Source organism: Haemorhous mexicanus, chromosome 15, assembly GCF_027477595.1.
Source record: "Haemorhous mexicanus isolate bHaeMex1 chromosome 15, bHaeMex1.pri, whole genome shotgun sequence".
Classification (NCBI taxonomy): Eukaryota; Metazoa; Chordata; class Aves; order Passeriformes; family Fringillidae; genus Haemorhous; species Haemorhous mexicanus.
The window spans coordinates 173,021-228,148 of NC_082355.1; the positions used below are offsets into that span (position 1 = coordinate 173,021).

At 42.4% G+C, this 55,128-nt stretch overlaps 2 protein-coding genes across 3 annotated transcripts; both read left to right on the plus strand.

The window, feature by feature from the left end:
- The first annotated feature begins 546 nt into the window (after positions 1-546).
- CDC23 (cell division cycle 23) lies at positions 547-9,999 on the plus strand. Its single transcript, XM_059860070.1, has 16 exons — positions 547-698; positions 1,204-1,276; positions 2,162-2,299; positions 2,569-2,611; positions 2,971-3,076; positions 3,161-3,293; positions 4,267-4,444; positions 4,529-4,626; positions 4,857-4,938; positions 5,519-5,672; positions 5,801-5,920; positions 6,274-6,349; positions 6,625-6,686; positions 7,551-7,629; positions 7,728-7,847; positions 8,729-9,999. Exons 1-16 carry the CDS (start codon positions 571-573, stop codon positions 8,897-8,899), a joined length of 1,761 nt encoding a protein of 586 aa, XP_059716053.1. The 5' UTR covers positions 547-570; the 3' UTR covers positions 8,900-9,999.
- Positions 10,000-10,652: 653 nt separating this feature from the next.
- On the plus strand, positions 10,653-43,928 carry JAKMIP2 (janus kinase and microtubule interacting protein 2). Of its 2 annotated transcripts, XM_059860218.1 has the most exons (22): positions 10,653-10,758; positions 18,768-19,031; positions 19,636-20,133; positions 21,288-21,497; positions 22,442-22,540; positions 23,232-23,378; positions 25,150-25,290; positions 26,179-26,235; positions 28,122-28,241; positions 29,730-29,858; positions 30,856-30,939; positions 31,225-31,287; positions 31,457-31,555; positions 32,090-32,188; positions 32,521-32,574; positions 33,327-33,392; positions 34,228-34,296; positions 35,301-35,378; positions 35,985-36,188; positions 38,076-38,141; positions 38,783-38,855; positions 43,380-43,928. In XM_059860218.1, exons 2-21 carry the CDS (start codon positions 18,903-18,905, stop codon positions 38,831-38,833), a joined length of 2,463 nt encoding a protein of 820 aa, XP_059716201.1. In that variant the 5' UTR covers positions 10,653-10,758; positions 18,768-18,902; the 3' UTR covers positions 38,834-38,855; positions 43,380-43,928. The 2 variants fall into 2 exon arrangements, with proteins under 2 accessions (XP_059716201.1, XP_059716203.1); XM_059860220.1 differs by lacking the exon at positions 25,150-25,290.
- The last annotated feature ends 11,200 nt before the right edge of the window (positions 43,929-55,128 follow it).

Below are 55,128 nucleotides of genomic sequence, written 5' to 3' on the forward strand. Positions count from 1 at the left end.
CGCAACCTTGAAATTTTCAAAGTAGTCATCACTACAGTGAAGACCAGTGGTAGCCTTAGACTCTATACTGGAGTCAGTGTAAGAATTAGTGTCATTCACAGCTCATCAAAAACCAGAAATCTTTTCTCACGACGTGACACACTTTTCACCACCAGTGAACTTGCTGCCAGTTCAAACACAACCGGCCAATCAGGCGGCACGGCTCCCGTGCGCGCCCGCCACAACCGGCCAATCAGGCGGCACGGTTCCGGGACGCGCCTGGGATTGGTCACGGGACCCCTCGCCCTCGCCCAAGCAGAAGACTCCGTGTAGGGGCGGGGCTGCGCAGTGCTTGAGGCTTTGATTGGCCGGGCAGGCGGGCGGGGACGCAGTGTGCAGGACTGCGATTGGTCAGGCCGAAGACGGGCTGTGATTGGCCGGACCGCGGGCGGGCACGTAGTGTGCGGGGCTGTGATTGGTCTAACTGGAGAACGGGGCTGTGATTGGACTGGCCGGCGGGCGGGCGCGCAGTGTGCGGGACTGTGATTGGCCGGGCTGGCAGGCGGGGCTGTGATTGGCCGGGCTGGCGCGATGGCGGCGGCGGCAATGGTGGCCGCGGCGGGCGGTGGCGACTTCTCGGATCTGCGGGAGATCAAGAAGCAGCTGTTGAGCGTGGCGGAGCGGAGCCGCGAGCGCGGACTGCAGCACAGCGGGAAGTGGTGAGCGGGGCCTGGCACAACTGGCCGGGGCCCAGCTCGGCGGACCCCGGGCTAACATGTTCTGTGCCCGGGGAGGGAAGGGAGGGAGGATGGGACGGAGCTAGGTTTGTTTAATCTCGAGAAGAGGAGGCTCATCATGATGGGTACCTCATCAATTTTTGCAACTCCCTGAAAGGAGTTTGCAATGAGGTGGGAGCCAGTCTCTTTTGCTGTGCCTGCGGGGAGGGGACCAGAGGAAATGGCCTTGAGTTGAGATAGGGGAGATTCGATAAGATATTGGAAAATGTCTTTTAAATGTTCAGGTGGTGAGTCACTGAAATAGATTTCCCAGGATGGTGCTGGAGTCTCTGTCCCTGGAGGTTCTTAAGAGGTGTCTGCATCTGGCGCTAGATGATGTGGTTTAGGGATTACAGTGGTAGTGCTGGGCTGACGGTTTGACTTGATGATCTCACAAGTCTCCTCCAACCTTGATGATTCAATGATCCTAATGCTCTCTTTCCCTCAGGGCTGCTGAACTTGCATTCGCCCTGGAGCCACTGCCACTGAGCGAGCTGCCACCTCCCCCCGTGCTCACCGAGGTACAGGCCCAGGCTGTGCTTGGGGGGAAGTGGCTGTGAGCTCCAGAAAGTGCTGCAGCTCATGTGGGTGGGCTGTTTAATCTTAACTATGGAGGAAAATACATGATTGCAATCTCCCAAATCCCACGGGCGGGAGTCAGCGCTGAGCTCCAGTAGTGCCATAATGCTGGGAATGTCCTTTCCGTAGCGTGTTCAACAGGGCCAGAGAGCTGAATGTGCTTTCCCAGATGAAAGCATTATCTGTTACTGTGTCCTAAATTAAGCACTCTGTATGCCAAATTTGAAATCGCATGCATGCTACTTTATTTTTATTCCTCTTTACTGAGGTCAAAATATATTTTAATACAAATTATGTTTTGCCATTAAACTTGTGCTCGTTGGGACACAAGACAAACAAGTTGTGTCTCCATCCTCACCTCTGTAGGAGTACAGTAGAACTCATAGGTATATGTCCTGGTGTGTTTATAGAAGTGTAACATGTCATAAATGCATTTCAAGGTATAATTGCCAAGGAAGTGTTCTCTTGTACGTTAGCTGATTAATATTCTTTTATATGGAATTCCTGAGCAGGTTTCTTGTTTATGGTTTTTCATACTAATTGAACAGCTAAGCCTTGCCTTCTGGAATCTTGCCACAATTTGTTTCTGAAATCTCACCATTTATTTTAAATGTTCTTAAATAGTCTGTACTCATTATTTGAGAACTCTAGAACTGGATCATGTGAGGGAGTGGAGGAACTTTTCTGACTGTACTCAAACCATCTATAAAGATGGACAAACTACATTTTTAGCTTTTGGAGCAATTTCACTGATATGTTTGTAACCATGATTTTCCTAAAGTATGTCAGAGCTTCTTGGGTCTTAAAACTCTTGTGTGTCCCTGCAGGAGGATGCTCGTGATCTGGATGCCTACACGTTGGCCAAGTCTTACTTCGATCTCAAGGAATATGACAGGGCTGCCTACTTTTTACAGGGCTGCAAGAGCCAGAAAGCTTACTTCTTGTACATGTACTCCAGATACCTGGTAAGGTAGAAAAAAAGGTTGCCTCCTAGCAGTGAACTCTGCTTCCAACCCCTCCCTGGCATATCTTATTTTTTTGCATATTCTTTTGCTTGGTTCCTAATGACTACCTTGAAGTCCAAATTCTGTGTTGGGGTAAAGAAAGACAGGTTTGTTCTTTTCAGAATTGTGCTGTCTGTGAAAACTCAGTTTAAACACTGCTGCAAGTGCTGCAGCAAACATAGCAAAAATATTATTATAATATAATCTTGGATTTTCTTTCTTTTCTACAGTCAGGGGAAAAGAAAAAGGATGATGAGACAGTTGATAGTTTGGGTAAGTCTCTGGTGTCAAGAAATGCATGATGAGATTATGAAGCTTTTGTTGTTGACTCTTCATGTAACTCATCTTGGGTCTATGGCTTTCCCCTCAATTTTTTGGATGATAGGTGCTGTTACACGATTTTTTTCATTCTCTTTCGATTCATTGGCTTAATTACAGGTTGCAAATTTTCATCTATTAGATCTTCTTTTAAACTGGGTGACCAGACTAAGCAATTTTCTTTAAAATGGGGAGCATAAACACAGGCTGGGAAGCTGTCATGTCAGTGATAATTCTGACTGTACCCTAGACTTGGCATTGCTGTGGTGAGACTCCTTACTGAAAGCTAGCTGTGTGACTTTCTCTTCATGTAGGGCCTCTGGAAAAAGGACAGGTGAAAAATGAAGCTCTACGAGAATTGAGAGTTGAACTCAGCAAGAAACACAAGGCACAGGAACTGGATGGATTTGGCCTTTATCTGTAAGTGTTTGCATATATTTCTTATATATTTGTGTGGATATGCAGAATTGCATGATTCTTGTCAACCTGATACTTTTTTTGCAGGTATGGTGTTGTGCTGCGGAAACTGGACCTGGTGAAGGAAGCAATAGATGTGTTTGTTGAAGCTGCTCATGTTCTGCCTTTGCATTGGGGAGCCTGGCTGGAACTTTGCAACTTGATTACAGATAAAGAGATGGTAAAACTTTGGAGATACCAAGATGTGGTAACAAATCTCAAGAGTTTAGCCTGATTCAGTGACCAGTGTTTCTGTTCCCACAAGATTGATGTTCCCTACTGCTTCATTCTGTGAGACACTGTCAGGCAAGGCAATCCACGACTCTATATTATGTTGTAAAATTCTCTTTATCTTCAATAGCTTGTTGTGTTGTAGCTTGAGAATCTTTATACAGGCACACTTAATTTCTTATCATTCCCCCACAAAGTGGTTTAAGAAATTTCCAATTCATGTATTTTGGAAGCAGTTGTCACTGGGGTTATCATCTTGTCACATGAAGGAGATCCTCCTAAGAGACGTCCCTTTTTTGTTTTTTCTTTATCTGGTTCTAATTCCTCAGTTATTGAGCACTTCTCATAGCTTAAAAGGAAATACAGAATCGCTACTTTCAAAACTGGAAAGATAATGTACACAGCCACCTAGGAGGTGAATTGTATCTGAGAAACAAACTTCAGATATGAAACCAAGCTAGATTATTTTTCTTTCTGTATGGAATTTGAGTCCACTTCTGGAATTCTTCGATAAATTCTGGATGATGAAGTATTTAAAACAGTACTTAAAAAAATGTTTTAAAAAGTGATGCAGAAGAGTGTTATCAATTTGTGGAAGAATGGAAGTGCATATTTTATTATATAATTTTGAGTCTGCTTACATAGTTCATTGAAGTTAATGTTATGATATTGATGTTCAAACATAGGAAGAAAGTGCAGTCGGAATTTAATTGCTGAAGCAAGAGCCAGGTAATGTCATATTTGAAGACAATTTCTTCCCTGATTGACCAAATGGGTTTAAGGAAGTGACTGCAGGAAAGCCTCCAGGACCTCAGGACCATCTACTGAGTCATGGGAGGGAGGATAATGGATTCTTTGCCACGTGTAGCTTGTAGAATACTTCTGATTGTCATCTCTTCCTCCTCTTCTTTGATTCTTGCTAGCTGAAGTTCCTGTCCTTGCCAGATACATGGATGAAAGAGTTCTTTCTTGCACACATTTATACAGAACTGCAGCTGATAGAGGAAGCTCTGCAGAAGTATCAGTCTCTCATTGATGCAGGATTTTCCAAAAGCACTTATATCATCTCTCAGATTGCAGTTGCCTACCACAATATAAGAGGTCAGTGACATTAAGTAGGAATGACCCCCTTAATGCAAACTTGGCATTTATAGTTTGGTGTCCCATATGCTGTTCTTTCATCAGATATTGACAAAGCTTTATCCATCTTTAATGAGCTGAGGAAACAAGATCCTTACAGGATAGAAAACATGGACACTTTCTCCAACTTGCTCTATGTAAGGGTAAGCATTCTTCGTCTGGCCTGTCCATAGTGATGGTGTTTGTTGGAGGTATGTTAAACACTGGCAAAGCAGCTGGTGCTGTCTGGCCTCTCTGAATACTGGCTTTTCTTTTCCCAACTCCATGGAAGAGAGGCACTGTATGCATTGCAGATTGCCTGTTGCAGTTTCTTTCAAAGCATAATGTACTCTCTCCCTCTCTCTCTCATTACTTTATTCTTTTGTTCCACTAGAGCATGAAGCCTGAGTTGAGCTACCTGGCTCATAATCTCTGTGAGATAGACAAGTACCGTGTTGAGACCTGCTGTGTAATTGGTGAGAGCCAATTCTTTTACATGTCATTTTTACATCTTATTTTGCTCTATGGAGGCTGTGTAGGCTGTGTGAGGGAATCTTGGAAACACCTGAGGAAGTGATAAGCCGGCAAGGCAATCAAAATCACCACTTGGTGAATTTGGATTCAGGCAGCCTGAAAAGCAGACTAAATGACAGAGTACCCTTTTCTCTCATTTCTTTCTGAAAGCTGCTGTAATAGTACTAGGGCAAAAAGTAGACCCATGCACCTAAAAATCCCTTTATAGTCTTCAAACTCCAGTAGAAATAGTTATATATCAGGAGCAGGAAATTGATTTGTTAGATCATGACACTCCAGGGTGATGGAATCATAAATTGATTGGTACAGCTGGTAAAGGATTGACCAGAAGACTGGTGAACAGAATGCAGTTGGGTCTCTTGAGGTTTGAATTAGTTCTGTCTTTATTAGGACTCTTGTTAGGAGGTAGTAGATAATAGACATTGCATCATTTTTTCTACTTCTCTATTGGTGTTGGCTTTTGTTTGTTGGCTGGTTGTGGGTTTTAAAAAAATTATTTAAATATTATGCCTTTTACTTTAGGAAATTACTATAGCTTGCGTTCCCAGCATGAAAAAGCAGCACTCTATTTCCAGAGGGCCTTGAAACTGAATCCTCGTTATCTAGGAGCCTGGACACTTATGGGACATGAGTATATGGAGATGAAGAACACATCTGCAGCTATCCAGGCTTATAGGTACCGCTCATGTACTGCACAAAATGGTGTTTGCTTCTGAAGTAGTATCTTCTATTTTTTCTTAGTGTTTTGCTGGACTTGGTTTTGATCCTGACTTTCTGTCTAGTTTATTTCCTTTTCATTGACAGGCATGCAATAGAGGTGAACAAAAGGGACTACAGAGCGTGGTATGGCTTGGGGCAAACCTATGAAATCCTCAAAATGCCATTTTACTGTCTCTACTACTACCGACGGGCCCACCAGCTCAGGTAGAGTTGAGAATGGAGCCGTGTTTATTGGTCTTCATTCTGACATGGTTGATACTGGCTAAGGAGTTTACATGCAGGAATTAAGTTGGGGAAGGAAAAAAGCATCGATGCTTTGTGATGTGTGCAGTCCCACTGTTCCAAATCCTTTTAGTTGTGTTAGTTAACTGTTAACAAAAGCTTTGTCAGTTAAATGTTGAGGATGACTGGTCAGGAGTAAGAGTGATGCTTTATGCAAAAGGATGACAGACTGCCGGGTGTAGATTATTTTTTTCCCTTGACCACCCCCCATCTTCCTCTCATCCTGAGATCAGCTGGCAGTCCATTAAACTACCTGAAGAATTGCTCTTTTACAGACCAAATGACTCTCGTATGCTGGTTGCTCTAGGAGAATGCTATGAGAAACTCAATCAGTTGGTGGAAGCTAAGAAGGTGAGAACTGATGTGTAAGACTAGGGTGTCTTCCAGAACACTGGGTGAAATTGCAGCAAAATTATGTAGCTAGTGCTACCTAAACTCATTGGCAGTTACAGTTGGGGAAGTACTGCTGCAATATAACTAAAGCAGCTGATAAATAAGGAGTTGTCTATAGATACATGCCCCTTTTGCTGACAATCCCTGTAATTTTTTGTTTCTGATTTGCATGCTGGAGTCATGAACTGGACTAATTTTTGCGGCATGCTTGACTGACTTTCCTTCCTTGACAGTGCTATTGGAGAGCTTATGCTGTGGGAGATGTGGAGAAAATGGCACTTGTGAAACTCGCCAAGTGAGTATGTACCCTCACTGAACTGTCACGGTTGTGTTAAATGCAAGTCACACTTTGATACCCAATGATAAAATACAGAATTTAAACAAGTGGAATTGCTGTTAGCTAACATTACTTTTGGAGCTGTGTAAGAATTGGTGTCTTTAGGGCTGTAGTGACTGCAAATTTTGGTGTCCAGCTTCATCTTTGTTTCAGTCAGGATAACTAGAGGGAATGATAGCATTATGTGGGTTGCAAATGACTTCTGAATCCTGAGGTGTTTTTGAGCATGCAGTACTAGCAATTGTATTTGTTGTATTGCAACTTAAAAGCAGACCATGGCTGTAGATGATGTATAAAATTGTAGTTTGATTTTATTTTTCTTTCTAGCATATGGCTGTGACATTGGAAGAGGTCTAATGTGAATACTGTGACATCAGCACTCATTTTATTTTGGTGGGGATAAAGTAGTATAAAGTGAGAAAAGAGAAGAGGGAAAAAAAGAGGCAAATGAAAAGTGAAACTGCTGTACAAATTTGGGTTGTAGCAGGGGAAGAAGGAGCACTGGAGGGAATAGTGAGTAAGTAGAATGGGAAAGGTTTGTTAAAAGGTTTAAAATGCAACAGAATATACAAAGGCCTCTGCTGTGGTTGTCACTGCTTCTAGCTGTCTAGTCACTATCTGACTGCCTCTGTGTCTGTCAGCATGACTGCAAACTGGATCATCTCTTTCCACAAGGGGTAGTACATGTTGCATGTCCTGCAAATTCTGAAGGAAAGGACCTGGCTTTAATCTGGGTCAGGGTGAGCAGGTACATTCTCGTAGACCAAGAAGGTCTTCAACAGGGCAGTCTTGATCCAGTGACCCACTTTTCTTCTTTTGTAGGTTGCATGAACAGCTGAATGAATCTGAACAGGCAGCTCAATGCTACATCAAATACATCCAGGATATCTATTCCTGTGGGGTAAGAAGATAGCTTGGGAATAAAAGGAGAAGTAAACATGGTGTACAACTACTTTGGAAGGCACTTACAAATGATGTTTTTTACCCCACTCACTGTAGGAGGTAGTGGAGCACCTGGAGGTCAGCACTGCATTTCGTTACCTGGCCCAGTATTACTTCAAATGTAAACTTTGGGATGAAGCCTCAGCATGTGCTCAGAAATGCTGTGCCTTCAATGATGTGAGTACCTGCGCAGTCTTTGGTGCTTCTTTCTTAAGGGATCTATGACCTTGACCTTGGCTCCCCTCAGAGTAGAAAGAATCTTCTAAGAAGAAATGAGGGCTGCCTGCCATACAAGTCGCATCCTGAATGGTGGTTGTCATCTATGCCTGATCAGTTATGCTGAGTATGGTTGATAAAAGTCATGGAATGTGGTGTAGATAATGAAACTGAACCATACCTCATTGGAATTCACTAAGTAAAAGAATTTGAAGCATCACATGGCAGTCTTAAGGCTGCTAAAAATCTTGGTGTTGAGGAGGTAGTGGAATGGTCACAAACTCCCACACACTGGGTGGTGGTGGTGGTAATTTTAAAAATTTTTTCCTCGTGTTCTGTGTGTAGATGGTGCAGAGAGTATAATAGTACTTGGGTTTTGTGTGCAACTTCATACTCTGTGATGTTATGTATCTGTAAGTGGGCAGTTTGGGATTTTTAATTTCAGCCTAGTGGTAGACACTAACCATGAGTGCAGGGTGTTTGGCCTATCCTTGACAAAGCTGCCTGGAGCTCTCTATAACCTGAATTCACCTTATTTGAAGTTTTCCCAATCTACTTTTTGCTGGAATATTTAGACAGCTTCAGTGGTTGATGGTTCTGTTCTCTGAAATACCCAAGAAACACACCAATCAGGAGTAAAAGGAGGAAAGACTAAAATGAAAAAAGTGACTTACCTTAACATTTCTAAGGAGCAGAAGAAAAAAGAATTGAGAATGGCTTTTATAGCTGGTAGCCTTACAGAATGACAAGCTACTTTAAATTACACTGCTTACATACTGAATTTGACCCAGAACCCATCCATTCATAGCTGTATTGTTCTGTTTTCTACAAATTAATTTCAGACTAGAGAAGAAGGAAAGGCCCTGCTGCGCCAGATCTTACAGCTTCGCAGCCAAGGAGAAACATCATCCACAGATGTTGCTGCTCCCTTTTTCCTTCCTGCATCCTTGTCAGCCAACAACACTCCCACACGTCGTGTCTCCCCTCTCAATCTGTCTTCTGTAACACCATGAACAATTCTGATACTTCTAACTTGTGCATTGGATGTGACATTGCAGATGGGACATGCAACCACTTCTTTCTAGGGAAATTGCTCCTTTTGTTGTTGCCCTCACATAAAGGGAACGAGTTAGCAGAGTCCACAGCTGAAGACAGATGGGCCCCAACAGGGAAAGGGGAGCCTGATGTGAAAGTGCCTGTGCTGCAATGTGAGAACCTGTTCTACTTCTCACCATGTCATTCCAGTCAGAGGGCAGACATGTCCCACTACACAGGACTACTAAGTGAGCCATTGGGAAGAGCTTGTCTGAGTTAAAATACATTTAAAGTTTGATTCTGCCAAGTTACCTCTGGTCTTTACTGCACTTCTTTGGAGGACCTCTTAGTGGTATCACTGCTGTCCTCATCAGGAGCTGTTACCTACCTGACTATGTAATAACTTTTGCTTGTCTTGAACTACACAGGAGACGTTTCACAAAAGCAGTAGAATATGCACTTAGAGATAGGTCCCATGGGTAAGTTAAATGTCAGAGGAATCCCAAGTAGCTACAGGTGACAGCTGTCTGAGTTCTCACTGTAGATCTGATGGGTAGTTTTGTCTTTCAGTAGAAAAGCAGTTGGGATAGCACAATTAAAAAAATAATGAAGTTACAGTTCTTGGGCTTTGTGGTGCAGGTTCCATGTGTACTGTAGCAATGGAATCAAAAGAACTATAATGGATCATTTTGTTAAGGAGGCAAAAAGATAATTATGCCTTTGTTCCAGAATTAGTGTGCTTGTTCACCCCTATAAATTTACAGCCACACCTCTATGTCTGTGGCATGACTTTAAATCAAGGACAAAGCATTTAAAAAACCTTTCCCATTTAGCCATAGCTTCCTGTGTTTCTTGAGACCAGTTGTAGAGGTGGGCACATCAGGAAACCTGGGTCACAGCCATGGGCCCTCTGTACAATGCATTTGCAACATGTCCATGGGGCAGAGGGAACCCATGTTCTTAGTTCTGGGCATCTTTAGAAATTACTGTCCCATGTTCCATAGTATCCATTCAACAACCCTTTCTACTGCAGATGGTTTTAAACAGTAAAACTGGATCTTGATGTATTTTCCAAGAACTCTCCTAATTCCTTGCAAACCTGAGGATATCAATGACACTATTATAAAATTGTTGTCACAAGGGGCAAATTGTGCTTGATAAACTTGGTACTGGCTCTCTGCGTGGGGGTTAATGTGCTGGTGGATAAGCGAAGTGACTCATTTAATTTACTTGTGCTTGTGCAAAGCATTTGATACTGTTGCTTCCACACGGTGTCCTTGTCTCTAAGCTGGAAAGACATGGATTCGATAGGTGGACCCCTGGGTGACGAAGATCACAGTCCCAAATACTGTGACCATTGACGTGCTGTCCAAATGGAGACTAGTGATGAAGTGTGTCCCTCGGAAGCCGCAAGGCCTGGGACGAGCTGTAGCTTGAGGCCACGGGGACTCCGGACGCCTCGAGTCACCGATGGTCCGGGGGCTGCGGCCCTTTGCCCTCAGAGGCCGGCTTGTGCGGGTCCCGCGGGCAGGGAATCCTGAGGGAGCCGCGCGCTCCGGGCGCCGCGGGCACCCCTCGGCCGGGGCGGCCCGCGCTCCCCGCGGCGCTGCCGGCGCTGCCGGGGCGCAGCTGCGGCGGGGCGGGCGGGGCTGCCGCAGCCCCGGACCGGCAGCGCAGCCTCGGCCGCGGGGCGGCGGCGGCGGGGCGGGCGCGCGCCCTCAGCGCCGGCGCGCAGGAGGCGGCGGGGCCGGTGCGGGCGCTGGAGCCGCCGCGGCGGCAGGAAGATGGATGCGCCGTGCTCATCCCTCGCCGCTCGGCATCTTTCCTTGGCGGCACGGTGAGCGGCGGCGGCGGCCGAGAGGGTCGCCCGGTGCCCGCGGCTGTAGAACAATGACCGGCCGGCTGCGGGGGGCCGGGGCGGCGGCGCGGAGGGGGAGAGGAAGCGATGGAGGTGATGGACGGGAGGGGAGCACGAGCGGGAGCCGACGTTGGTGATGGAGAGGAGATGGCGGGAGAGGTGTGGCAGGCGCAGCCCGCAGCCGCCTCAGCCTCCCGCCGGCCCTGCACCATTGTATGCCGCCGGTCATTGTCCGCCCGAAGCGGGCGCGGCGCGCTGGGTGCGGCGGCCGGTGCAGGGAAGGGAAGGGATGCTCCGGGGCTGGCGGCGTTCGGCGGAGCCCGGCTGGGCCTCGGCGCCGCGGAGGAGCTCGAGCGGAGCGAGGCCAGCGCGGCCCTGCAGGCGCTCCCTGCGCTCGTTTCCACTCGCGGTGCCTCTGTGCCCGCTCCCACGGCGGTACTGGCCAGCAGAATGTTCTTAATTGCACCTGTACGTGTCCTGGGCTGTCAGGGCTGGCGTGTCTATGTGTGAGAAGGCATTCTGTCTTGCAAACACAGATCCCGCAGAGTGCATCTCTTTGTACATGCAACGCATGCCTTTTTCACAGCCACTGATGGAGGAAACCTGCCTCTTGGACTGGTGTGCAATTTATCCCTAAATTACTGGACTGCCATTCCTCAGTTTCATTTTGGCCACTTACGACAGATCTATATCCTATATTTGAGTTACCTTCTGATAGCCTGTTTCTGTTTTTTGCTGAGAATGCAAATATTTAAAAGATGCTGCTCATACCTGACAGGTTGGGAACATAGAAACATATTTTAAAAATTTATTTTGACCTCTTTTAAGGAAAAAAAAAAGAAAAAAAGAGAGGCGCATTTTTTAAAAACATTTGCATTCTGGTGCTATCCTGTGCCTCACCTGTAAAGTGACATGTTGGACTTCCATTCTTAACATCTCTGGTTTGCTGGGTCAGATTCTGCCATGGTGCAGGTATCAGGCTTGATCTAAGCATCAAGGTAGCCTATCAGGAGAATGTTTTATTTCTTTTCAGGCAATAATGTGAGGTTTATTGTTTCTGCTCTGACTCAGGTTTTCATTCTATTGATCTGGCCTACTTCTCCGCATAGGAATTTCAAACTCAGGGCTGCTGTGCTGTAAATGGTACTCAACCTGGCTCAGACAGAACACTTGCTGATTTTAAAAGGTTTTCTAGGAATGGGTATGATTTTGGAGAAATCTGGTAGTGGTGAGACAGTCATTGTTGAAGAGGGCACAAGACACAAGTGTAGGAAAGACATTCTGTACTGTTCTTGTGAGCGAGCAAAGGCCTCCTGAAGATAAGGGGAAGCCCCATATCTCTCCTGGGGAAGACAGCAAGGTTGTCACCATGGAGACATGAAGGAGAGAAAGTTAAGAGATTCGGACTCTGGCTGGCTCACAGAGTGATGTGGCTCCCTGATCACCTACTGGGAGCTTTGTTTCTCTCTTATTGTTTCTCTCTTATAACCAATAGGCAGTGAATGTGTATGTTGGATGAAAGTAAATATCTTGAAAAAGTATAAAAGCAATGTTGCTGTAATAAATCTCTCTCTTGCACCCTTGTGATGGAGTTGTGGTACTTTGTGCTGTGTCGTGCTCTATAACGACACGCAAGCACTCTATCAGTAGTTCTGTGTCAATCAAAAGATGCCATGGGCACCTTGATGCAAGGACATCAAACTATTGAGAGTGGATCCAGAGCAGGCATGGGGAAAGATCTTGAGGACAAGCCTTAGGAGGAGCAGCTGATGACATTTGCTTTGTTCAGCTTGGAGAAGGCTGAGGGGTGACCTCATCACAGTCTACAGCTTCCTCAAGGGGGTCAGCAGATGGGGAGGTGCTGATCTCTCTCTGGTGACCAGAGGTAGGACACAAGGAAATGCAATGAATGGGCACCAGGGGAGGTTCATACTGCACAGTAGGAAAATCTGCTTCATTGGGAGGGTGGCTGGGTACTGGAACAGACTTTCCAGGGAAGTAGTCAGGGCACTAAACCTGTCAGAGTTTAAAGACTATCTGAATGATGCTCTTAGTCATGTGGTTCAGTATTAAGTGGTCCTATGAGAAGCAGGGAGTTGGACCAGTGGTTCTTATGGGTACCTTCCAACTTGAGATACTCTGATTCTACTCAAGCTGTGTGATTGGAGCCAGTTCCATCCTTGCTTCCACAAGAAGCAAAATCCCAAGGAAAAGCCTCAGGGAGGAAAGGCTGGAAAGTTTTTGCTGGGATTTCCATAGGAGTTACCCAGTGGAGGTGGCTGCCAGGAGCTGTTGAGAGATTGCCCCTTTGACTTTGTCTGTTTCCCAGAACTGTGGCAATTTGGTGGTCTGCTGGGATTCCCTGCCTTGTCAGCAGAACTCCTAGCAAAAAGGAGTAGACTGTCAGTGGCATACTGCTACCTCTCTGACTTCCTGCTGTGTTTTGGTAGTGCCTAAGGAAGAGAAATATGGCTCTCACCTTGGAGATGATTTTGAGCCACGTATTTCCAGTGTCCTCTCCAAGCCTAAGTTCAAGCTCTGTGATACTGCTAATGCATTGACTCAGCCTCCTTTCTGAGAACCTTGCCACTGTCACCTTTCAGTGGCTTTTGATAATCTGTCTGCTTTCAGAGGCCATTCCCAGCTAAATAATCTTCTGTGTAGGAACTTTGGTATCCTGCACATTAAGAATTGAACATAAGGTGGGGCTTATGTATGTATGGTTATGTATGGTTGTGTATGGTTGTATTTTAAGGAGGTGATTGGCTATTTTAATTTGTAAATATATGCTGGGTTCTGGTAGACTTTTTACTTTCAAGACTTCAGTGTAGCTGGAAAGATGCTGCATAAGTTCTCTGTCATTACAAAGCATATGTGACCTTAGGGTATTCAAATCAGGAAAATGCTGTGAAATGTAACTATAGAATGATGCCCAGAATAATTTTCAATTTTGATCTCTATTAATTAATTTAATAGTTGGTATTGTGGTTTAGAAAGTTACAAAAATAGTCCTCCAACTGTAACAAAGGTGTGGGGATGGATTCCACTGCTGTAAGGCCAGTATAACTCAGATGTAGCTTGAGCAGTTGAAATCCAAGTAGTTTGTGAATTCTAACCTCTGGGGTTTTCCCCTCTTCTTTTTAACCAAACTGTGTGAGCCTGAAGATACTTTCACTACTCAGTCATGGTAATTTTTAATAGTGGTAAATATTTTGCTTTCTATTGGCTTTGTGAAGTTGTGAGGCAGCAAAACAGCCCTTGTCAGATGCCCGAATTTTGAGTCACTTTCCAGTGACATTGTATCTTCTATATCCATCAGATTTCTCTTTAATCTTTGTACATGGCAGTGCAATATTTGTACTACAAGACTGCAAACCAAATGTTTTTGTTTTAAAAACCAAATTTTAAAATATTTATGTTAATATTATTTACTTGAATTTATAATTACGTGTTGCATTATGTGTTTTGAAATCAATAGCCTCCAAGCAGGTAACATCTTCAAAGTTCCTCTGTAAATCTATATCCCTTCAAGGTTGTGTCTTTATCAGATTATAGCAAATTTATCTTCCCGTCTTCAGAGATGGATTCTCTGCTACCTTCTCTTTATAGGTCTGTGCAAAGCATCTGTACAGTTCTCTGTTAACAGCTCTCAAAATCCAGAATCCATGAGGGTAGAAAAAAGTAATTTTGGTAGTACTTCTAGTTTCTGTATCTTTAAAGTCTGTTTGAATTTCTCCTTTAAAATATAAGGACTACAAATCTTTGCTCCAGGAGGTAGGGCTCTAAATAGAAAATTCAACAGCACACTAGAAGAACCATGAGAAAGCTCTGTGGTGCGGCCACACTGTACGCTGTCAGGTCAAATGAGTGTAAACACAGCTTCTTTGGAAATGACACAACAGTGTGGATCATAGTCTGCAGTTTGGACTCTGAAACATCCAATGAACTTGAAAGGAAAAATAAAACATGCAGTATTTTCAGGAACATGGGCTTTCAGTTCTTCTCACTAGAAGCGGTGATGCTGTATGGTTTGCTTGCCATGCATTTGGATCACTGGTGGGTTGCTGAGAAACCATCACTCATCCTGTAAACTTTAGGATCTGCACTTTCTCTAGATCATATTTGGACATCGCATTTCCCTGTGTTGAGCAGTGTGCATCAGCCATGGTCACAAGAGAAGCGAAGTGAACTGATGTATGTGACCATCCACACAGTGGCATTTCACAAGAGGCACACAAGTGCAGCACACACTTTAGTACACAGCTGTGCAGTGAAACCTTCTTAGTTAACAGTTTAACAAATACCAACAAATAAGGAATGTTAATGAAGATTAGATAGACTACAGTTCCTTTTCTAACTTTGGATGAAATGTACTCTAATAAATAATAAAGCATGATGTGCTTGAGAAAATTATTAGGATAGAAGAGCTAGTTTGGTATGGCAGATCTTTTATGTTAAAAATGATAATGCAAAGTATAACAGAATCTCAGATTATTTTATAAAAAATATGAATTATTTGAAATAATTGAAAGCAGCTGATGCTAAAATGCATGTTGGCTCACATTTTCATTTTATACATTCCTTCCGTCTCCATCCAGGAGGTAATATCTTCACCTCATACTCCATTTCTCAAGCTATTAGTTTATTTTTTGAAATTGAATATTACAATACTCCTTGAAGTGCTTAAGAGAAAGACATGTTAAACCTTACATTGCATGGACTTCAAACAAAGGGCCTAAATAACATGGAAATTAAAACTGAAAAGAAAAAAAAAACTGTTGTTGAAAAAAAAGAAAACAGTTCATTGTAGAGATCTGTGTTGTTAAAAGTGAATGTGGGAGGCCAGAGTACAGATTTTTTTTTTTTTAAATCTACTTTAAAACCAATGTCTGCCTTTATTGGCTGTATCAAGAGATGAGCTAAAAATGGCAAAGACTTCCAAAGTTAACCTTATTCCTTAAGTAGAGAAATTCCTTAAATATCTGAGTTTTTAGTAGTGAATGTAAGATACCTTCCTCTGGTATCTGTAAGACAAGAGGTGATCATTCATATAGCCTTAGAAGGAAAAGGAAGGGTTTTCAGGAGAAGGATCTGGGGCATGAACTTTCCCTCTCTGTTGTTTTCTTGTTTATATGCATTTCAATTAAATAAAATAAGGGTTTTGTTGGGTTGTTAAAATCAAACCAAGGAGAGCCTGATACTATTAACTCCATGAATTGCAGTGTTTCTCTTCTAGGTGGTGCATGTTGTCTGTTGGTTGAATGTGATCCACATGCATAAAATAATGCTCTAAGTACAAAACCACTAAAATGTTTTGTTAGGCCCCCGTCTTGCAGTGAGCTGAGCAGGTTGTTAGAGCTTGTCCTTGTTCTGACAATCCTGCCATTCTTATGTAGAGCCTCCAGTCAGTATGCATTTGCATCTTATGCTGAAAAGTACTGATTCTGAAAAATGTCCACTTGCTTTTGGGATAGGGCAGGATTTTCTTTATCACTGTTAGTGTTCTCCGTGTGCATTGTGTTATGCCAACTTCTAGGAAAATAACTGTGTGAGAAAGAGACAGATGGTATTTTAGCCACAAAATACTAGAATATTGTTTTAACAAATCTGCTTAGCTTTGCTGTGGGTAACAATAATGCTTCTGTACCCTTTTTTCTGTTTCCATGGAGTCACCAGCTTGGATAGGGCTTTTTTGGTTCATGTTTTAGAGCAAGGGCCAATGGTAATTTTAGCATGAGCAGCCAGATTCGTCCCATATTCCTTGGGTAGAGCCTCATATCCAAGGGATATTGTGAGCTCCATTCATTTTAATATTCCTGAAAATTATTATGGTATTGATTAGAAATCTAACTACAATACAGTGATTTTTGTGCAGTCAAAATCAGAGGGTGGTTAGGATTTGTCCTGAAGAGCTGTTTGTCAAGCCTGAGCTGAGTTTTTGGGTTGATGTTGACATGCTGAATTACGATATAATACTAAAATAATGTAACTCATGCTTTTAATCACAGTTTTCATTAATTATGTATTTTGTTATGTGCCATAACACACAGAGAATGATATGCAATAATTAGGGGTTGAATTTTATTCTGAAAAAATGCAAAACATAGATGAAACCTGGTAAATAAAATCCAAAGCAAAGACTTAATTTAGAATTCATTCAAATCCCACTAGGCAAATGAGACAGATTTTGGAGGCACAGAGAGTTGTGTATGCCTGGTGCTCCTGTTGTAGCTAACAGAGTTGGTGAATGGGAAATGGGAATTAGCTTAGGTGGAAATACTATTTCCTTAAAGTATTGCCTAAGACTGGATCAATCAACAAGCATGAATCCAGTCTGGCTACTGGAATTTCCAGCAGGTAAGCACTCTAACTGCTCCTCTAGTTCCAAGGGATTTTCACTATTTTGTGGGAATAGAAAATTCTCTCAGAATTGTTGCGGATTGTTGGCAGAGATGGTGAAGCTCAGAAAGGTCATGAGAATTTGCCAAGGATGAAAAAGCTTCTCATAATACTCTCATCATGCTTGCCACATTCTGAAGTTCTGGTTCTAGAGTGAGGATTGGGATCTAGAGCCAGGGTGCTTGGATCAGCACTTGTGATTTGGAGCATTCCCTCATGTTAAAGTTACTTAACCTGAATTACAGCTCTCTTTTTCTGATGGAGAGTTGGGTCAGTGGGTTTTTAAATTAGCATGTTAATAGTTTTCTTGGCAAGAGCTGAAATGCTGGCTCTGGGCTCAGAGAAAAATAAGTTTAGATCAGAGTTTTTGCTTGTTCACATAGGTAAATTCTCTTCACAGTGGAGTCACTCTGAGCAGAACCAAGTGTCTAAGAGCAAGGTGTTGGGAGGAGCACATGTATAAGTTAGGGTTTCGATCTGCTCTTGCCCTCAGAAAGCAGAAAATTGTAACAGATGTGTGCAAGTTTTTGTTGAGTTAAACAGTCTTTCATATTTGGAGGTCTCTTCTGTTTTAACATGGGAGATTATAATTCTTTTTATGTTTTGTACCTAAAGCAAATACAATATAAAAAAGTAATGTGCAACCTGACAATAATGGAGGCCTGGAATCTAGCACTGGAGCACTAATCATTATTGCTGGAAAGTTTCACCACTACCACTACTACACTGTGCTCTGTCCCATTCTTTGCAGTCTAAATGTTTCTGCACTTTGCCCGTCTCCAAACTGATATACCAGACCTCCAAACATTATTTCAGCTAGCAGCCACAAATGGGAATAATAATAATGCTATAAAATTAAAATGAATGCAGGGATAATTATGATGTTTGTCCAGAATTTAATTTTTTACTGTTAATAACCAGATGTTAAAACCCCAATTGCTAGACTAAAGTGTGATATTGTCATTTCTTGCCTCATTTGTAAATTAGGATCTTAATCCTCCAAAAGGCATAGGCACTCATTTCTCACTCCATGGGAACAATTTCTAGTCTAAACAGGCCCTTGCATGTTACTCTTTTTCTGCTTCCACAGAGACCTGGAATGCTGATTGAGGACTTCACTTGCCTTTTCCTCTTGTGACAGATGGTAGCAGTGTTGTGGAGAGTCTTTGAGTTTGGCACAGGATCTTGAAGAGGATCAGGGGTTAGGAAGGGGAAGAGAATGGTATTGTTGGTAGATCCTTGAGATTAAAGCATCTAGTTTGTGATTAACTCAGACTGCAAGGATTGGAGTAAATAACCCGTCCCTTCCAGTCTCGTACTCTTGGTAGCACTAATCTTTATGGTAAATGAACACCTGTCTTCAATGCATGGCGCCTCTTTCTGAGAACAGAAAAGGGCAAGCATGGAATTCTCAAAAGTGTGGCAGGCTGGTGTTCAGAAGCATGATTGTGCTGGGATCTGCCTTGTAGGTTTTCAGGCAAAGATTGCAGTGTTTTGGAGATGGGAACGCTCTGTTGTGTTCTGTAAGCACGTGAGCTGTCCAGATTCAGTGTCCTCTGACAGATAATAGCATGTCTTATTTCTTGCAGGGCTTCCAAAGCAGCTGAGTCCAGGACCTTAAGGAATGTCACACAGTAGTTACTGACCTAACTGACACTGAAAGGAACAGAAGAAGATGGCAATCCATATTTGAAATAAACACGTGGACTCTCTGATAAAAAACCATGTCAAAAAAAGGACGGAGCAAGGGCGAAAAGCCTGAGGCGCTGATTGTTGCCCTACAGGCTGCCAATGAGGACCTCAGGACTAAGCTAACAGACATTCAAATTGAGCTGCATCAGGAGAAATCTAAGGTGAGTGACAGTTTGGTTTTAAATAAAAGTGTCTGCTGAAGAAGACAAACATGTGGAAAAAATAGTAGCACAGAATTCAACAGAGGCCACACAACTCTTTGCTTAAAAAGTGGTCTGATTCTTTCCCAAATTGCAACATTTACTATGGATGTCCTATGGCTTCCCTGGAAAAGACTCCATTTTACTGAGCTACAAGTTGGAGAAACCTCTGTCCCTCAAATGGAGCAGTATGTAAAAATTGTAGGAATTTTGCTTTTTCCTGAGCCCTCCAGTTTTCTGGTGAATTTGACTGCTGGATTAAAAAGCTTTTAGACAAATGCACACATATATACGGAGTCTTATTTCTGAAGGAAATATTAAAAACACACGTAGCATCATTGTGTGAGGCAGGACACCTGGAGAAGAGAGGGCTTTTTGTTTGAGTAAAAACAATATAATCTACATGAATACCTCAGGAGCTGGCCTATATTTTGTTTTAGGAATATGGAGGATTGTCTAGGGTCTCAGTGGGGTTTTTTCTCAATTTGACATGGATGTGTCTGGGTGGATTTGTTTTGATAACGTTACGTTGGCAGCAGATGACTTTCATTTTATCTCAATGTAGGTTGCTAAGCTCGAAAGAGAAAAAACTCAAGAAACTAAACGTATCCGCGAAGTGGAGCAACGCAAGCAGACCGTGCAGATCACAGAGCTGAAAGCCAAACTCCATGAGGAGAAAATGAAGGAGCTGCAGGCTGTGAGGGAGAACCTCATCAAACAGCATGAGCAGGAGATGACAAGAATGGTGAAAGTCCGAGACAGTGAAATCCAGCGCCTGAAGTCGGCGCTGTGCGCACTGCGGGATGGGAGCAGTGATAAAGTACGGACAGCGCTGACTATTGAGGCTCGTGAAGAGGCCAGGAAACAGTTTGACTCTGAGCGCCTTAAGCTTCTGCAGGAAATTACTGAACTGAAGTCTGCCAAAAAGCAGGTAGATGAGGCCCTTAACAATATGATCCAGGCTGACAAGATCAAGGCAGGCGATCTTCGGAGTGAGCATCAGTCCCACCAAGAGGCCATTTCCAAGATCAAATGGGAGAGTGAAAGGGATATTCGACGCCTGGTCAGTAATCAAAACAGTTCATGTGTTCTCTTAGGCTGCACGGAGTTTGCCTTTTTTGTCTCCTAGCTTTTTCTGCGTAACAGATCTCTTGCAATGCAACTCGCTTTGAAAAAGTATTACAGATTTCACACTGTCATTTGTCAAGAATAAATAGATCACAGTGAGTCAGCTATAACACTGTTATGGCGGTTAACAGCTTAAATTAGGAGAGTGATTGGTCTAATCCATAAGGATCTGGCTCTCTGATTTGTTAATACATGCAAGGTGCAAAGGGTTAGATAAAGAGCATTTGCATCTGCACTTGCAGGTTTTCGGTTTCTCCAGCCTGTGTTATGGTATCCTAAACACAATAAACCATGGCAGGAGAGGAGATATCTTTTGGGTTGGCCTTGGTGTAGCCTTCAGTAATTTCTGTGGAAAATGAACAAAAGGCTCACACCAGCAAAGGTGCATTGTTTCCCTGTGTTGTGTTTTGGAAACTTCCCAATTTGTGCTCCCACTTAGGCTTTCCAAACCATACTGACACTTGCTCACTCCCCGTTCCCTGCAGTGGGGTGGAGAGGAGAATTGGAGGCACAAAAGGTAAAGATGAGATAATGAGAGGAGAGTGACTTGGGTGCAAAATGCTCACCGTGGAGCCTGTGACCTGACCACAGCCATGCTACCCTCATCCAGAAGGCAGCCCTTCTCCCATCCCCAGAAAATGACATGAGATGATATAGAATAACCTCTGGCAATTGCAAAAATTGACCTTGTCCTGGCCAGAACCAGGACACATTGTCATGTGGAGAGCTGGACCTGCTTGTAATGGTATAGAGTTGAGCTTGAAAATTGGAATTCAAGAATTTACATTTAAGTAAAATAAAAAGGAATTTAAACTGTCAAGAATTATTACCTCCCCCCCACCCTCCCCACCCTCCAATTCACTGTCTGCATCCTAGAGGTGTATTCTTGTGTTGCCAAAATGCTCAATGAATGTGCTCCTGTGCCAGATTATGAGTATGGCTTAGACTGTGTTGTTTTACAGGCCTGGTGCAGTATGGTAGAGCATATTTGAGGGGTGATCACTGCTCTTAAATAAACCATACAATACAAATTGGAGAAATGCTGTTGCCTTCACACAGTAATATTGTTCTGGTGTTTCTTTCATTCAGATGGATGAGATCAAGGCTAAAGACAGGATCATATTTTCATTGGAGAAAGAACTGGAGACACAGACAGGCTATGTGCAGAAGCTGCAGCTGCAAAAGGAAGCTCTGGATGAACAGCTCTTTTTGGTGAAGGAGGCAGAGTGTAACATGAGCAGTCCCAAGAGAGAGATCCCAGGAAGGGCTGGAGATGGTTCGGAGCACTGCAGCAGCCCTGTATGCAGGTTTTACTGGTCCCTGCAAAACAGTAGTGTGGATGTCTGTTTCTTTCTGACATACCTTCTCAGGCCCTAGGAAAACATTCCCCGTCATTCACTACAGACAAGTTAATGTCCATAGAGTCTTCAGAGGGCATGCTAATTGGACAAAACTTTGTACTGCTGGTTTTCATCAGTTGTTCTAGTCACAAATATAACACATCCTAAATAATCAGAGCCCCTTTGAAAGAATCATCGATGAACCTAACTACCTAGATAACATGCATCCTCAAAACCAGATGGAATTACAAGGATGAGCAGGGAGGGGCAAGGAAAACGCTGGGCATGGAGAATCTGTGAGACCCTTAGGAGATCCTCCTCTTTGTCTGTTTCCCCCAGACAGCCCTTGGGTGTCATTCACAAAGCACACAAGTCACCCATTGTGTGACTAAACAGAAGATGTTTACACAACCAATGCGTATTTAAAAGCATAATGTCATATATACAAATGAGAAATAAGAAAGTAAATGTAATTGATACAAAAAGGGTTGTCCTGGCTTTTTCACCTGAGATAGTGGCTCAGCAAATAGAAGCAATCTATAGGAAAAGGGAAGAAAAATAAGAATTTTTTAGCTTTTTTTGTCTCTGTCATAAAAATTTGTCATCTGTTTGGCACCATCTCTTTTTTTTTATAATGGCTTAAAATTTTCAATTAAAGTATCCCCAAACCAGATACTTCCTCCTAAATATATATATATATATATATATATATATATATATATATATATATATATATATATATATATATATATATATTTGCCAACATATTCAGTACTGTGAAAGTCCCTAAAGATAATTTGTTGATGATGACAGCTTAGGTTGACTATTTTTTTAAGGATTCTTTTCCCAAGCATGTATTTTGAAGAGAAACAGTAGCTGTGTGACATTGTTGCCCATGCACAGGACTTGCGCAGAAACCAGAAGAGGATAGCAGAGCTGAATGCCACCATTCGGAAGCTGGAAGACCGAAACACGTTGCTTGTTGATGAACGAAACGAGCTGGTATGTGAGCTTTTGCACTGGCAGACAGAGGAGGTTGAGAGCCATGGGGAAAGGCAAAGAGGATAAAGCTGGTGATGAACATGCCTTGTCCATCCATCAGGCCCATCACTCAGGAGGCTGAGGAGGACTATTTATCCTAGAATAAAACAGTAATTTCATTGAAATTACATGAGTACAAAATCACAGCAGGAGGTCGAGGCAGCAAGGCTTGTAGTATTCTGTATGAATGCTTCTGTTCCCTCCTTTTGAGCACACAACATGTGCTTGGTGACTTACCTTGTGCATGGTGAGACTTACCTTGTAAATGAAATAATGTCTGTTAGGTCTGTAGTCCAGTATTTGACCATGTTGAAAATAGTGAAGTACTGAGTCTGGGAAGAATTGACAACTTTGAATTGATCCCTTTATGTGATTGTCTACTCTGTGGTGATACCTGTGTGTTGAATTAGGACCCTGGCTATTTAACCTGTTTATATTCCATACTTCTCTGCTTAAGGATGAGGGTGATAAATTGAACTCTTGATGAGCTTTTTTATTCCTGAGCTAGAAATCTTAATGCACTCCTTTCATATCAGTTTAGCCAGCTTCAATGTTCTTTATGTCATAATTGCAAAATAGCTGTCAAGATTGCAAATTGCAAATATATTAATGTTTCTCTCATGACAATTATTAATTGCTATTATCAATCCAGTTGAAGCGTGTCCGAGAAGCTGAGAAACAATGTAAACCTCTTCTGGAAAAGAACAAGTGTCTCACGAAGAGAAATGATGAACTTATGCAGTCTTTGCAGCGCATGGAAGATAAACTCAAAGCAGTCACTAAAGAAAATATAGAAATGGTTGGTACTGAAGAGAAAAATGAGTATTATTGGAGGATCTATGTATTGGTGGTCACATCTGCATAGTGCATGATGTATATGAATAGAGAATATGCATTGCATATAATGTGTAATACTATTGCTAAGATACAGCCACGTTTTGGTCTGTATTATTGTAGACTTACATACCATAACATTGTGTATTATGCATACATGGGCAATATATTTACATGAATGCATAATCACAGTCTTTAATTATATTTTCAAAGTTAGAATATTGAGTGTCAATCAAAAAAAAAACAAAAGAAGAAAATGTTATATCATTGAGGCATGTCCTCCTGTGCTGTTTTTTTAATCTGGAGCTCAAAAAGGAAGAGTGTTAAGAGGAGCACTGTTAAGAGTGATGTTTTCAGCCAGAACGATGTTCTTGCAACGTGTACACGTTCCTTTTAGAGCTGATGATGACAAAGTAAACTTCGGGTATGGCACTAAGCACATAGAATCTTTCAGTAAAACATATGCGTGGTAGGTGGGTATGGGAAAGGGAGAATGGTGGTGTTTAAATTTGGTTAGGGCTATACATTTCCCATGTCAGGGCCATATGAAGTGGGGTCAAAACTGTTATGTCTGTATATCCTTGATTATCAGTCTGCTTCCAGGCCCTATGTTCCTACACAAGCATTGATGTGGCTTTGGCATTAATGAAAAAGGAGGTGGATGTTCTGGGTTGCCAGATGTAAGCTGGCAGACTGAGATGACTTCCCTTGCTAAAGGTGTTCATGGACCTTGCCCTGACCTGTAGTGACCACTGTCCTGAGCAGGCTGAGTGTTCTGCAATGGGAGCAGCTTTCCTGCTGATTAGGCGGAGGTGATCAGATTCACTTTCCTGCCCCACAGAAAACAGACTTTAGCGTTACACAGTTAATCCACTTAAGGACTCTGCAATTTACCCATACCTAGAAAACAGATAAACTTACTGCAGGTGTCATGGGTCAGAATTATTCTTCCACAGCTGTGGCAGTGCAAATCACAGTCCCTTGGAGTCTCCCACAGCAAAGAGAAAGGACTCAGGAATCTGCATCCATTAGGCATCAGTGGGCAGTACCACTGGTGCATATCTGTGGACACAGTGTACATGTGCTCACTTAGCTCCCTGACATCTGCTCTTCGCGCTACGGATGCGCAAATCACGAAAGCTGTCAGTGGCTAGAGCAGTTCTCACACGTTGTAGCCATCTCCTTTCCCACATGTGCTCAGGAGCAGGCAGGATATTGACCTGTGGTTAAAATAGATCTGTTATCACAGTTTTTGCCTTTCCTCCTGGTGTGACTGGATGCATGTCTTTAACATGAGTAAAGCAGGTCCATTGCTTCACTGTGTATTCAATGTGCCTCACATTGAATATCAGTAAGGACATGAGGTCGTGAGAGTAGATACTATCTGCCTACCCACTGGACAGGTTCAACTCTATTTGCCACACGTGGTGGCATCTTGATGTGTGGCCAAGGAAGAGCTATGGTATGTGACCTTTAAGAATTGTAGAGGCTGTATTGCCACATGGTAACTAAATAGCTAAAGCTTTGTTGTTCTGGTTGAAGAACTCAGCCATGCTGTGGTATTTTATTGTTAAGAAGCACTGATGGACATGAATAAAAAAATGGTGTAGCTGAGGCATTTTTAAAGGTCTGTATAGCTGAAATGAATGAAAGGTGATGTTTAGTTTTTAACTGAATGGTGGCCTTCTAATTGCTGGATCTTATTTTATCTCTTTTATCTTTTCTTCTTACCACAGAGAGAAAAAATAACATCACATCCTCCTCTAAAGAAATTAAGATCTCTCAATGACCTGGATCAGGCTAATGAGGAACAAGAAACTGAGTTTTTAAAGCTTCAGGTCATAGAACAGCAGAACATAATTGATGAGTTAACAAGGGTATGTCCAGAGCACAAGGAAATTAGGAATGATTGCTGTGTACAGTTTACCACTGATAGTATTTCTTCTTATAACTGGTGGTCTGAGCATTAATACCTTACCTGCTTTTAACATCTGCAGATGTTTAGCTGTAGGTATGCATGTGTGCAGTTTACTGAATTTGTAGTGGAGCATCAGCCCCTACAACTCAAACCATAACACTGTGAATTGAGCTCCAGAAAGGAATGCAGACTAAGAGCTGTGGAGCTTGGGAAGGTACCTACACGTTCTCAAGGCAGGGCTGTGCTGAGGTGTTTTACCATTATAACTAAGTCATGCCTAAAAAGTTCCCTTAACAAGAGGCCAGCCCACCGTGCCATATCATGTGCTGGAAAAGCTTGTCCCACTAGACAGTGGGTTTCCAGTTCTTCTGTCAGTTATGCTGACAGTTCCTTTGTCAGTGAACTTTGCATTATGATACTGAGGAGAAGGATTCCAAAGGAGGCTGTTGTCTCTTCAGAGTTATCATTGCTAGGAATGGTGAGATCGACACTCCCATCGTTTAATGGCTTTGAGACAGGGGCAGCATCTCCTCATCAGGGAAGGCAGACAGCCCCTTATACAGCGCCCAGACCCATGCACCAGGCCTCCCAGTGATTTTAGAGGGCAATCCATCAGCTCCTGTTGTTTGACAGCTGCTCAAGGCAAATGCACAAAGTCTTTTTTCAGGTGGTTTTCAGGTGACACACATACAGATTTGGATATGAATCCTCCCTTCTACCTGGAATCAGATTCCTGTTTGAACATATGGAGAGAGTCACTGGAACTTCTATTATTTATTTCCTCCATATATTTGGCCATCTGTCAGCTTTAAAGAAGAGAGAGTAACTTTTTAATCTTACTTTCTAGGATAGGGAGAAACTCATTCGTCGGAGAAAGCATAAAAGGAGCTCAAAACCAATCAAGGTGAGATGAAAAATTGTTTCTTATTTACAGTGTTCAAGTAGCCTGTGTAGGAAAACACACTAGCAATCTGATTAAACAGAGCTTTGTGGATTATAACAATCTGCTTTAGTGATCAGGTTTATAAATTCCTTAGTTACTTTGGGAAAGCTTTTTAAATCCACTTTGAAATTCTGTTAAGGGTGTGCAGCTATTTTATTTTCAGCAAAATGGGGCTCCTGCCCCATCCGTCGTCCTTCCCATGCCCGCCCCCCCACCCCACCAGTAGTAATAATGGTCCTTCCATTTGGTTTATATAAGTATTGGTCTCAGGGTCTGTTATGCTGAGAGGTATTAACATTATGAGAATTTTTTTTCTCCAATCTATTTTTCGCAGCACATATGGACTAAAGCCAAATCCTTGTGCATCTCTGTTCTTCAGGTGGAAATTTCTGCCTGAGATACTGTGTCATTCTCTCCTGCTCAGTTCCACATGCCTTTGACTAACCTTTGTATCACCCTGAATTGGGTTAAGTCCAAAGCTGGTATAATTTACAACAATTTTAGATTTGAGTAGTCAGGAGTGGTTTGCATAGCTCCTTTATCAGCTAGAGGTGAAGCATGACTTTGCAGCATTCATGTCCCACCTCCAAAAAGTGGAAATATGGGTCACTTGGTTGCACTCAGTCCTCCAAGGACATCCCTTAGTGTGTCAGCCATGTTCTGTGGAAGTCACGCAGCACTGTCTACGCACTGGGAATTTCAGACCAGTAAATCCTAGCTATGTCATCATATTGTTTCTCTGTGGGTTGTGAAGTGATGTGCATCAGACACAGCAAGGACCAAATAGTATTTTCATTAGTAAATTTGATTTCTAAACCAGAGATTATAACATTGGAGAATATGGCAATTGTTTTCACTTGAAAACACAATGAGCAAAAATTATTATATATGCAAAAGCTAATTGACATCTTTGGTACATGTTTTTTGTGTGATTCAAACTCCACGTTTAGAAGGTTTTAGCCTGTCAGCAAAGTGAAAGATGTTGCTAAGAAGTGCATCTTAATTGCTCATTGATCAGTTTGTCTTCAGAATTTTCCATAAGCCGAGTATTTAAATGCTCAAATTGGTACCCTGAAACCAAGCCTGCAGCCTCAAGCATCTGTGTCTTCACAGGACACATCTCACAGTTTTCATTTGATTTAATTCAGCTACAAAATTGGCAATAGGGAGGTGTCAGACATATAGCCAAACTGTGGAGCATGAGCAATTGTTTATAATGGGTGCCAGTTACTGTAGTCCTGGAAAGATGCAATAAAAGTTCCTTCACGTTAGTTTTGTATTAGCATAGCTTCCACTCATATGATCCAACAGCAATATTAGCAAGAGGAGCACCTGGACATTAAAAATATCAGCAGTGTCTGTGAGAGAAGAAGGAGGGACGCCTATTCTACACATGTTTCTAGCTCCTTGTGGTGTAACCGTTGCACACTACACTTTTCACGTTGATAGATGTTTTCTGAAGAGCTTCTTGGTTAGCAGACAATTCTCCTGCCTTCCTGCAAGGACAGAGACTTTTCCTTTGGCATGTTGCTGCTCACATTAGGTTTTCCACTTAGACTGAGAAAAATTAGACCCTCAGAAAAATTAGACCCTCAGAATTAGACCAAATTAGACCCTCCAATTAGACCCTCAGAAAAATTATTCAGCAAACTTATTCTCCATTGGCACAAGACCTGATCTTCAATGGGTTTCCTTTGAGTTTGTGTAAAGATGGTAATTGCAGGGGCAGCCCACTCTCCACTTTTCACACCTCATCTTTGAACTAGCAACTGCCCCCTGTGCTGCTCTCTAGAGCACATGCTATGAGTTTACATTAAAGTTCAGAAATCATGCTTTTCCTTCTATAGAGACATGTGGTGGATACAGTTTTTGGGTATGATGATGATTCTATGGACTCTGAAACATCCTCTGTGGCCTCATATAGAACAGACAGGACACCAGCAACCCCAGATGATGATCTGGATGAGGTAAGATCTGACTCTTTCCACAGACAATTTACAGATTTTCAAGAGACGACTTTGAAAACAAGTGGTCAGGCTCTCAAGAACACTTAGGTTTTTACAGCGCATGCTGAGTGATAAATACTTTATAAGTTTGTCTTTAATTTTTTTTACTCATATACTAAAATGCTGAGAGTTTCTTCCACAATATAGTATGGCGAGTCTATAGGTATGACTGCCCTGCAATTTGAGGTTTCTTTTTCCTCTCCTCTTTCAAGGAAAGCTATCACATTTCTTGTAGTTAAAGACATATCAGTGAGCCATAGTGAATGGGATGACATCATACTGGTGACCTGTCACTAGTGGGGTTTTGCAGGGCTCCATCTTAAGCCCTGTGCTCTCCAATTTCATCATAAATTACTTGGGCTTAAATTACATGGGACTGGAAGGGATACTGAGCAAGTTCTGAGATGATACAAAGTAGGGAGGAGCTGTTGACTCCATGGAAGGCAGGGAGGCCCTGCAGAGAGACCTTGATGAATCAAGAGGGCTGGGCCATCACCAACCAGATGAAGCTCAGCAAGGGAAAGTGCCAGATTCCGCACCTGGGATGGGGCAACCCTGGATATACAGATGGACTGGGGAATGAGATGCTGGAAAGCAGTGCCTGGAAAGGGACCCAGGGGTTGACAGAAAGTTGAATATGAGTCAGATGTGCCCTGGCAGCTAAGGGGGCCACCCATCTCCTGGGGGGCATCAGGCCCAGCATTGCTAGCCAGTCAAGGGAGGGGACTGTCCTGTTGTTCTGCTCTGCTCTGTGGTGGTCTCACCTTTAGTATTGTGTGCAGTTTTGGGTGCCGCAATATAAAAAAATATTAAATTGCTAGAGAGTGTTCAAAGGAGAGCAACAAAGGTGGTGAAGGGCTTTGGGGGGAAGCTGTATGAGGAGCAGCTGAGGTCACTTGGTCTATTCAGCCTGGAGAGGAGACTAAGGGCAGACCTCATTGCAGTCTACAACTTCCTCATGAGGGGAGGAGGAGGGACAGACACTGATGTCTTCTCTGTGGTGACCAATGACAGGGCCTGAGGGAATGGCCTGAAGTTGTGTCAGAGGAGGTTTAGGTTGGATATTAGAAAAAGGTCCTTCATCCAAAGTGTGGCTGAGCATTGGCATGGTCTCCCCAGGGAAGTGGTCACAGCACCAAGCTTGACAGAGTTCAAGAAGTGTTTAGACAACACTCTCAGTGACTCTTGGGGGATGATGCTTTGCAGGGCCAGGGGTTGGACTCAATGATCCTTGTAGGTCTCTTCAAACTCAGCTGATACTGTTATAAATGCTGTATAATCTTCTCATTTTTTTTTATTTTGGATCACAGCAAGCTCACTGTGATCCAAAACACTATTCGAATCAAGATCTGTAAAGCAACTACTGTGCTTAAGAAATCTCTTTTGCATTCTTTGCTTTGACAGTGCTTTGCTCTCCATGGCTTAGACATGTCTCTTCTTATTCTTCAGGGTTTAGCAGCAGAAGAGTCAGAGCTGCGGTTTCGACAGCTGACAAAGGAGTACCAGGCCCTGCAGAGAGCGTATGCACTGCTGCAGGAACAGACTGGAGGGGTCATAGATGCTGAAAGAGAAGCCAGGGTCAGTATTTGTTTGAGAGTAACAGTATTTCCTTGCTGTCAGAACAAGAAACCCCTCAAAGGGATATACAATGGAATGGTGCTACATACAGCATCCATAACACTGAGAAATGTCTGTTCACTCATTTACTGAGTACATTTTGAAAGAGGGTGACCATTAAGAATGGACAGAGTCACTCAGTTTACAGAAAGCTGTCCTCCACCTGAACCTGAAAACACTGCAGTCAGGCAGGCATTCCAAAGCAGACAACTCTGCAGCCTGACACGGAATCACAAGGGTTTTCTCATCATTTGTCTAGGTTTGATGGGGGTTGGGTTTTAAAGGCAAATGAAGGCCTGTGGGTTTTCACAAAGGCACACATTGCACCAACTTTAGGAGCATCTGAATGTTTCTAATAGATAAATGCAAATTACATTTAAATTTTAATGCGATGCAGGCTACAGTAAACCTTCCAAGGCTAAAAATGTTGTCCCTCTAATAAAATTATAGAATCATTCAGGCTGGAAGGAACCTCAGGCAGTCTCCAGCCCAGATTCTTGCTCAAAGCAGTTAGCTGAGAGATCATATCAGTTTGTTTAGTATTTAGTTGAGTCAGCTCTTGAAGAACCCCCTGGCAGTTAAATTTGCCTCTTCCCACTACCTGTTGTCACTCTGATCTGCTAAGCACTTTTTTTGTAATTTAAGGTTTGCCCCTTATGAGGGTCTTGGAGCAGAGCACCCTAAATACCTGAGCTTGTGTTTTGCTGCTCCGATGCAATCCATGGTGGAACAGGCTTGGGTGGGGAGTTGGGGCTGATCCACCGCTCTGTTCTCTTGGGTCATCTGTGTGCCAGTCTAAGGGGTGGCACAAATCATCACCAAGTCAGAATCTTTCTAATGGTTGCTCACTCAGTGGAACTGACAGCATGAACCTAGGCTCTGCTGGTTCTGGTTTCCTTTTAATACCAGTCACATTGCTGGTTTTGTTACTCTTTAATGTGGTGCTTGACTTCAACAGGCTCAGGAGCAACTTCAAGCTGAAGTCCAGAGGTATAAAGCCAAAATAGAAGATCTGGAGAAAACTTTGGCTCAGAAAGGGCAGGTAAGAAGTTCTTGTGTGTTTTTTGCCCTATTTTGTATCTTAACCACTCTGCTTACAAAATACCAAGCATAATTTCAGTATAAACTTCCATGAGGTGTAATGTCGCCAGTCAGTAAATAGGCAGATCTGGCAAGTTCAGAAGCCTTGCTACACCTTGGTAAACTTAAAATGCTTTTGTTCTGTAAAAGACAGCTTGTTCCTGAATATTGTGACTCCAATTTTCAATAAATGTGCACAGCCTTATGGAATTTGATTATTCTGTAATACTACTGCTTCATCCAACAGGACTCACACTGGGTAGAAGACAAGCAGCTTTTTATTAAGAGGAACCAAGAGCTTTTAGACAAGGTACGTTCCAAAGGTTTGCATGTTCTTTCTGAAGCGTTATCTGGATCCTGTGAGACATCTTAAGGGTTTAGATTTTGCTCAGCCTATGCTACCTCAAACTACTACTCACCAAATACTTCATGGTTCTTGTAACATTCACACGGGTAATGATTTAACATATTTTTGTTAGATAGAGAAAATGGAAGCAGAAAACAACCGTCTGCAACAGGAGCTGCAGGATGCGCGAGACCAGAATGAGCTGCTGGAGTTCCGCAACCTTGAGCTGGAGGTGATGGATGCACTTCTTACAGTAGAGCTGGTAGAAAATTACATGATTGCACTTGCCCTGGACACCAGCTTTAATCAAGGATTTACACAAGTGTTGTAGCAATAAAACAGAGTAACAAATCAGGCCTAGCATTTTTAATTGTGAAGTATGTCAGCTCTAATATCCTGGAAATAGTAAGCACCATACCCAGCTGGTTCACTTTAGCCTGAGCGGGGTGCTCAGTGTGCACAGGTAAGCTTAACTGATTAACATGAGTGTGCCTCTTAGCTGCCACACCTGTGGGCATGATTTTTCTAATACTAGGTGACAGCCTTTCCACAGCCAGTTTGCAAATTGACATAATTTATGACATAATCTCCTCTTAAAAAGTTACCTTGGATTTAAGATCCTGTCCCACTTGGCTCACTTTTTCAGACTAGGTCTACACGATTCTTTCCTTGGCTTTGCAAGCCAAGCATGATAGAAACAGCAGCTATTGCAGTGCATTTCCTTCATTCTAATAGATTCGCTAGCATCTTTTCAATTAATTTGCAGGAAAGAGAGAGACGGTCCCCACCGTTTAATCTCCAGATTCACCCATTCTCAGATGGTGTGAGTGCTCTACAGATCTACTGCATGAAGGAAGGGGTTAAGGTAGGTCAGTTGTATACAGCAGTGCTTCTCCCTAAGGAGAAGTGGGAGGAGTGGTGGGTGCTGCCCATATAATCCATTACAAATAATTCCACTAGACTTGAGGCATTTAAACTCGGTCTAATGTAAGAGTGTGGTGCCAGACACAGTTCAGTTAGACTCAAAATTCTTTCCATAATGATAAAATCTGGTTCAAAGGCAACTGAAATCAATGTGTGATGCATTTCCATAGGATAAAACAAAATGTCTGATTTCCATGTTGTTCATAGGATAGATGGATATTGCAGCCATGATAAAAGGTGGATGCATGCCTTTACCATACTCTCTCTTTGCAGGATGTCAGCATCCCAGACCTTATAAAGCAGTTAGACATCCTAGGTGATAATGGGGTAAGTTGAAATGGGAGACATTTTGTCTTTACAAGCTGCATTTTGTACAGTGCAGTAAGTGTTATGTATAGTTATGACTGTTTTCAAAGACACTTGTTAAATTATGCATCTGTTCTGTATGGTTTAGCAGACTGGGAAGAATGTTCAAAGACCACCAATATTTGGGACTGGGCCTGACTGCACCCTGTACACTCAGGAAAACACATGACGGAGTTTGGCAGTCTAAGTAAACCACTCTTCATCAGGACTAGGATTTTTTCTTACAGTTTCATAAATAGGCAAGAATTATCAAATTCCCTGTGGCTTTCTAAGAGGGCATAGCTGTCCAAGTAAAAGAGATGCTGTATCTCTCTCCAACATTAGATACATCTTAAAAAAGTTTATAAGAAATAAAAACAAAAGATCATTATTGTCTGTTCATGTGCTGATGTAGATCAGCACTATTTCTACAAAAGCTTCAATGGAAATTCAGCTTTGTACAACTAGCATGAAGACAAACAAATGAGTCTAATTTTAGTTAACATTTCTCTTAAGGTGTATGGAATGAATGATACAATTAATCTATATCACGTAGAAAGGCGAAACTAGTGGTCTTCTTAATAAGTGAACAGACTGAATATTTCAATGGAAACTGAATACTCAGTACTACAGGTATCCTCTCAAAACTGTGGACCTGGTTTGTAGGCTGGATTGTCTTTGTTCATGAAGGAAACTGCTGCCAATTTTCCTCTTTCCTGTCCTTCTCTTCACAGAATTTAAGGAATGAAGAACAAGTGGCCATAATTCAGGCTTCCACAGTATTGTCCTTGGCAGAAAAGGTAAATTGCATGGTTGCTTTTCTCACATGTTATGTAAAGCCTCATCTAACACATTTTCTGCCCTGTTGTTGTCATCAATATCATTAAACTTTCTACTGTTGGGAGTATTCCCCAAATAAAATAAACTGTGCCAGCACAGTCCCAAACACCTTGCTGAAGCAGCAAAAATAACAAACTGAGCTGGTCCAAGCTGTGCAGTAGAAAGAACTACAAATACAAAAATAATATGAAACAAAACTTGCAATTGAAAACCGAATGAGAAATCATCAGAAATTTAAGCTGTAATTAGATAAAGTTTGGGATTTACAGTCCTGAGATTTCTATAGCTTCCAAAAGCATTTGTATGCCAAGATTTCACTGAAAGTATGTGTTTACATTTTTTGTTTCAAAAATAAGGAAGAAAGTGGGGGGTGGCTAAAATTGCTTTCTAAGGCTCAGATGCAGCATACAGATTTCAACATGACAGCTTCCAAGGACTCTGCACAACAATGCCTCTGCTTCAAAGAAAACGGCCATAAAGCCAACTAAGCTATTTTTGAGATGCTATAGCCCCATTGTGGGCCTTTGTGCATGGGATGGAATGGGCTCCTTGTCCATCCAACGGTGTGTGCTTTTCTATCTTCTGGTGACCCAGCAGTGATAATCCTCTTGCTTGCTTCCCTGCCAAGTGCTACCTGCAGACATCATGGCCTCTGTCACAAACAGCCTCAAGATGAGCTCAGCAGCAACAGGCTGCTAAAAACAGACTAACAAGATGCTGTACATATAGCCCATTTGCCACTGCTTGTGTGCTAGAAAACACAGCAGGTTACAGGTCTCATTGTCTTCTCTCCAGTGGATCCAGCAGATTGAGGGAGCTGAAGCTGCTCTGCATCAGAAGATGATGGAACTGGAAAGTGATATGGTAAGAAAACTTTCCTTATTACATGTTTTAGGGACACTGGTCGCGTCACACTTAGTTGATATGCCAAAAAATAACTAGGAAAGTATATTGACAAATTAACTATGCAGCTTTTGTCTGATTATTGGTGAATCCATAAAATTGTTCCTGGTCCAGTTCACATGCAGAATAACAGTAACAGAAATAGTAAAAGTTTAAAAAGTTCCTCTCTCTTTCTCCGAGGATGAGTGTTTATTAACAAGTACAGAGAGTTCAAAGGTTTCTCAGTAATTTTCAGAGATGCATGCATTTTTTGTCTCATAAGATTCAGAGCCTAAACATCAGCTGTTGTATTGCATTTTATTCAGGACCAGCATGTGAGAAATTGTTGAACTGAATCATAACACTGTTGGCTTTCATTACATCTAAGTAAAGTTAGTACCTTACCCTTTTCTTATTCTAGTCAATGGCAGTAGCCTTCAAGATGAACAAACATAACTACAAGAATTAGACAGCTGTAGTGGCTTGTGTTTTGTTCCTGTGATATGTCTGAACTTAAGTGTGTTCAGCTTAAGGTGGACTGATAAGATAGAGCACAGCAGTTGTCCCCAAGGAATGTGAATGTATAGTTAGTTCCTGTTTAGTTCAGTCCACTTTTACACCTCTTCAAAAATAAGAGAAGGCACAAAAAGAGCAATTCCTGATGCCAGAGGAAGTGTTTTTAGAAAAATCACACAGAACACCCTAAATTTCACTACTGAAATGCCAAGCAGTACCACTGAAGCCAACAGAGAGGATGGATTTAGTTCCATGTACATCAGACGTATTCACCTACAAGAGCAATCTACAGCTATTTGCCCTTCCTTCTTTTCTAGCTGAGTCAGGTATTAATAACTCTGCTGAGTATCAGTTGAAAACCAGTTTTCCTTGTCCTGCTGAATTAGATATCTGTAAATGATTTGATAAAACTTCCTAAAGTATTTGGAGTAACTAATTTGTTTTTCTGTCCAAATGATCCTTCATTGTAGGAGCAATTTTGCAAAATAAAAGGTTATTTGGAGGAAGAATTAGACTACAGAAAGCAAGCTCTTGACCAAGCGTACATGGTATGTACAAAGGAAATTCTGCAGCACATACTGGCCAACTCTGCAATAGCACACAGACTTTTCTTGAATCAGGAGGAGAGATTTTTGCTTTTTTGTTAGTATTGGGTTTTTTAAAATTTGTTCTTTCCTCATTCTTCCCATGTACTAGCATGCAATCTGCACAGCTTCAACACAATGGCTCACCTTTTCATGTCATAAAAAGGTGCATCTCCTGATGTCTGAAACTCTTGTCAGTTTAAGGTGGATATTGCTCATTAATATCGGCTTGTCCAGCTGGAGTTTTTTAGTTTAACAGGTGGAAATTTTAGAATTGGTGAAATAATTTACACTTCAGATAGGAACATTTCGTCCAACTCTAACTCCATAAAAAAGAGAAGTGAAGGATTTCAGTGAAAGTTAATATTAAAATACTTTAAAAATAAAAGTTCCTATCCTTTTTTCAGAACATAGAACCATTTTCTGAGTTCAGTTTTTCACATTTTTGCACTCTTGAGCACAGGGACTGCCTCACATGCAGGGGTCTGAGTCTGCCACCAATTCCCCAATTTCCAATGTGGTTTAAACCATGTTTCATCTCTAACTGACTTTTGGTATTGCATCAACCAGAGGATCCAGGAGCTTGAAGCCACCTTGTACAATGCTTTGCAGCAAGAAACAGTGATAAAATTTGGGGAGCTACTCACTGAAAAACAGCAGGAAGAGCTAAGGACAGCAGTAGAAAAGCTAAGACGTCAGATGCTGAGGAAAAGCAGAGAATATGATTGCCAGATTCTTCAGGAGAGGATGGAGCTGCTCCAGCAGGCTCATCAGGTAAGAAGAGGAAACCACACACATGTGGTATCTACTCAGCCTTTCTGTGTAAGAACACAATCTGAGCTCAAAGCTAGACAAGCTGCAGGCCATGAGGGAGCCTGGCATCCAGCTTTTTGAACTATCTCATACTTTGTTTTTTCTGTGCATGCAAGCACACATGATACTAGCTTGTGCAAGATTGTTTTGGCATATTTTGAGTTTTAAAATTCTAGCCTAAAGTTTTCATCCAGAATTCTGTCTGTATAGTTCTAGCTTTGTAATAAAAATGGTCATCCCTAGTTACTGGACTGGGCACAAGAGAAACGGAGTAAATGCTGCTGGCTTGTATGGCACAGGAGAGCTGTCTGTTTTCCCAGATAGTACTTGTCCCTCCCAAGTGGGCATTTGTACTTTCCACTGCTGAGATAAGGTACTGCATTTTACCTTAAAAGACTGATGTTTGCTGCTCTGCAAGCTGTGAGGTCCCAGAGCAAAATGGCAAACTGTCACAGCACATTGACTAACATGAAAGCTGCACCTGAAACAGATCTGACTCAGATGTTTATGGGAGTAAGAGAAGAAGCACATCCCCAGTGGTTAGGAGGATTTGGTTCACAGGAAAACTCAGTTCTCACAGTCTTGCCTGATCCTGAGTTGGGCACTTGAGACCTTACCTTTTGGTGCCAGGCCTTGTCCACATAAGAAGCTTCTTGATTTTAAACATGCCAGCTGCCCCAAGGGACACTGCCCTGAGGGACACTGCCACAGCAGTTTTGGCTTCTCAGAACGACTCTGAGCCAGCCTCAGTTGGAAGCGGCTGAGAGGCAAAGGAAGGAGGAGGTATCCAAGCAATAGGACAGGAGGCTGTGGGCAGAAACTGTTGTACGAGAGGTTCCACCTGAACATTAAAAAGAATTTCTTCATTGTGCAAGTAACCAATCACTGAACAGATTACCCAGGCAGGATGTATAGTTTCCCTCCCTGGAGATATTCTAGGGCCATCTGGATGCAATCCTGTGCCATGTGCTCTAATTAGATGACACTGCTTGAGCAGGGAGGTGGGACCAGGTGAACTACTGTGGTCCCTTCCAAACTGACTCATTCTGTGATTTTGTGGTTCCACAGAATTTGAATGCTGCCATAAGCTAGTCATCTCATCTCCACACATTGAGGAAGACATTCACAGGTCACCTGTTCCCAGGTGCTCAGGCCTTCAGGTGTTTCCTGCTTTGCCTCTTTGGATTTCTGTTATTTCCTAGACAGCTGTCTTATGACCTGACTAAATTTAAAAAAAGATACTGAGATTCAAGGCCTCATTTCTTGTGCTTAGAAGTTCTGTTCTGGGGCATCTCTTCTCCCAAGCAGGCAAAAGTCATGCTACATAATTTTTTTAAAGTACCTAGCTCTGCTAAAAATACACACCTTGTCTATAAGTTACATGTAAGTCACTCACCACAGAATCAATATGTTCATAGTATTGTATACATTTATCATTTTGGATCTAGTAATAACACTTTAATCCTCTTTCAACACATCAAACTGTGAAAAATATTAATGAATCATGATAGAATTCTAAAGATTATAAGCACTATCTTACACTTTTGATCTGTTTAACACAGGATTAATAAATAAATAATGTGAAAACAGATCAATCATTGATACTAATTTCTAGCATTTAAGGATCCAGTTACATATATGCAGGACCATATTTTGAGCAGTTGCACACAGTAAAGCTGTGGTTTGGCGGGATGAATGGATGGAGTCACAGTATGACGCAAGATTGTCCCTGCCACAGAAATGATTTGTTGATTTCTAGGCTTTTGGCCTTTGGAACATTAAGCTACTTGCTCAGTGGGATAGATTTACTGAGAATTTAGTGTATATGCTTTCTTTTCTGATTTCCAGAGGATCCGAGATTTAGAAGATAAAACTGACATCCAAAAGAGACAAATTAAGGATCTAGAGGAAAAGGTTGGTTCTGTTATCCTTTGAAGCACACTGACTAACTTTGTTTTGAAAGTAGTCATCCAGTTCTCTTGAACTATATGACCTTTTTGTTCTGCTCAGTCAGCTGCACCTGTTGGTGGTGGTCCACTGTCCTTTCTTTTCAGTTTGTGTCAGTAGATACAGACTTTAATCTTAAAATACTACATTACATTATTAAACATGTAATAGTGGGTGTTTGATATGGGTGTGTGTGTAGCTACCTATAAACATACATGTGTACATATATATAAGTTTATACTTATGTATTTATATATCCAGGCTATTTCTAGCATGGATTGCAGCCACTGTCTTTTAACATGCTTAAAAATACTACGCATGTTATTTTTCTTATCCAGCTTTATGACTTGTCAACCCATGGGCTATCATGATGTGACAGTTGCACCTCAGGCTTTCAATATGGTGCCAGTGGTAATCCATCACCAAAATTATTTGGATCTGTTTTCTAAGCCTGGGAGGTGGTGTGGTACTTACAGAAGTAATGAGGGAAATAACAGTGTTTTCTGAATTAATAAATATTCTAACTGTTCTACAGAGTGCACAAATAATTCTGATGCTTACAATGCCATTACCTTTCATTTTTACACAGTCTTATTTTTCTTCTGCAGTTTCTATTTCTGTTCTTGTTCTTCTCTCTTGCCTTTATTCTTTGGCCTTGATGTCAATGTGCCTCTTGGAAAGGTAAGACTGTTTTATTTATTTCCTCAAAGCTAGCACTTCCTGCACACATGGGAGGAGCACATCCTTGTGTGTTTTTGTGGATGTTTGGAGTCAGTGAATGCAGCAGGTTGTTTCAGTTTGCAATAGCTCACAGAAGGGGGTTGTTGTACTGATGAGCTGCTGGTGATATTGTGCTATTCATAATTGTAAAAATAAAAGCTAACAAGGAATTTCACAGTATCAAAAAGCCAAGGGAATTGCAGGGGAAATTTAATGTTGATGTTTACAAAGGGATGCAGATGGAAAACAGTTAAAATAACCTCAACTGTAAACACACTCTGAACTAACACTCAGGAAGGAGATCAGGATTTTAAAAAAGGTAGAGCTCTGTGTCCAGCAGCGGGAAAAATACAAAAAAGGACAAGGAAGAATGATCAACTGCTGAGAGACAGGAAGGGAGAGACAGAGAAATTGAAGGATTTTCCTGGCTCAGGAAGTGGCACTGCTAAAAGGAGGTATTGGAGAGGTCTAAAAAATTTGTCATAGAATGGATGGATGGACAGACAGCTTGCTATTGTTCACTGTCTAATACAAACAATTACCATGTGATAAGCTTAAAGAAATAAAAATTCATAGTTAAGGATACAGGTTGTAAAGAAGTCTGTCAAAGTATGCTTAGCAGCTGAAAGTTGAGAATTCAAAAGGTAATGTGAAGATGGGGAAATAAATCAGAGAACTATAATGGTCCCATTTTTATCTGTGGCTAGCCACTTCCAGAACAAGGATGCTGTGCTAGGACAATTTTTCTTTTGATCCAGGATAGCAAAAGTAGAACATAGCATAGAAAACATAATGTTAAAGTCTCAAGAACATGTAATGACAGCATAATTATCTGATTTGGGGACAGACCCATACCATTAAATTTCTCAGTCTCTCTTGGCTCTGGCTTCAGCTGTGTCAATGAGTAATTCCTCTGCTCTCCACTGGAGACAAGCTGAGATACAGTTGTGTGAAAGATGCTCTGCCATGCCCTTCCACCATTTGTACCAGCTCATTCTTTGTTTCCAGATACAAGTCAAGGTATTGATATAATTAAGTGACATGGGTCCTGTTTGGTAGGTTTTCCTTTTCCCTTTAAGGAAAAGCCCCTACTTTGTGTTTCATTTCAGCTAGATCAAAGCTTTCATTTGCAGTTTTGTGCTGATGCAGAGACAACTCTCAGAATTATCCATATCAACTGGAATCCACTGTGTTCAGCCAGACCTCAAAATGAATGTTTCCATGGGCTGAGGCAGCAATATACATGGAGGTTGGGCTTGAATGGGGAACAACCCATAGTGAAGAATTAGGAGAAACGTGGGCAAATCAGTGATCACAGCTCTTGTGAACAAGAGTCAGTATCATTATCAAGTTACTGCTGTTTAAAACTACTGCCTTGATCCAGTGATTATGAAATACATTATGACTGCATACTTAATTGTGTTCCTACTGCAGGATTTCTGAGAACCATGGTACAGCCTGGTATGGCTGTGAGATGTTTTAGGTGTCTTTGACTGGTGAAAGTTTGACTTCACAGTTTCTTGCTTTTTCATAATGGAGAAAAAAAATTGGAAATTCTTCCGAAGTGACCAAATTATGGACAGAAGAATTTTAAGAAGCCAAGATTTTCACAGTACACAGTAGTAGCAAATAACTTTATATGACTGTGTCTTTTGGTGTACCACAGAATCATGAGTCTAGAACAAGCAGTCAACTTAAAGGGAGATGCCAAATAAAAACATTTTTTGGATTTAAGGTGCACCTTGAAAAATCACAGGAACTTGTAGTGACATTTGTGAGAACCTGCCTGCATGAATTTTTTCCATTTGCCTGTACCATCGTCCTTTTTCGGTTCCTATCACAACTGAAATAATGTCTGTGTGCAGCATATGAGAAAAACTTGGGAAATAAGAGGTTCAGAGTTTTCTATATATACAGTTTGGACCTACGTTTTCCACCAGTGTTTTTTATGGCATTGATTCTCTAGTGAGTATTTGCCTCTTCTAGTAGAGCTACAGAATTGGTGAGAAGCTTATAAGTCCTAGTATTACCAATACCAATCTCCTAATACCATTTGCTGATAACACTTACGTCCTTTTGGCCTAATTTGAGGGCAGGTATTGGCTGGTTAGAAAAGCTAATGAGATGCTTGAGGTCAGAACTCCATATTTTTCCTAAGTTCTAGGCGGTTTGCTATTTTTCACTTGGAGTCATCCTGCCTCCATGAGCTGCTGGGTCCTGTTCAGCTCTCGCTCTTCTTGGAGCTGATGCACACCTTGCTGTCATGTTCATTGAACAGGACTAAAAGTCAAAACAACATAAACATTTCTATGCTGTCTTTAAGGCTGACACGACTGTCCCAGCTGCACAATTGACTGATGTCATTGCAGGGGAATTTACATGGATCCCTTAGGGACTGTGTCAAGAATTCACTTCCCTCCCCAAGCCCTTTCTCTCCCCACCCTCCACCCCCCATTCTGGCCCAATCTCCTTCAACGGATTTTCCTCTTGTTTTACATAACATCTGAGGTTTAGCAGGTGTAAATCCCTTCGAGATCACTTTGTTGAGCCCAAGAATGCTGCTCTAACTACTTTGCCCAGATGAGTTTCACTCATTGAAGTCAGTGTTGCTCCACAGTGGCTGGTCCCTGGAGCACACAGGGGTCTGGTTCCCCATAGAGAAGATGAGAAGCATCAGCAGAGCTGGAATGTGGGTTACAGCCCCATAAAGCCTGCTAGGCAGTTGTGGCACTCCTAGGACCACCCAGGAGATGAAGGGTTCTTTTGCCTTTCCCATCCTGCTTTTACATATTTGGCTTTATGAACATCAGCTAGGGATCAACAAGACAGATTACGGTAAGCTGAGTGACGGAGGAAAAGAGCCATGACAGTGGTGGAGATACAGTGATTTAGAGAATCGACATTGACTGTGGAGGTGGAAAAATCTTACGGGTGAGGTGTGTGTGGGGGATATATAAACTCAATGCTTTTCCAGAGGATCTGCACTGCTGTGAACTCCCTTGAACTGTAAAGACAGCTGCAGCAGGCCCAGCATCAAAGCACGCATGATACCTGTAGAGTGTTTTACCAAGGCCAGTCACTCCACAGGTGCAAAGCATCAAGTCTTGTAGCAGTTCCTCAAAAAACAAGGTAATGGTAAGCTCCTCATCCCCTGCCTTCACCCCTGCATTTTCCTCTACGGGATCCTCTCCCCTCAGTACCTCAGGGGAAATCTCCAGACACAAGCAATTTGTGAATGGCGTTGGCAAGATGGAGAGGGATTTTAGCAAAGTCATATTTTCCAAGGCTGGAATACATGGAATTGGAGAGAATAACTAACATTGATTTGTGTTGCCCATTCACGTTAAAAAACACCTGCCTACCCAGGTGATTTAATACAGCAAAGGTGAGCACGGCATGGGGAGTGTGCCATCAGCATTTCTTCTTACAACTATTGAGCTGTATATTTTATCATATGTATAATATACTATATATATATTGCAAAATTGCTTTACTTCCACTGGATGCAAGTGAACTGTCTTAGCCTTATCGTAAGGAACTTCATACAGATCCCTGACAAAACAAACGAAAAGCTCATCTCATCCTAGGGAGCCACTTGATGGTGAAAAGTCTTTGGTTTTGTTCATTCCTTGGTGCACCTTATCCTTTACTAATCTTTTAACCAGGAGAGAGAAACCCACAGTGTGGTCACAGATGATACTTTCTGGTTTCCTTCTCACCCAGAGTGAACACTTGACTCACTGCTGTACTGAAATAACAAAGGACAAGAATGTGCAAATGAAGGAAGCCATGTGCAGCAGATACAGTAGCCAGACCAGAAGCTCTCTAATTCCTGTTTATATGGGATTTTCCTACCTGCATTTTCTCTGTGCTTGTGAACATATGTATTCACTTATTTGTGATCACATAAGAAAGTGTGGTCTGCGTGGATTTTGCGCCCAGTGAATTTTACTATGTTGGCTTGAATGCTGAGATAACAAAGACAAAATATGCCCTTTTTTCCTTGGTCTCAAACCTGAGAACCACAGTTATTTTCTGTAGGTAGGGTGGGCTTTCTCAGAACATCAGCAGTTTCTGTTTGCCTCAGTGCTGCATTAGCCAAAATTCTGGGCTTGCTCTGATACCCAAGGATATTGCCTGCTGCCATGGCTTTTGTTATGGGTGAATTGTAGGCAGCTTTGGTTCAAGAGTCATTGAAACTTATGCATAGTACTCATGTGAACATGCTCATGGGGACTTTTATGCACCACAGGTGCACTTTGTGCGGTTTAAATGGACAAGCTTATCAAAATACACAGAATTCTCACAAGTGCTTTTCATGCAGACAAAACCAGTTTCATACTGATAGCTACAAGAACTAGCCTTTTCAGCTTCCTGATTGGTAGATTGATTGTATCTTGGCAAATCTGGGATAGGTAGGTAGAGGAACTTACAAACTTATACCTTATCTGATACAGATGTTCTTTTTTTTCTTTTAACTTTTAGAGTGCCCGACCACACAGATAAGTCCTTATAAAGGCATATGCTTCCACCCCTCGATGAAGAGAATATTGTTTACAACTATTTTCAAAAGTATAAAAATGAACAACCTGTAGCCAAGACTGCAACCACCTTGTATTTTAAAGCCATCACTCAAAATTTGTTACCTGACGATTCCTGTCTAAAGCTATTATATATGCTGCATCTAACGAAATCCTGTATGTTGAAATTACAAAAGGGGAAGAAAACTGACAACCTACATCACCTAGGAAGAACTTAAAGGGAAGGAACTACTTTCAGCTGATCAAGTCAGTGTGTCTTGGGCATGGAACCAAAGTTACAATAGAAAAATCTATTCCTGCTGTGCAGGGCAATCATTTAAATGTCACCCTGTCATCTGACAAATGGATCAAAAATGAACAGATGAGAGTAGGAGAAACTCAAGAGATGCTGACAACAAAGTGCTCGATTTGAAGTATGTGGCTTTCTCGCTGCAGGGACTCCTGCTCTCCCTCTTTGGTTTTAACCTCAGGAACAAATGACAGCTGCAATGTGGAAGGAAGAAAGGAAAAAAAAACCCAGTCTGTGTTACTGCAGGATGGGCAGGACAGGTCACCATGTTTTGTGCTTGAGATCGTTACACAGCACCACCTGCCTTGGCCAAGGAATGGAAGAAGAGGTGAATAGCATAAGGAGGGTTTCCAGTGGAGTTGAAGCCTTATCTCTCTTCACCATCCCTCCATGAAGAACAGCCTGTCTATTATCAGATACTTTTCATACTCTTTAAAGACTGCCATTGAGATAATAATGACTATACTTGGTTTCACTATAGAGTAACCACTGAATTGGACCTACAGAGTAGCTTCTGAGAAAGAAAAGAAATGTTGGAGGATAGGACAGGGAGGGAAGCTAATCCCCTTATCCATGTGACATGATTCACAAAGCATCAGCTTCCAACTGCTTTGTCCCAGCTTGGAAAAAATGTTTTGGTTCAGCTTGTCAACTGACTTTGTTGGCTTCCTGATCAATGACACAGACCAAAAATGAGGAAAAACATTGTGAACACAACCTTATTACAGATAAGAAATATTGCTAGTCTGTTTAGATTTTTCCACAGTTAAGAGTAACTAAAAGTAGTTTTCATCTGAAAGCATTACTTACCTCTGTGATCATGAAGCCTGGAACCCAGCTGTGGTGCCTCCCTGAGGTCATAGGTCCATGCATCCAATACTTTGTCAGGAATGAAGGTCCATGCACCCCAGCAGTCTTTCAGAAGAGTACTCCCTGAGGAGCATAATGCCCACAGCAATCACTGTGAGAGTCCTGTGCTGAGGGAAGGAGTGCAGCCAGCTGCACCCACCCTCCCTTTCTCACTGATGGGCTGACAGTACACTTAGTGCCTCTGGTTACATTTCCTGGGGAATGGAATCCTGCCTGTTCGGACTTCGGATTCCTGTGGCCAGGCTCTGTCCTCTGCAATGGAGCCTTAATTTAACTGGAAGAAATGGATTTCTGTACTAGAAACTAGAAATTAAGGGCCAGAATACAGCTTGTGCATTACTTACACCTTCAAAGCAGGGATCACACGTACCAACATCTTGCGCACATCAAGAGCTTTTGAAGAGTTTTTTGAAGATCTTCTCTTTTGGTTGCCTGTTTACTTTTACAGACAAAGCAGCTGAGGCACAAAGCAGTGAGGTCACTTTCCAGAGCAACTCAGCACATCAAAAGCAGTTCCTTAGCCATAGAAGGGAGGAAGTTCCTCTAGTATCAAGGATGCCTGCCCCTCACAGATACCTTTTTTTTCCTTTTTTTTTTTTTTTTTTTTTTTTTTTTTGGCCAGAATAGCTTTTAATCAGCAATGTCCATTTGACTAACTGCATTGCAATTCTGGGCTCAGTTTCTCCACAAAGACTGCTAACATCCTTATTTCTTGAGTGCCAGGAGATGGTGTTAAACCTTCCATGGAAGATTAGAAGTTAATAGCAAGTGATTTTCTTTTTCTTGCTCCTTAAAATTAATTTAAATTATAGAATGACCACATCTTTTTGAAACACTCTGGTTCAGCCAAAGGGTTTACTGAGTTCTGGCACCAAGCTGTATGTTTGCTGGTTCATTTTTTAAGAAATACGGTTGTAGGTAGATACGTTACATGACTGCAGGCACATTGCGTGCTTTTTGTTCAAATTCCTTTTCCCTAGCAGAAGACTCTGTGGATAAGGTTGACCCAAATGTACATGTGCTTTCCATGAGCTAGCTGTTCAGCCCTGAAGCTCTGGAGTTGGCCCCTGGAAGAGTGGTCCCATTCCTGTGACAGCTGGAGATCACTGAGCAGCTTAACAGCAGCTTGTTAGCTACAGAAGGAGCTTTCTTGCTGGTTGTCCCTTCTTCCCACCTCACTCTTTTCTCCTCTGTTGCAGCATCAAGTAATTTCACACCTTCAGGTGGGTTTCCTTGGTGTTAGGGCTGGCAGTTAAAGCACTGAGTTCTTGCAGAAGAATTAGCAGCTCTTGGTTTCAGTGATGGTGCAATAACTTGCACCACTAGTTTGGTTTAAAAAAAACCCCTAGAAACATTTATTTCAGGCAATCGTACAGAAGATTTACAGCACAGTTAGAAGTACACACTTTCACAACATACCTAACTGGTCTTGTGGCAGGCTTCATTATTTAGACTTCCTAAGTCATGCTATCTTACTAAATTTCTCTTTTTTGTCTAATTTGCCCTCACTTATTCCTGTGTGTTTATATGTGCATGCAGGTATTGCATTCCCAAGGGTTCAGGGTGGGATGGGGGCTGATAGTCTGACTGCAGCAGACGTGGGTCTGCAAATTTTCAAAGATTGTTCTTCCCTCCAGGGAGCTGAACCACCGCTGCTTTACTCTCCTTGCAGCATAACACATGCCATGCCTAAAACACACCTGCTGATGTGAATTAATACAAACGTTCTGCTATCAGCTAGATCAAAATGAGTTTCATGTTTGTGTATATATATATATATATATATATATATATATATATATATATATATACACATGTATCTATATGTATATGTACATATATATACATATATATGCATATACTTAACAATTCCCTATTGTATATAGAAACTATTGCTGTAGCTTATGAAAGTATACTTTAATCTAGGCATGGGGAACTGAATCAAGATTGTTTAGCTGCCACAGCTGGTACATTCCTCCAGGTTTAGGTTCACATTTCATGGGCAGCTAATTTTTTGATTCTTTTTTTCTGGACCCTTCACTTTCCTTGGACTGTTAATCCTGGGCTTTCTGCTGTTCCTGATGTTCATTGCAGCAAAGGATTGAGAATCCTCCCTCAGATTAGTCACTGCAGCCAACCTCCCCTCCCCAAAACCAACAACGAAAATAAAAATCAATTTACTGCAGCCTTTGAGGACAGCGAATACAGCCCTGGATCCCTCCTGTGCATCCTTTCAAGGCTGTTCAGGAGTGGCAGCACTCCAGGCTATCCATCCTGCCAAAGCAGGAGGTGAGCCACAGCAGGCAGTACAAATCAGCTTGACCACAATTTGACAATGACCAACTTATGAGACTTTGAAGACTATTTTTTGAATTTAAGCACTTCAGGTGAGGGCCTGGTTACGTGAGGTGGATTTAGGCAATTGGGGTTGCAGAAGGAAATGGTACTTCTTGCAGTGTTACCAGCCTGGCTCACAGGTCCATCCTCTCTTACTGATGTGCCTGGAGGACAATGGAGAAATTTTTTGAGGTGTTGTTAATCTTCCAGCCACCTACCATTATCTCAGTGGGAAACATCCTCTGAAACCCAAAGCTTTCAGTGCTATGGCATCCCATGAGGACTGTCCAGGCCAGGCTCTCCTGACATGAGCAGGGCTCAGAGAACACACATCTGCTGGTGATCCAAAGGGTTTTCTCTTCCCCTGCCCTCTCTCACATCAGCACCTCTATGGTTTTATATATACTTTTTGTTCCAGATTTTTTTGGTGTCTATTCCAGAACAAAATTGTAAATTATTTGGCAGAATGACCCTTTGATAAACACTGGACATGTACCTGTACTATATGTATTAACGTGTAGGAGAGAATCCTTATTGTATGTAAAGTTTTATGAATGGTTATTTTTTAATTTATGTATTTAATATAGGATTCAATGACCTCTGGTGTTTTAGTTTGTATAAAAAATAAAACAGCAGCATTTTTAAAAAACAACAACCAGCACTTTACATTCACGGAGATATTCAGCATGCCTGGAGCTGGTTCAGAGGAATCACGTTCAAGCTGAGCTACGGAGGCACACGCTGGGTCGCGGGGGGCTGGGACACAGCAAGGGGTGGGGAGCACACCGATTAAAGAGTGAGCGAGATCCTGGCGCGATCACTAGGAAAAGGGACGGCAGGTAGCGGTCCCAGCGAGAGCCGAGGCTGAATTTACAGCTGTTTGCCAGGCCTATGCAGAAACCAAAACGTAACAACAAGCTGCTGCCATTCTGGAGTCCGCGGCGCACGGTCTGGGAGCTCTTGAAGACTCCTGCCGCAGTGTGAAATACAAAACCGGCCGCTCGCTGCCCTCCGCCGGGCCCGGGGCTGAGAGGGGCCGGGGCGGGGCCGGGGATCAGGAGGGGCCGGGGCGGGGCTGGGGCGGGGCTGGGGCGGGGCCGGGGATCAGGAGGGGCCGGGGCGGGGCCGGGGCGGGGCCGGGGATCAGGAGGGGCCGGGGCGGGGCCGGGGCGGGGCCGGGGGCCGCTCCCCGCGTGTGCCGCCAGAGGGCAGCGCGGGGTCGCCGGGCCGGACGGACGGACGGACAGACAGAGCCGTTTGGGAAGTCTCTGTAGAAGCTCAGGGACGTGAGCGTAACTCTTCCAAGTGACCGTAACCCCAGAGCCGTAACGGCGGTGACCGGCTGTAGGGCCGCAGCTGGCTCCCGCTTCTGTTTGCGGGGGTCAGCGCCACACCTTCGGCCCTTGACAGGCTCAGATTCTGGATTTGCCAACCTCCCCATCCAATCTTTGCTATTTCTCTGCCTATAATGAATCTGAAATCATAGAATCATTTCATTTTGAGGAGTGGGTCAGCACTGCACATCGGCACTTCGTGGCAGTTGATGTCATAGAGACAAAATGCTCGGCACCTCCAGTCCGAGGGCACAGGGAGCTGTGGGAAGGTCTCTGGGTCGTGCTCTGCCGAACAGCCCTTTGGGAAGAAAATTGTCAAGAAAATCTTGGAAAGTAAATGGGAAGCACATTTGGAAGTGCAAACTTGTAGCCAGGTATTTATACCTCTCTCATCCTTTTTGCACTCAAGAAATCTAAGCTAAAGAATATCAGATTGTTACAGAATAGCCCAGTACATTAATGTATTCTTTACTAAAAAAATCCCAGACATTATCTTTTGCAAGATCCAGTCCCCAAGAAATGCAGTTCATATCTTTAAAGTGTTCTTAGACATTAAGTGGGTTCGAAACACAGAAATTTGGATCTAGATTTAGTTATCTACTTTTAGAGAGTTCAAATATTAGAGAGTTAATTTCCCTTGCACAATAATCTTTAAATAATGAGTAAAGCAAAGAACTTGAGCCAAGCAGTCTTGTTTCCTTTGACTGGAAAAAAAAATGGGAGGAGCATTTAATATTACAATACACTAATTTAGAATTAAAGATAATAGATATGCAATATAAAATGGATGTGTGCTACAGGGCCTGGGGGATGAGCTCAGCTCAGAAGGACTTTGAGAATCCTCTCTGGATAAGGCTGTGGCGTGCAGCTCATTCGCCTATACAAACATCCCTTACACCAAATGATGTGCAACACAGCAGTTGCTCAGTGACCAGACTAGGAGGCATTCACTTTTCTAAAAATCTCTAATAAAATTAGAAATGCATTTGAGGGAAACTGCTGGTAATGAGAGTTGGATCAGTAGGGGTGTAGAAAAGCTCTTGCACGAGCTCCCAGCCTGAACACCTGCTGGAGTAAACCAGGAGTACTTTGCTGATGGAATGAAGACAGTGCAAGAAAACCTGCATCCTGTACAGATACAGCTCAGAATGGTAAGCCTAGGTGTCATAACATCTGTTATGTCTGATTTTGCCATCTCCTGTGTACACATGGAAGCATGGTCATCCAAGGGATCCTTTTTTTGACAATAACAAGAACTCTGCACCAGATATTGGGTCCAGAATGCTCTGGGTGTTTCTCTGGGACAGCTGCAAGGTATCTTCAGCTACAAGACAATAAAATGATGGGACAATGCAAGGGAGTTGCAAACTGTCCTAGGACAAGCCATGGGCAGGCCTGGTGTGAGTCTGTCCCTGGTACATGACAGCACATCAGCCTGCCCCGGGCAGGGTGTATGGTGATCATATGAGGCCCAGGTTGCAGCTGTGTGGGCCATCCTTGAGGCATTGCCATTTTGTCTGGTATTTGATCATAAAATACTTTGGCAAGCAAGGAACTAAGCCCTGTCCCAGACTGTGCTTTTGCCAGAGCAGGCACGGTGAGTGCTCGTGGCTAGACTGAAGTCTGACTATGCATTGGAAGGTCTCTGGGTCGTCTCTGTAGCCCCTTTGGATGGCAACAGTTTTCCATTGTTTGGGATATGTCTAAACATAGTAAAAGCCCTAAAATCTGGCAATGTGCCCTCTGCTTTGTGTTGAGGGGAGCTAAGTCCGAACATGACCAAAATATACATTTCAAAGCCCTGTTCCTGATTGGGCAGAGATGCATCCCAAAGCTTGTGCTAAACTGACAAGAGGCCATTGTGCTACATCTGCTCCAGTGCCTGAACAGCAAGTGCCAGCCATGAACAAGCTGCTTTGCACAACAAAGAAAATCCTGTGAAAACCATTTTAGAAGCCTGAAACAGGACTGAGACTAGAGATATAATGATTTCAGTGTGTAGAACAGATGGAGACTTGAGAGCACGGAGCTACTAATCCGTGGATTACAGACTTCCTAATTATAGACTAACATTTACCATTTATGAGAGGCACTTCTGCCAAGGGAAGGATCTTGCAGGTCAGTGCTCAACAGCTGAATGCCATTTTAGGGATAACTAGGGAAAGCATGAAGATTGGAAAATGTCACTGTACCATTTTCTTGGTCATTTGTATCTTCAAATGCTGCATGGAGTTCTGGTCCACTGCAGATCTTGAAACTGGAACATGCCCAGTGGGCTTGACGTGCGCTCAAAGGCAGGACCCCAGCTGACTGAAACAGGCTCCTCCACACCAGGCACTCCCTTGGGGATGGATTGGCTGTCAGGGAGTTAAATTTCTCAGTATAAAGAGGAAGCCTCCAAGAACCAGTAACAAATCTTCAGCACCTCCAAATCCAATCCTGAACATTGACCATAATACTAATCCCTGTATGGTCCCATCTTACTGAGTTCTGGCCTTGGAGAAGACGAAAACACTATTCCCACTCCTTTGTGCCTTATTTTGTCCCAGTCGGTTATATAACAAATGATATAGTGAGATGTACAGAGCCCACAAAACTAGCACTACACTCCACTGATACCTTTGAGTCCTGGGACACAGGAACTATAAGCAATCAGCAACCAAGCAGGTGACCCCATTGCCATGGGCCAAACAAGGGCCATCTATTAACTAAGGTCAACAACACTTTTACTCCAGATCCCTAACCCTAAGAATTCTAATCCACACTGTCAGCTTATCCCTGTGTCATTTGTTGTTTCCAGACCTAGCTACATGATAATGACTGGGAGAGCAAACAGCTTTGGCACTGATGAACCTGGAGTGCCTGGCTGGAGCCAGCAGGGCTCTGAGTCCAGAGCCCGAACTGAGACTCTGTCACCAACCGTGCTTCCTGTTGTACCTAAATTAATGATAATTCTTTGGCTTACTTCTGGCCTTATACTACACCAACCTACCTTGTAAAATGCAGAAATTAACCTAATGCTACAAATTGCCCAAATTCCCTAACTGCCTCAGACACAGGAAAACCACGCATATTTGAGCCACATATGGCAAAATCTGAGAAACAAACCCACTCAGCAAGTAAGGCAAACTCTCTCGTGTGCTGGGATATCAGCTGCTGATTCAAGTGCTTTAAATGCTCTGGTCTTGAGCAGACCATTTCCTTTAACAATAAACTGTGATAAAAATGCAGTAAGGATCATCTTCAGCAAGAACCTTCTGCAGTAAGGATCAGTGACTCATTAATTCTGATTTCTTTACAATAGCCATGGTTATGTGCATTCAGAGATTTGAATGGAACCGGAAGTCTTTTGTTTGTACATTCTTTGTATGTTTTCAACCATCCCAGAAGTTAAGTCATGTTAACGTGACACAAAACATACTTTATAAAACAGGATTATTATTCTGTTTTCCATGGTCCAGGGGAAACATAATGAGCTTCACTTCCTGGAGACAGATAAAGGAGGTCTGAGACCTGGCAGAAAACAACATATTTCAACAGCAGTTTCCAAGTTAGCGATCTGAACTCCTGTACAGGCATGCAGAAAATACAAGTGGATAGTTTTTAGGATTAATGGAGAGACTACACTGAAAAAGAAGGTGGGAAAATGACAGATTTGGAAGTGCTTAGCACACAGGAAAATCAGTGTGTTTTCATCAGTCATCTAAAATAGGTTTTTATGAATGGAAGCCAAGGAAATTCTACACAATCATTCTGACAAGTAGAACTGGATGCAGTTATATTTTAGATCCTGAGTTTGCAAGCTGTGATACTTTCCTTAATTTAAATCCAGAGAATTACTCTAAACTACAAAAATATCATGAGTCATCAGTGTAGAATGTGTGAAATGGTTTTTCATGAGGAGAACCTGTCATGGTTTAACCCCAGCCAGCAACAAAGTACCACGCAGCTCCTTGCTCACTCCTCCACCAGCAGGATGGGGAAGACAATCAGAAAGGTAAAAGACAGAGAACTCATGGGTTGAGATAAAGACACTTTAGTAGGTAAAGCAAAAGCTGCACACACAAGCAAAACAAACCAAGGAATTCATTCACTGTTTCCCAATGGCAGGCAGGTGTCCAGCTACCTCTAGGAGAACACCGTCTATCCCACGCAATAGTTACCTGGGAAGACAAATGCCATAATTCTAAATGTCCTGCCTTCCTCCTTCTTCCCCCCATGTAAGATATGAGCATGGCATAATCTAGTATGGAATATTCCTTTGGTCATTTCGGGTCACCTGTCCTGCCTGTGTCTCCTCCCAGCCTCCCATGCACCCCCAACTTCCTTGCCATTGTGGCTGTACAAAAAAGCAGAAAAGGCTTTGGCTCTGTGTAGGCCCTCTTCAGCAATAACAAAAACACCTTTATTATTATCAACTCTGTGCTCAGTACAAATCCAAAATATAGCCCTGTACTAGCAAGTGTGAAGAAAATTAACTCTACCCCAGCTGAAACCAGCACAGAACCACAGTAGCTTAGAACCACAGTAATTCTCTCCATTGGTGTGCTTTAGGACTTTCCTTGCCATGTTCCCAGCAATGCTTCCTCAGTTGCACACCACTCATGGATGCCTGCACTATCCCCAGCACTCCACTTCGGGTTGTTCCATAGCTGCCCTTGTTGTTAGAGCTCTGCCAGGAAAATCTGGTCCTTTCTTTATTGTTGTGGAAAGTGCTAGTGATACTCAAAGGAAAAACGTGAATGCATTAGAAACTATTACTAAGCAAATTTCAAACAAAGTAAAGTACAGAACAATTACAGAAAAATATACACTCCTTAACACAATTAATGCATACATATTACATGTCTATAAGACAAGCCAGAGGAGAGCAGTGGGCAGCTGTATGAGCTGCAGGTCAGACCCTCTGCAGCATTAGGAGTTCCAGAGATGATGCTGGGAAAGCCCTCTGTAAACCTTTTCATCCAGAACCAACACACTCTCTCAAACCAGACTCTTGGTTTTGGATGCAGATAGAAAGCATTGGTGCTAAACTTTCGCTTCTGAGAATTAAGAGATAAGAACAGCAAAATCAACCAAGAATTATAGTGAAAACCTACAGAAGTTTGGGCTTCTTTGTACACAAACCAGAACTTTTAAAGTGGCCAGTTCCCCCAAGATCCTTCTTTAAGCCCCAGATAAGCCAGCCAGTAGTTACAATTGCTTAACTGATAGGCGCTGGGAAAAGAATTCAAGCATTCCAGCTTGGCAGGAAAGACAAACCTCTGTTTTTACATTCTCAGCATAGAAACTTCAGAAGTTACCGTGGTATCTGTTACTTGGATTTTTATCAGCTAGCCTAGTCACTGAATGAAGGATTTGAATATTTTGAGGAACAGCCACTTAGTCTAAACCTGTAAGAACAAACACTGGATATGGTGTACCTAACACTGTTCAACCTGCACCTAGCCTGCACAAATGTGTAGGTGACACACACAGGTTTCCACCTCTGTATCAACATATACCTCAAAAATAAAGGAAAGGTAAATCACTAACAGTGAATCAGGAGGGGCACAATGCAAAAGTAACCTGCCATGTTCTTAACCATGTTCCATCAAGAGAAATCTCTTGCTCCATAGCAATGCAACAAGTACTGGGAAAGGGAAAAGGATTTTAGCTTCACAGAATGTGAGCGGTTCATTTGGCAGTTATGGGTCTGAAATTCTTAAAATTATATATGTCTTTTGGATGCATAAAAGCTGCATTGCAAGTAAGGCATTAGCACATCTGGGATGCAGACTGATTTCAGTCTCAGGCATTCAAAGCTTATCATAAAAGATGCAACATTTATATGTTATCATAGGGAAATGACTAACAAACTGCCTTTCACAATTTCCCAATCCAAAATACCTTATTGTGATTTGAAAGTTCACAGCAATTGATGCTGATAACTCACCTATGCTCAGGAAAGGACCAACATTAAAATGCTGCAATTTGACCTTGGGTTCCAGCCTCTCCATCAAGATAGCATCTGGCTCACTATTTGCTCTCTCTTCCATCTTTATTTTTTCATATTTAGTAAAATTCATAAAGCAGTGACACTCAGCACAATGGAATTTTGTGATGCACAATTCCCTATTAGACAGCCTGCAGTCTTATGAGTCATCTCAGCTCTTTCCACCACTGTCTGCCCAAGGTGTGGCACGCACTGTCCACTGGTTTAGAAGTTAAAAGCAGCAGAGATGAAAGAACCAAGCCAGAAGTTAGGAAGCTAGGAAAAGCAAGGAACAAAGGTGGGTATGAGCACACAGACAAAACCTTGATTTTAATTTAATGTCTGTGCAACACAGTAATCCCATAAGGTAAGGTAAGGAAAGGATTTCCCTGGGAAATAGCAATGAAAGGTAGTCTGGCACAACCTGCCCTTCTCAACCTTTGGGGCTGACATTGACCTTGATGTAGCAGGCTTTATTTGGGGTTAAGTCCCCCTTTTTCATGTGATTTCTTCTAGATGCATTTGATGCAGCTGAGACTGGGTTCTGGCCTTCAGAGAGAGTCTTGGGTTTCACATGAGCAGCTGAAAAAGAGTTGAAGGAACAACCAATCCCAAGACGGCTTGCAAAAGAGTGGCCTTACAAAAGAGTGGCGGGCAGGTTGTGTTTGGGTGATGGATTTTGGTAGTATAGAAGCCTTTTTCTTCTATTCCCTGAAAAGTGGGGACTGTAAGCTTTTCCCTAGGACATACTTAGCGAGCAACATAGATGGACATTATCTAGTTTTATCTATTTTAACATCTGTGTGGAAGGGATAGCCCACCAGTCCTTAAAGTTAGGACAGTTTAACACTGATTTCAAAGGAGAATTTGGTGGGACAGTAAATACAGA

What these genes read in the sequence shown, in the direction of transcription:
- JAKMIP2 (XM_059860218.1), top strand. Translation starts at nt 18,903, where the DNA reads ATGTCAAAAAAAGGACGGAGCAAGGGCGAAAAGCCTGAGGCGCTGATT. An exon ending in CAGATGATGATCTGGATGAG is followed by an intron (nt 28,242 to 29,729) that starts GTAAGATCTGAC and finishes CTTATTCTTCAG; the next exon opens with GGTTTAGCAGCAGAAGAGTC. An exon ending in ACATCCTAGGTGATAATGGG is followed by an intron (nt 32,575 to 33,326) that starts GTAAGTTGAAAT and finishes TTCTCTTCACAG; the next exon opens with AATTTAAGGAATGAAGAACA.
- CDC23 (XM_059860070.1), top strand. Translation starts at nt 571, where the DNA reads ATGGCGGCGGCGGCAATGGTGGCCGCGGCGGGCGGTGGCGACTTCTCG. An exon ending in TGAGACAGTTGATAGTTTGG is followed by an intron (nt 2,612 to 2,970) that starts GTAAGTCTCTGG and finishes CTCTTCATGTAG; the next exon opens with GGCCTCTGGAAAAAGGACAG. An exon ending in TGATTACAGATAAAGAGATG is followed by an intron (nt 3,294 to 4,266) that starts GTAAAACTTTGG and finishes GATTCTTGCTAG; the next exon opens with CTGAAGTTCCTGTCCTTGCC.